This window comes from Leptosomus discolor, chromosome 13, assembly GCF_034619465.1.
Source record: "Leptosomus discolor isolate bLepDis1 chromosome 13, bLepDis1.hap2, whole genome shotgun sequence".
Classification (NCBI taxonomy): Eukaryota; Metazoa; Chordata; class Aves; order Leptosomiformes; family Leptosomidae; genus Leptosomus; species Leptosomus discolor.
Window position 1 is genome coordinate 6,222,020 of NC_141403.1, and position 72,089 is coordinate 6,294,108.

The 72,089-nt window shown below is 40.9% G+C and overlaps 1 protein-coding gene across 10 annotated transcripts; it reads right to left on the minus strand.

The window, feature by feature from the left end:
• Window positions 1-4,544: 4,544 nt before the first annotated feature.
• Window positions 4,545-50,608, minus strand: PCMTD1 (protein-L-isoaspartate (D-aspartate) O-methyltransferase domain containing 1). 10 transcript variants are annotated; one of them, XM_086472738.1, is made up of 8 exons: window positions 50,567-50,605; window positions 48,793-49,878; window positions 48,437-48,578; window positions 30,468-30,894; window positions 26,361-26,463; window positions 13,484-13,655; window positions 11,749-11,872; window positions 4,545-7,327 (listed from the first exon to the last, which is right to left on the minus strand). In XM_086472738.1, the coding sequence occupies exons 4-8, from the start codon at window positions 30,772-30,774 to the stop codon at window positions 6,957-6,959; spliced, it is 1,077 nt and encodes a 358-aa protein (XP_086328864.1). In that variant the 5' UTR covers window positions 30,775-30,894; window positions 48,437-48,578; window positions 48,793-49,878; window positions 50,567-50,605; the 3' UTR covers window positions 4,545-6,956. The 10 variants fall into 10 exon arrangements, with proteins under 10 accessions (XP_086328864.1, XP_086328863.1, XP_086328867.1 ...); XM_086472737.1 differs by having other exon boundaries at window positions 48,437-49,878; XM_086472741.1 differs by lacking the exons at window positions 48,793-49,878; window positions 50,567-50,605 and adding an exon at window positions 31,266-31,517 and having other exon boundaries at window positions 48,437-48,450.
• Window positions 50,609-72,089: the final 21,481 nt, after the last annotated feature.

Genomic DNA, 72,089 nt, shown 5'->3' on the forward strand with positions numbered 1-72,089 from the left:
GCTGCAAATACCGAGGGTAGGACTTGGATCTGTTCGTGGCACAGCTAGAGGATCTGGAATGGACAAAGCTCTTCACGGAACGGTAGGAGTTGGAAGGGACCTCTGGAGACCATCTAGTCCAACCCCCTGCTGAAGCAGGTTCACCCAGAGCAGGTTGCGCAGGATGGCATCCAGGTGGGTTTTGAACATCTCCTGGGAAGGAGACTCCACAGCCTCCCTGGGCAGCCTGTGCCAGGGCTCTGCCATCCTCAGAGCAAAGGATTTTCCTCTTGTTGGGGTCCTTGGCGGCAGAGCAGCAAGCAGCGCCCCGACGTGCTTCCCCTCAGGTTACACCTCGCTCTCTGAGAAACGTCTCGCTGGGGCCAGGCTTTAGCACCCCGTGCCTCCTATCACCTAACGTGCATTGGCTTCACAACCGCGGCCTCCCGTCCTGCCGCTGCCTCCGCACACGCTGCTCAAACCTGGGAGCCGAGCAGCCGCCGGCTACCGAATCACACAGGTCTGTAAGTCCCACCCAGGCATGGATGATACCTGGCACAGCCATGCCTTCCTCACGTGCCCAAATGTCCAGTCCCCACGCATGGGCTCAAGTAAGCACGACTACGAAATCCAAAACAGCTCTGGCAGCTGAAGACATCTGATGCTCAATTACTCAGCCGGTCAAGCCCTGACAGACCCTTTTACAGCGTGGGACCTGAAATTTCTATGAAGGGAAGGCTTTACCCACATCAGCAGCTCTGAAAAGGTCTCAGATTAAAGCATGCCCCAGAAAAAAGCTATTATACAACACCCCTAAAATAGAAGTTTCAGAAAATTATTCAGAAAAAAATCATAAAAAGATTCAGAGGTTGATTCTACATCTTCCAGATAGATATCTAAGCAAGTTACTCAAAGAAATATTTCATTATAAAAACATCAATGTAGATATTTTATTTAATTCTCTTTTCTACCAGTTGCCAGCACAGCCTTTAAGAGTCCCATAAGGCAGCACTGCCCTCTTTCGGTGTAATTTAATATGCACAATGTTTTCGATACAATTCCTCAGCAAGGTTAGAAAGCATTTTTCTGGGATGTACTACGTTTTTATTTTATAAAAAACTGACCCATTGGGTTTTGAAAAAAAAAACCAACAAACCACACAACAAAAGAAACCCTCAAAAAACAAGCTAAACCCAACAAAGTACTATAAATAACAGTCATAGTTTTGCAGGATGTTGATCTAAAAAGGTCACAACTGTTAACAGATTACTGAAAGCCAATGTTACAGAATGTGTTAGATGTGGCACAAACAGTACAGGAATACTGCATCCCGTGTTTGTTTCTATGGATTACAGCAGGAATATGCACCATACCATTCAACAGACAGACAAACTGAAGGCCAGGATAAAAGAGAAGTTACAAGCGGTTAACACACTGAGCAAAACCTCCTTTCAGGCCAACATACGAACACTATCGATTGTACAGAGCTGGGAACTGGCAGAAATGAAAGATTTTGAAAGAGGAATCAAAACCTCTTGATAAATTTTTTATGATATAAACTGATCTGTTGCTACTGTTTATTTACCAGTCATTTCCCCCTATACAAACTGCTCCCTCTCACTCCTTTAACCCTACTCCTGGCCCAACCCTAAAAAACTCTGCTTTTTGATCCTTTAAGGGAGATGTGAAAGCTTTTCACCCCTGTGTAACCCTATAACACGGTACTGACACTGCCAACAGGAGGCCATATGCTTTGTACCGAGTTTGCAAGGCCTCTGGACTGGCTAGAACTGAGCTTTCCTTCACCTGCTCATTCCTTTTACTCCGTTTCACGGTGATGCCAGTCTCCAGTTGACCTGCTATCTACAGGTAATGTGTTTTGCCTCATGTTTACCTTTCTGTGATGCAAGCGTAGTTTTATATAGATAGCGGTGACAAGCTATTGTTGGCAGAACGAGGTATTCATCGTTCTCACACAATGCCATAGCGCAGAGAAATGCAGCCCTGGCAGGAGAGCAGAGGCCTGGGAAGTGGGGACGCAGGAGGCAGCAGTGGTGGATACTGGCATGGAGTGGTGAGAGATGGGCCCACACTTGGTACTGGAGACCCCACAGCTGCGCACAGCTCTGTAATGGTCACTTAAAAAATATAGACCCAAAGCTTGACAAAAAGTCTTAGGGGTAACAAAACACAGCATCTAACACACGCAGATTATTGTGTATAGAAAACTTGGATACAAGCTGGAGCTACAGAGCAACGAAGAAAGAAGATGCAAAAGCACATTACCCAACAAGCAAACGACTCCCAAGCTGATCCCAGGAGAGCAAGAAGGAACCAGCAATATCAATAAAACATTCCTCCCACGAAGGACTGCAGAGGCGCAGAACTCCATGCTACCCTCTCCAGCAGTTGCAAGCTGTGGATTCAACGCTCTGGGGGAAACGAAGGGTGGTTGAGAGTAACTCGGAGAGAAGGAACAGAAACGAAGAAGTGCATGTGCTACAATTTTAATCATATTCCTGTGATTTTCTTTATAGAAAAGTAATCTAGCTGCACTACTCTAAAATCTGTAGATCTAGACTAACCATGGTTCTTAAATTGGACTGTTAAGATCTCTGTAAGAGTGTGTGTATATATATATAGATCTACATACCCCTCTACCTAAAACAATGATTTTGAGTGTAACACTTTCCAAAGAGAAAAAACTACCCACCCACCCCTGTCTAGGAAGTAGAGACTAGTAAACCTCCAGATCTTGACTAGGGATCAGGTGAAAACTTCAGTAAAAATGACCACTTTCATCAAAATGGTACTAAAGACGATTGAAGTAGGGCAGTCAAGTAAGCAGGAGAGCAGCAGGAAACCCTAATGAACAACTTCTCAGTCAGGAGGAACAGGCTAGCAAAATGGCAAGGAAATGCTCATAAAAACAGTATTTAGCATGTACTGATGAAACTTTTGCCCTCTGTTCCCTCTTCTTCCAGCCTATGGTCATCGTGGCTGCTTGTGAATGGATGAAGGAAGAGGGAGAAAAAACAATTCAAAGCTTTCGCTTCTCTCCAGCACCGAAATGTTTTGCAAAATATCCCGGCAAGGTATTACATAGTTCCCTAGTTCACAGCAGCAGAAGACAGAGCTTTACCGGGAGGTGCAAGTCCCCTTCGCTCCCCTGACAATTCTCTTTAAAGCACTGCAGAACACAAGGATGGCAATCAGAAGACTCTAGAAAGAAAATGTTACCCTCATGTTAAAAAGCATCAATAGATCAGCATTATTCTTGGTTCCATACCGACCATAAACGCGCTGCAAGCCGGTGGCTAAACAAGCCAGCTTTACTTGAACAGATTAATTCAGGGAGCTGACGTGCACACTGTGAAGCCACAAAGGCCAGAGACAGGCATTTATCAAGCCAGCCATCTAGACTTTACCGAAGTTAATTTTGCTAAGGGATATCAAGCAACACACTCTAAAGCATTACTGTTCCAGTCACACTCCAATGACCTTCTCAGAACAAGTTCATGGACAGGACCTCCTACATGATTCAAGTGTTGCCAAAACAATTAGCAGCTCACTAAGGTGGAGTTCTGTCTACACCTCTAAGAGCAGCATAGCACACAACTTCTTTATTTTTTATAACTGATTAGTAAATCACACAAAGGTAGAAGCCTTCAGTTTTACTCAATTACATGGATGATGGAAGGAGACACTCTTGAGGAGATATGGATTAATATTTAATGAGCTAAAACAGCTTTAATTAGAACATAGCACATTTGATTACATTCCCTATTTGTTTTCAAACTGACAGGTAAAGATGCATTTTAAAAAGTAGTTCAGAGAAAAACAAGACAGGATTTAAAAAAAAAAGACAGACAAGACGACTAGGTTGCCAGCCCCTAAAGGGGGAGGGAGCCTCTTCCCCTAAAGGAAGAGCCACTGAGGGAGGGAGCCTCTTCCCCTGAACGGAAGAGCTGTTCAGGTCCATTTCCATTAAAATGGTTTCCCGGTTTTGGGAGGTGGCTGTTCAGCTTTTCTTGAACGATGAGGGATTAAAAACTCCAGGTCTACTGAAACTGGTCTCAAGTTCTCCTCCAGACCAAAGACGATAAAACCCCCTGGAAGTTCCAATTCCTCACATCCTTCCTCACAGTGACCACAACTACAGGATTGCTCGTCAGCCCAGCCCACCCACCTCCTATTTTTCCTCCACCTGGTAACAAAGTAAGGCTGCACCAAGAGGGAGTTTCAACAGGCAGTGTGACTCACTAGCTGCTCACCACCCTTGCTGTTCTTACCTTAGTCTTCAAGATTTCTTTTGACCCAGACAATTGCTCTGTTGAGGGTGAAAACAATCTCAGTATTTAGGAGAAAAAACTCAATAACCAACCACCATGAAACTGTCTTGACTAAAGAGCTCAAGTACAGCTTCTGGGCTTTCCAGAGGAAACCAGCTCTCCACATGAGTACTTCTAAAGTAGTGCTGGGCCCGAAATAGCTTTCCTGTATCATGAATAACATCTTCCAACCTTTGCAAAAATTCGAAGTTTGGCAAGAAGGGTATTACTCTATTTCTGAAATTCAAGAATAGCTTTTATTAAGAAGTTACTGACCTAACTATGAACAAAGTGGTATCTGAATTCCCAAATTACTGAAAATACTTGCACAGAAACACAGATTCAAGCAAGCGGAAACCACAAAAAAAAAATCCATTTTATTGCAACAATGTCCCCATCATCAACTGAGATGGCAAAAATTAAGTTTTAATTCATTTTGCGTTTCTACCTTTTTATTTATGTAAATATAAATTCAAGAGTGTAAAATAAATCCACATATAAAACACAGAAGAAACATTCTCTTTCAGTGACTCCAAAAAAAAAAAACTTACATACTGAAGAGTCATGACAAGTCATCCGCTGTCCATTTTCCCAAGTACACAGGCATGAAAGAACGCAGAAATTTATTCTCCAAAAGCATCCTGTATAAAGTCCTTAAAGTATTTAAGTAATATTTAGTAATCTCATACTCTTGAGCTTATGGATGTAGATTCCAAGAAAAGGAGAGACAAAAAACATCTCAAACTTCAGATTATTTAAACTCCATCTAAAAGAATCCACTTAAAAGAAGATTATGTTCAATTCTTATAGCTGAAGCATCACAATTACTTTATTAGTATCATTATTTTGGAAAACTATTTCTTACTAGTTTTTCCTGCTTTTAAAATAAAGTCAGAATATTCATTTCAAATAGTTTTGTTTACTTATACTGTAAATATATTGCGGAAAGTAACTCCACATGCTGGTACAACAGGCCTTCATGAAATTCCACTTAAACATTACTATGATGTACCTTAAAACCAGGGACTACAGCATGAAACGCACTGTAAAGAGTCAGTGTCACGGGAATATCTATTATCTTCCTTCTCAGATGCGACGAAATGCTTACATATTTTGAAGTCAGTATTGGACTGTCAGACCACATGAATATTGGCTGGTTATAAATACTTGGAACACTTACTGTTTTAGAAATACGTGATTATTTTCTTCTGGTGTTATTACATATAAAGAATTGTTGCTGGTATTACAAAATGTATCGTGCAAGATTATTTCAAGAGGAATGTTTTTCACTGGGTCCAACAGGCATATGTTTCCAATGATTGTGGCTTTTAATGCATATCATGCCAAGTTCTTAATAGTGTTTTCCCTCATGGTTATGTTACAACAGAGTGAAGAAATTAAGATGGTAAAATCAAACAAAGTTAAAAATGAGAACTGCAAGTAACTTCACAACCAGAAGAGGAAAAAATCGCAGAAGGATTTAAATCAGCACTATTGTGGGTCCCCACAGTTGCACTGCTACTCTTAGGTTTCCAAAAGATGCGCATGATTTTTATAAATATTTTTTGTGCTAAGAGCCATGCTCAGAAACAAAATATAGGCTAGCACAAGTCTACCTTTTTGGAGATGCATGTTAAGTATAAAATTCACTTACTAAAGTGCATTTGCTGAACAAATTCTAACTTCTACTATTATAGCTATCCCAATAAGCAATACGAACTATGTTGAAATTCTACCTCTACTTAAAAGCAGTAAATATAGATGACTGAAATCTAAATTACAATCCTGTATTACCAAACATTTTGACTTAATGCTGTGAGCTGTAAAAATAAACAAAATGTACTGTCCTAAACTTCCTGCAGATAAGGAAGGGCCCCTAGTTAGAAATACTGAAAGTGTAGAATGGAGTTAAACATAAGCAGAGCTGAAGTAAGCATTGCTTTGCTTCTTATTCACTATGATGTTTCTTTAAGGCTCTGAGAGAAGCTGTGACTTTTCTCAAGATCTTTTGGCAAAAGATACAAATGCCGAAGTAGCAGGGTCATCTGACATTTCAGAACTTGTGTTTTCGTATTTCATTAAAGCCAGCTCATTCAGTGTCTGTATACATTTATTGCACTTGTGTTGTTGGAATACATCTAAACCAACAGAGTAATAATGATTGCAACAAAGCCATAGTAAAATAAACTTTAAAAGGGTCTGATTCTGACATTAGAGGATAAGTGTCTGCATGTTTAAAATGTTCCCCTAATAATAAATACAGACAAATCAAGTCAGATGCACATGTTTTAACAATTATTTAGCATATATAAAATTTCACTCATCCTTTTATCAATACAAATCTGTTAGGGATCAAAAAAGACTTACCATGCAAAATATTGATTAGTGCTGCATAATGGAATATATACTTCTATCAGAGTTAAAACAGCATTTTCAAAATTTAAAGAAAAATAGATTTTTAAAAAGGGATCTACTGTTGAATGCAAGTCTTCCTTGTAGCAAAGACAAGATAGAGACAAGTTACGACTTATCGCTGTACTTCAGTCTTGATGAAAGACTAATAATTTGTCCACCTACTTCTTAATAAATGCTACATTTTCAAGAATAAAGGAACTATCAGTAGGCATTATTTCTACTTAAAACAAGTTATTTCTCTCTGTAATAGGTCAAGTATGCTTTTAAAGATTCAGGTAACGGTAGACTCATAATTTTCTCTCTCAACAGATTTCGAGGAGGCTCTTCTGGCTTCAAGGCCTCACTGTGATCTTTATCCTCCTCCTCTTTGTTATCATCTTCCATTCTTTCATCTTCTTCACTATCTAGAGGCTGAGGAATGAGCTGATTACCAACAAACACGTAGGTGTTAATCCTGCGTCTACGACACCTCCTGCGTTTTCGTTTCGGAGGAGCCTTCTGAGCAATACCCTTGGCTTTCATCTCCTCGTTTATGAAGTTTCTAAGGGTGCGTCTGATATATATTCGAGCTAGGTCCTGGAGATTCCTAACAGCACATGGAGCTAAAATGAAAGAAAAGTAAGTTACATTAAGTGAAACTTCCCTCTAACAAAAAAATGAGCTGCAAGGCAGTACGACTAATGGTCAAGAGCAACCGAAATGTTAACGTGCTACAACACGCAAATGGAACAAGGGCAGACAGAGCCACCTTTACAAACCCTGGGGCACAGTCCAAGAAATTAAGATGTCTTTTGACAAATGCACAAGAGAATCAGAACGCATGAACAGACTACCAAAATGAGTTCAAGAAAGCATAGCACAAATACTGTCACCTTTCAGCACCTGGCAAGTCCTGGGACCTACTGCTGGCACTGTTTTAGAGACCCTGCTGTTGGGAAACAATTGCTACCCCTATGTCACACTTGTTTAGGCAGGTGCCTTTCTTCTGCCTCCCTCTTCTACTCCCTGTGCTTTTCCCTACTTCCTACTGAATCCAACTGATGAGGGAGGGCCGTGTGAACTTCACAGCTGACCGACCAGGGAAGTCACCTGTATTTTTGCAGCAGAAAAGGAATCAAAATCACTCAAGTCCTTAAAAAAAAAAAAGGGGCAAGTAACAAAAGGCCCAAAGCCACGTATTTTCCAATAACAGACAGGAAGGTGATTATGAAGTATTGCTGGGCTGGTGGATGCCTGCCCTAGATGAGCTACGGCTGGCTAATTCCAAGGAAAACAAAACCAAAAAAAGCACAGTAACCAGAACTGCAGCCTGTTCAACTTCCTTACTTGTTATTTCTCTTTGTGTACAAACTAGCACAAAATTAATGGGGACTGCAGCAAGGAAGAACTTAGCGAAGAAATAAATTCTGATAATTACACTTCCAATATTGCATTCAGCTTAAAAAACACTCAAAGAGTATTTCAAACCAAAATCTATTGTTTCATACACTTACTTCAGTCGCATGACAGTTACTCATATCCGAGACAGAAAGGATGTTGATGACTGACAATACCGAGTTCAGCTAATGCCAACGGAAATAAAAAAAACAAGCCCCACTTATCTGATAACAAACCAACTCAAAATTCAAGAACAAAACCTTTACCTAACTATCCAAAAGATATTTATAAGATCAGGCTAAACAAGCCATGACTGGAGACTGTATGCCAATTATAGTAAATGCAAGCACAAGGTATATAAAGTTGAAGAAACGGACTAGCAGGCATTGGTCCCATATAGAGATCTGTGTAAGAGACCTCACATGATCAGAAGAAAAAAAAGTATTTCCTTCAAGGGGATGGAACACTATTGTGAGACACTGCATCCTGAAATAGGTGCAAAAGCAGTAAGCTCTCAGATTTCTTATCCTGTAAGATAATATAAACCAACTGTATTATTTTTAGTGACAGTTATGATTCATTATATTCTATTTGATTTTGAAGATAACAGCATCTAAAAGGTTTAAAGACAAAGAAAGCTCCTCACAGTCACACCCCAGATCATACCCTGTAACTGGCAACTACCAACAACTCACACTACATAAAGGAAGTCGAGGTCTAAAGCTCCTGCACTTCTGTGCAGAAGTCCCAGACACACACACAGAGATATTGTAAAGAAAATGAGCTTTTAGAAAGCTTCAGGCTTGCTGTATTTTGAAAAAAAAAAAAAAAATTAAATGCTCGATAGGTAGAAAGGATCGTTAGGAAGCCCTACAGTGAGGCAGTCAGAAAGCTTTCCAATGCAGGCAATATAAAATCTGTTTGAACACAGAACTACGTGTCAGGAGGACACCTAGGGAATACTTCCAATGCCAGAAGTAGCCTTAAGTTCCACTAATATTCATGGATTTAAGCCACACTGACCAAGCCATCAAACTCACTTTTGTTTTGATTAGTGATCTTCTCAAAGTTGTTTGATGTTTAAAAATTACATTTGAGGGTAACCAAAACTCAAAAATATAATAAAATTTAACTGAATCTAAGAAGTTTCATCTTTTCTCCTTCAATACGATTAAACAAAACAGAAAATTAGGCTGCAATAAAACCTATCATTGCGACTTATGAGTGAGGTCCTGGGCTCATGATCAGGCAGAGCTTCCAGCATATACAGTACCGTGTGGGTGAACACAAGTTCACTTCCCACACCAAGTTCAGCACGAAGCTATGCAACCATGTTAACATCCTGCTCAAACGTACAACTTCGTTGAGATGCAGAGTATTTACTTTACCAGCGCTAGTGGTGCTTGACCCTTATCACACAGCCTTACCACACAGCATACCCAAAGACAGAGTTCATTCTTGCCTGCAACATGCCCCACAAGTGTAACCACTCTAGTGTTGAATAAGCCATCTTAAATCATTTACACATAACACGAGAATCTGGATGTGGTTTACCGCCAATTTGTCTTAGTTTCCCCCTTATAAGCATTTATCAAACTATTTCCATTATGGATTTTTTTTTTTAAATAAGAGGAACAGGATGCATTTTTTTGGATGCTTAATGTCCACTTCTTTCCAACTGTCTAGCAGCTGTGAACCGTGTCCTAACCAGTAACAAAGCTGGTAAAATGATCCTTTTAGCAACACCTCTGGCGTTTTCTATGGAAAAAAGATTCTACTTTGAGAACAACTGGCTGACATATTTTACTAAGCCCTATGTACATGTGAGAGCTATAACTCTAGTCCATCTCTAACGTTACACACGTGTCAGAAGGCTTTGAAGGGCTGTCTGAAGCATGGCATAGTGTCTTTCATTAGTATTTTGTAGTGACATCTGCAGTTTCTGGCTGAAGTTCACAGAAGAATGATGTTTACTAGGCTTGCCTGAACTTTTAAGATAATTTATAGGTGTATAGATTTGAAACAAGTAAGACAATGTTACCTTAAGAGAAATTAGCTAGAATATTTATTTCTTGAGCTTTAGACCACTACTTTGTACACACAAATCCCTTGTGTTTTTTTTAAGCTTCATGTTAAAACTAGACCAGCCTGAGCAATGGAAAGAGGCCTGTCTTACAGATTTCATTTTACACTGTAACTTCAAGCTCTAATATTCTTTTTCTTTTTCTTTTTCCTTTAAAAAGTGCCAACTTAGTAGCACATTTGCATGTAATTTTCCTCAGTAAAAGTAATTTTGAAATTACTGTATCAAGCTACTTACAAGGAAACACCTTTATTGCACTACAGTTTGGTTCTGAATGCTACTGGTCTGCACTATTTTCACTCCTAAAATTTAGGAATGGTGACAAAAAAAAAATCCTCTTCTATCTTCTAGGGAATTAGACTGTATAAAATCATAGTAAGACCGGAAAGTTTGATAAGCCACCTCTGTATCTCAGTGTTAGTCATGATACAACCTATCAACTATGGGCTACACCTAAAGCAAAGAACAGAGGAAAAAATTCATCTTGCAGTAACAAGTTAATTTCAGGAAATAACTTCTGAGGTTTCAAAAAGCAAGTGTTAAAACAACCAACATTAACTATTTCTTTAAAAGAACTGATTACATTAAGGAAAGGATCTTCTATACTTTGAACAAAACAAAAAAAAAGGTAACTATAATAAGGAACCATCCCAGGCAAGCTCAAGCTTACACACCCTCTCAAAATTAATAGCCGGATCAGTAGTTACAGCCAACGCAACCTGACAGGACACCCTGGACTCCTGAAGGGTTTGTACCTGTTTCACAGTTAAAAAAATGTGCATGGAGGCAAGAAACATATGAAGAGGAAGGGGGGACTAGTTGCCTTTGGTTGTATGTTAACAGAACAAAACAGGAGAGAAAAGCTGTTACCTTCTAGGCTCTCTGTTGGGTTTAAGTTGCCACTGAAGCTCTGTGTGTTATCCTGCTCCTAGCCCTGACTACTCTGACAGAAAATTTCAACTCTATGGCCTTCTCTGCCACTTTTCCCCCCTTCCCCTTATCATGGTCTTATCAACTTGGTATGAGATGTACTTTCAGAGACCTTCTGAATACCATTAACTAACCTAATCTGAAGCATTGCAGCTTGAAAGCCAACCCCGATGACTAATACAAAACCCAAAACAGGTAGCCATGACTGTACCAGTTGCAGGCAGACACAAGCACACCCAGCTCTTAATAGCCTACTGTACCACAGCTGCAGTTTAGACCTGTTCCTTCCATTTCAGGGGAAATAAATATTTTTCTCTGGGAGACCATCAGAGAGTTTGCACTCCTGATAGAGCTAATATCTTGCTATTTTATCTAGACCTCGCTAGAAATAGAGAAGCTGAACCTAAAAGGAAAAGAAGTCCTGGAAAAATAAGCTGGCAGCACTGTATCATTTTAATTCAGGAGATTAATTAAAAACACAGAACATGCGCTACAAGCACAAAAATGTATCAGCAAGCTACTGCTTTGCTAAACTGTACGTTCCTGCGCTACCTCATTCCGTCTGTAAAAGCACAGCCTCCCCACTTCCAGCACCCCGCCGAGGCAAAGGGAGCGAGCACAAGTGACACTTACGCAGGCCCACAGTGTCGTGTTTGCCGTTGTCATTTCTGTTCGGTTGCACTAGCGGAGCAAATGATACAGCAAGGATATTTTTACTTTCCCACGTGTTCTGTCCCGTTCTCAAGATTTGCGTTAGCTGCATAAAAACAGAAACAAAATAGATCAGTGGTTACAGTTTTGTGATCTTTAATACTATTCAGACTGGTGTTCAAACACACTGCTAGTTTCATTTGCTTCAAAATTAATTTATAAAGGCTGTTTTATGAGCAGAAAGGACTTTCATATTCCTTGAGATATTACTTGGTCCCTAGAGTACTGAATAAGGCTCTTTGGCAATTGGAAGAGATGCAGCTGGAAAATTAAGGCCCAAGGTAAGTTTTGCTTTTTCTGATTTTTCCAACAGATCACAGAACACTTTAGATTGGAAACAACCTCTGGAGTCCTACCTCCTGCTTGAACAAGACCAACTACAAAGTTAAATCAGGCAACTCGGAAGCTTTTCCAACGAAGTTAAGAAAGATCTCCTAGGACTGCCTAGACAGGTTGGGGAATCTCAACCTGCTCTAATGTTGAACCGCTCAGTATGAAAACCTGTTTTCCTTGTGTGCAGGCAGAATGCCCCCCTGCTGCCACGTGCAACACTCTGCTTTCCGTTTGCTGTGCATCTGCACGCAGAACTGGACTCCTGTCTACCAGGTAAATTCTCCAGCCCCTTCAGAAGCCAAGTCAGGAATTAGATGTTCCCTTGGCTGTTTCTCCGCAGGCTCGATTAACCCAGATCTTTCAGCTGCTCCTTATACTTCACAGACTCCAGCCCCCTAATCATTTGTATATAAGGTAGAAATATTCACAGTTTTAATTCTGCTTTCAAGTTGTGACTGACTTTAAGTTGGACTTCATCAATTTCAACTGACTGTCTTAGTCCAATAAATACTGAAAGAAAATATTTGTGGAACTGAATCATGCAGGCTATGTTTAAATCACTTTGGTATTTTGAGAAAGCAGATACATAATGTAATAATTCTTTCTGGAAGATAAACATGCTAGTTACTTTATCAAGAGACATTTTAGTGATTATCTGTATTTAGGAGGACATCAACTTAAGTCACATAATCTGACTTTCTCAATTTCCCTATTAGTAAAACAGGGAGAATAATACTTACCTTTGCAAAGCCTTTTGAGATCTAAGAATGAAAAGTGATAAAAGTGCGAAGTATTATTAAAATAATAAACCTGTCTGGAAAACATTTAATCTAACATGGAAAAGCAACACTGAAAACTGCTGGAAATAAGTCGTATTTCTTCCATCAGTTTTTTTCCTCCCCTTACAATGTCCCACTAATCACAGCTATTTCCTATCTCTCCAAAATAAATTCTCCTGGTTTAGAGGGCGACTTCTTTGTTTTGAAGTACTGACTGAAAACGTCTGTGTGCCAGCGAGATTTTAAAGCAGTTCTGGGACTGGTGTAATACACTGAAAATATTAGTTTCACTGAAGACACAGTTTTGCCACAGACAAAATCAAAGATATTGACAAAAGCAGGATATTGATGCTTTCTTACAAGTTTAAGGGAAAAAAGTTCAATACTTCATTAAAAAGACCAACATCTGCTTAACTGCAACAATACACTGAATCAAGGTATCATTAGTTTAACATTAACTTAGTCAAATATACATTTAAAAGCATTCCTTAAATTACAGATTTCTCATACTGAAAGATAAAAAGGGGAAATTGTCACTAAGTCACCTGATCTTCTATAGGCATTACTAAAATGCCTCCAACTTTCAATAAAATTTTCATGTAGTTTTCATGGTCTTTCTGGACTCCAGCTCCACAGTAAATCCGGTCATATTGATGACTGTCTGAGGCTATTTCCAAACAATTACCAACCACAAAGGCAGGTTCACAGAACTCAAATCTAAGGGGAAGAAAAAAAAAACAACAGAGAGGGGACATTTCAAATTCGGATTTTTAGGAAAAGCCAGTCCAGATAAAGAAAGAAAAATATTTTTCATATTTTCCCTTATGTAATGAACAAAGATTAGCATACATACTCTAGAAGTCCATATTAAGGCAATACTACATTGAAAATAAGCTGGGTTTTTTTCTGCCACATCAGGGACCACCAAAGAAAAACTGTTAAGCAGTTATAATTACGTATTATACAAACCAGAAAAGGCCTCAAAGCATCAGCAGCCTTCCTAATTGCAAGCAAATAATTTGTCTAAAGAAACCTTACAACCTATACATTAAAAGTGCCTTTAAAATAGTACATTTATCAACAATGTGCAACATCCAGGCTGTTGAATAAAGAGTGGAACAGTTCATTTCCTAATAGCCCCCCTCCATTTTTAAAAATTAAGCTTTTAAAAGACCTGATTTCCTCTACCTCCGCATTTTCCACCTTGAGTCCAATCTACTTTTCCCCAAAAAAAGAATTTAATGGAAAAGTTGGTCATTTTTTGACCACGCACAAAGCAAGGGAAAAAAAAGAAAGATTAATTATCTCAGAAGCATCTGTTCTAATTTGGATCAGCAAAAAAAAGTTATACAACTGCTTTTAAGTGGGCCTAAGTTTGTAACAGAAGTTGCAAGGACTGTAAGTACTCTTTGTCACTGCACAAAACACCAAAGGAAAGATGTACAGGATAGAGCTTTATTGCCAAAGATGCATATATTGATATTTTCTGATATTCTGCAAATCTCTGCAGCACCTTACTGCTTCAGCTGTTAACATCATAATAAAAGTAACTTAGCATTTTGTAAAAAAAATTCCTTCAGCAAATAACTACGTTTTCCCTAAGCACTTTAAAATTAAGAAGTTACAAAGCAGCTCATAGAAAATATTTTTTTCAAAGAAAACCGTAAAACCTAAGTAAATCCTAACACCCTGTTGTTGCTTGAAATAGTTCATAAACTTCATCTGGCAGTATTAAAATCGAACACATCTCAAACTTCATCCAGAAGGAATGAATTTTCCCAAAAACTTCTTCAAATACATGTAGCCATTTTAGGAACTTCACAGCTGACTGTCATTGGAAAAGAATTTTTTTTTTTTTTTAACTTGGCTAGCAGCATCAAATCCCAGTACACCACCTGACAACATTCAAATCAATATTTCTTCAGTTACAGTGAAGCTTGGCAGGTTTCACTGCTTAGGGATGCTGCCTGTAAGGCTTGGCTGACTCTCCTATCTACAGCACTGCCATTAACAAATCGGAATTCTATTAAACTAAAGTTTTTGCTTGAAGTGTGGGTTTTTTCCCCAAGATGAGATGCTTGATCTTGAAAATAACACAACGCTTCCTTCTTTGACTAGTCACAGACAGACCCCAGAATCTTCACCAACTACGACACTGCTCTCGTCCGCTGCGTGCGGCCAACAGTCCATAATGTTGTTTCCTCTTCCAAATCCAGTGGAAAAAACTGAGCTACAAACAACACTGATAGATTAAAAAGAAAAAAAGGGAAAGGGAGGGGGAGTGGGGAACGCCTGCATTGTTGCACACAACTGGGTAGCTAGCCCAGTCTGAACTGTGGTTGAAATAATTTCAGGTTAACTCAGAAAGAGCTAGAAATACATTAGGCAAGGCTGAATGCAGGGAAGAAAATGCAACTCAAGGCACTGATCACTTTGCTGAAGAAGGAACCTCATTTCATAAGCACTTGGGAATATCAGGTATTTTTCTACGTTCAGTGAAGGTCAAGCAGGCAGTTCTTGCTCTAGTTTTAATTTCAGGTTGTCTACAGTTTAAGTCAAGCATCACCACATCAATTTAATTTGAAAGTTTAAGCAAAGTATCTTTGTGGGCTTCAACAGCACAAGAGGAAGGTGGAGGGGGGGGATGACGACGACACACGGAATGGACAGACATGGAGAGAACATGGTACTTCTCTAAAATGGAGCTTTACATCTTGAGGCAGTCCCTGGTTAGGTTTAGAAAAATAAAGACAGCCTGTCTGCCTAACTCAGCAATTTTCACAACTTCTTGTGATCTTCTCAGACTGCTCCTCTAAAAGCTGGCAAGCGTATTACTAGCTAACTCCTAAACTGCTTTCTCTACTGGAAAGCACCCTAAACTCACGAAGCCACTGGTCACACCCTCTTAAAACAAGCAGCAACACGAAACTCTCCAAGGAGTAAGAAATACAAGACAAAACAAAACCCCACAAAACATTCCCCAGATGCAAAATACTCTAGATGTGAGCTGTGGATGAAAATCCACAGTGGTCTTTAAAAATGTAGTAAAGGCTAAAGAGAGCTTCTCATTTAGCTCCACAGCTTGCAAGCAGAAGGGCACAAAGAGCAAATGAAGACACATAAGAAACTTCCTATTACACATTATGCTGGTTTGGGCTGGGATGGAGTTAATTTTCTCCGTAGCAGCTGGTACGGCCATGGTTTGGATCGGTGCTGGGAACAGCGCTGGTCACAGGGGGTGTGTTAGTTACTGCTGGGCAGGGCTGACCCAGAGCCAAGGGCGCTTCTGCTCCTCACCCCACCCCACCAGCGAGGGGGCTGGGGGGGCACGAGGAACTGGGAGGGGACACAGCCGGGACAGCTGACCCCCACCGACCAAAGGGGGGTCCCAGACCGTGTGACGTCATGCTCAGCCGGGGGAAGGAGGAGGAAGGGGAGATGTTGGGAGTGATGGTGTTGGTCTTCCCAAGTCACTGCTACCCGTGATGGAGCCCAGCTCTCCTGGAGATGGCTGAACTCCTGCCTGCCCATGGGGAGCGGGGACTGAATTCCTTGTTCTGCTGTGCTGGCGTGTGCGGCTTTTGCTTTCCCTGTCGAATTGTCTTTATCTCAGCCTACGAGTTTTCTCACTTCCACCCTCCCAGTTCTCTCCCCCATCCCAGCCAGGGGAAGAGAGCGAGCGGCAGCGTGGGGCTGAGCTGCCGGCTGGGGTTAAACCATGATGCACCTGTAAGAATGAGCTGGGTTAAGCACTAGAGACAAACTCTGTCTATAGGCACTTCAAAAATTGGCTGGACTGCACTCCGCATTACTAGCACAGTTTTGAGGAGATGTGAGGTTTATGTCCAAAACAGGCAGTTATTTATTAATCCATTTACTTCAAAAAAAAAAACCAAAACAACCAAAACCCTTCTTCCCCAACATAGCTTCAGAGTTTCAACCCAATTTGTCAACAGCTGGAGTTTCCCAAAAGACTCATTTCCCATAGCAACCACTGTATGGACATGTGTAATTCCTGAGGACATCTCTTTAGTCCGTGTCAGATGAGAAACAAAGGGGTCTACTCAGCTCCCCTGGCCGTGCAATGGTAACCCCCAGCCGGCCTGCACTGTTTGCTGAACAGGCAGTTCAGGAGCTGCCCTCTGTGCCTTCCTGTAACCCAGAAAGCTAAAAGTACGTAGAAAAAACAGAAGGAAAAGGTTATAAACTGGCTCTGGTCGTAGCAACATGCAAGTTCCAAAGCCAACCCTCTTCATTCGTACTTGCCACAGAAATGGTATGAGCAGTAACAAAACACGAGAAACAAAGGATACAGAGCTCATACTCAGTACAGTACTATGGACTTTTCAAACCTAACGAAGTCGTACAACAAGCAACCTGACTCCTCCACACTCCCATGCAAAGTAAACCACACCAGTGATGCCACATGACTTCTCCTGCTCCCTGAACCTTCAGCTGATTCCATTTTCAAAGATACACACGTTCCTCTGAATCAGAAAGAACTCAATGTACCATTTTCTTTTGTTTATCTAATCCAGTAATTTGTGATGACCTTCCAACAGCGACTAAAGTGTAATTTTGATAATTAGTTCTACTAACTGTCCCAAATAATTTTCAAAATAACCAAAGTTCAATTACTCAAGTATAAAAGACTCCATCATTTGATCAGGAAATGATCCAAAACTTAAATGCAAAGGTTCTGCAAACACAAGGAGTAAGCGATTTTGCAAATACCTACCGACAGCATCAGAAGCCTGTTAGTCTTACAGTATGAAAGTAGTATCAACCACATTGTTTTACAATGCAACTTGACCTAATCAAACCCAAATTCTTTTAGTCCTAATTGTCACTATGTCTAACAAGTTCATTTTATTCCTATTGCCTTTGGGATATCAAAACAGATCAGATACCAAATTTCCTTCTGTGTTACACTGATCTATCTTTTATTAGATTAATGACACTGCTGAAAAGAAACAGTTTATTGCTTTAACATGCTGTATTGACAACCACATAAGCTCCCTATCAAGATAAGGTAGTATCTCACTCCAATTTAGATTTTTTTTTTTAGTTACTGAGTTGAAATGGAACTAAGAAATGCCAAGTGTTCCTTACCATTTGTTCACCTCTATCAAATGGCCAGGGTGGCCTTACAGAGCATCGTATAGGTAACGTGAGAAAAGCCTCTTATTTCATACATCAGATGCCAAAAAAAAGGCAAAAATGAAGTGCTGGAACAATCCAGAGAAGTTTTAATCACATTAGGTTCTTCAGCTGGATCTGGTATCCTGATTACAAGAGAACCAACAGCCAACGGAACAGAAATTAAGAATTCCCACCGTAGATAACACAGCAACAGAAAACTTCTCTTTAAATGCCATAGGATAAATTTAAGCACACACAGATCGCATTTAGTAATGGCCCAAGATAATCAAGCAGTTTCAAGCACATAAAACATCTGCTGACCTCATTCTGCCCTTCCATCTTTTGCATTTTTGTAATCTGTCCCTCAAGGATGGGTGTTTCAAGTTCATCCTTAACATAGCCACAGTTCTCTTCTTTCAAATATATATATAAAAAAAAACTTCTCTCGAATTTGAAGTGCGTTTCTGTCTTTGCTGCAGCAACTTAAGAAAATTACCAAGTAATAGATTGTTACTGCCCATGCTCCTTTAAGTAAGATTCCCCATAAACACAATGAAGTATCACTATTGTAATAAAATGAAGATCCATTTAAAAAACATTTATAGTCAAGAACTAGGATTAAAGTTTGTTGCTCTTGTATCCATATCCACCAATCTAGTATTTGTGTGACAGTAAGGTATTAATAAAAAAGTAAGAGAGCATAGTACAATAACCTACCCTAATAGCGGTTTGTTGGGGTTTTTTAGGGTTTTTTGGGGGGTTTTGTTTGGTTTGGGTTTTTTTAACAAGGGGATTCATTGGTTAGTCCTACCATAACACCCACCCACAGAACCTACCCTTTAATTACTTCCAACTCCGAATACATACAGGATGCTTCTTGGGCTAAGCTCTTCCGTGATGCAGGATGTTATCCTGATGTCTCCTGAAGATGAAACTAGGTGCAAGTAGGCATGAATTGTTGTGGTTTTTTTTTTTTTTTTTTTTTTTTGAAGTGGTATACACACTCGATTCTTTAGAAAGGAGCAAGTTCAACAAAATTGGGGAAGAAAAGCAAATAATTTGAAGGAAAAAGAGCTTTCAACATCCACTGGCTTGTGTTTGAAGGAAGCAGTAAAACACTAGAAGATGCTTAAAAAAGGCAATACAGAGGAAACCGCTTGAACTACTTATACCTGTCTTTTGCTAGGAGAAAAATTAATTAGTTCTTAAAGCCAGCATCACTCCAGCTACATCTTACACCTCCCAACTACTATGTTCATACCAGGATATCATCTAACAATACACCTCTGCCTGTCCCCGTTTAGTAACCACACTCATATGTCAGCTTGCTGCTCACAGCCCTTACAGATAGAAAACCCGCTTCAGTATGAACTCGGCGGACTGTTTTCCCGTCCACACTCATTTCCTTTAGTCAGTCAACTCAAACCCTTGAAAAAGTCTGAAATCTCATTCAGCACCATCAAGCTGCTCCAGGTAATTCCCCTCTAATAGGAGATTTATTTAAATTCATTCACATTTAGGGCACAAAGGACTACTCTTCAACTTTAATGATGTGCAAGAAAAGGCTGGCAAGTTATTAACACTCGCCATTTGAACCACAGTGACACTACATTGGAACAAAGAATTCAAAAGCATTGAAAGGCAAATTTCACACATAACTTCATGGGAAAAAAAAACACCCAGGTTTTAACACACATTCCAAAACAGAATAGTAAATCCAGCATAAAAACTTCATAAAATCACCTTCCATTAAACCATCAAATACATTAACAAGAAAACATTGAAATTAACCTGCAAAATGTGTAGACTCTGAAAACATATGATAAAACATTAGACTATTTTCGCTACTATACCAAGCAAGTAACATTTAATTTTGTCCTATACTAATATACTAGTGCCCTAATCTAATGTACTGCTGACCATATTTTCAGCAAAAGGACTCCCCACGACAGGGGAAGAAGGGAGAGAAGAAAAAAAATCAGTTCTGGCAGACTGGTTTAGAAGTTTCTTACTCTTTTCACAAACACCCTATCTTTTTAAAACACAGCTACAGCAGCTGAAAATAAGTGTTTCCTGTGGTTATTTCAAGACACAGACTGAAAAGCTACACATAATTTCATCTAGGAAGTTCTGGCTGCTTTCTCCATTTGCATTAAAAAGACAACACTCTCATAGCTTCTCCTATGTCAAACATAAGAATTTCATAAATCAGTAATCTTACTCCAAGTACTCCTAGAACCTGTTTAAACACTAATAGCCTGAAGCCTTCAGATCATTTAGTCCATTTTTCAGGTTTTAAACTGACATAAAACTTATCATCTTCAAAAGCCACAGACAAAGGTCAATAGTCACACAGCTTTGCGCGACAGAACACATCGCAAGAACAGGCACCAGACTAACGGAATACTTCCCGCTTTCTATGCCTCATCAGCCTTTCTTGTTTTACTCACAAAAGTAGTATCAATCAGATTTAAAGGTACTTCTTATATAGTGCAGGAAAAGGTTTTCCCATTTGTTTCTCAATAATACTTCCATGTTATATCCTGTCAGTGATGTCTATTTAAGACTAAATCACTAGCAAAGAAACTTAAAACCTGCATCAGTTAATATGGTTAAAACCATTTTTAAAGAGGGTTAATTTTTTTCCTATGAAGTGGGACAATAGCAGGGCAAGATGGCAAGTTCCTTCCACCTTTTTTTTGCATTTTGTTTCCTCCATTGCTCACCCCATCTTGTTTAAGCACTTTTTTTCAAGCTCTTTGAGCTAGTCTTTGGTTCACGCATAAACGCATATTCCATGTTTCACTGAAAAGGCACACACACTTTACCTTTTAGTGTCATTGTTATTTGCGAGACCTTCTGCATGGACACTACAAATATTAGCATAAACAAAAAAATTAAAGTATTTGAAAACAAAATCTACCATGACAGCTTATGTGTCTTGCATCCAATTACAATAATAGTAATTTTCATCAGCGTTAGAGTAACAGCCAAAAGTGATGCTGGTAAAATTTCTATTCAGTAATTTTGTCCTGAATATTTTTTCAGCTTCCAGGCAACGCTGCAGGGCGGGGAGTGAGAAACCTGTATCTCTACCTCACTTGTATTTGTAACCTCCATTTCTGAATTGCGTTGGTGGTTCTATTACAGAACCTCAGCCATCTTGTTCCTAATTTCTGATATTCTCAACAGTTTCACTGAAGCGGACCAAACCACAGTGCTATTAATTATTTCTGAAGAAAGATCCAAACACTGGTTCTTAAAAACATGACTAATCTCACTCTCCATTCAACACCAGCTTACAGAATTTAAACTTCATTATGTACTATATCTAAACTTTTGTGGTAAAATGAAGAATTCTACTGAAGCAATGCTTTTTATCCATTCCACAGCGAATTTTAAGTGAACAGGAATAGGGAGATGAGAAAAAAAATTCTGTCATTTCAGTTTATTGACAGGGCCCTAATACATCCATGGATAGAAGTCTGGAAAATAACTTATCTGTTTACAATAGTCTTTGCTTTTTTTTTTTTTTTAAGCAGAAAAATGGTTTTATAGGTTGAAACTCTCATATTTTCTACTGTGGGTCTTTGTGAGACAATAGATTTTAAAGGAATCATGCACTGAGCGTTGCCATCACTTGCTTTAATCTAACAAACATTCTAAATACTATCAAAGCTTGTGGCCATGAGAGATTCCCAAAGAAAGGCAGTGTCCACCACAGGATTCATTTATTTCTAAAAGATACTTTATGTGTGGTTCTGAGAGGGCAAGAATATGTATTTCTGCAACTATCAAATACTTTAAAAATGCAGGTTTAACTCCTTCCTAGGTAAGTGTAAATTTAGTTGTCATTTTTGGAGCCTTCGGGTTTACAAGGTGTAGGATTAGAAATAATAGTTCTCTTTAATACCTCTAAATACAAGAGGGATATTCCAAAACCTGCTTTCCTTTCCTTTTAACATAACCTCTGGCATCAAAGAATCCCACTGGAATTCCTGTAGTCCCTGTGTTGTTCTGGTTAGACTAAACTTCAACAATTATTCATTCACCACTGAAAAAAACCCCATCATTTACACTCTTTGAAGCTAAGACTGTTACCGGTAAGATTTAAACTGAGAAAGCCATCAGTGAGTTTTGGAGACAGTTTGCTTTCCCTGCTGAGATTTTCAATGCAATCATTAACCAGCTGCACAGGCAGGAAGAAGCTTTATTTTCTTTGTGTGTATAGAAGGATCTTTCCATTTCAAATCTGCTTTAACAAAAAGAAAGTAAGCCTTCAGAGTCCTAGCAGGAGCTCTGCATTCTGATGAAGACAAATAAATATCCTGTTGGAAGATTAAGCTTACTATTTTTCAATGCCAACACAATCTACTACAGAACTTCAGGAAGAAGTTTCACCCATAACAGTTATCCCAGAAGTAGTACTAGGGTTCTTGTCACTTACCATTGAAGTGGTTTCTTTTGATCCTGAGAAGGGTTGGTGATTTTCTTTCACAGCAGGGACTTCACCAGCTTACCCAGGTTTGGTTTTTGATAGGGTGCTAGAAGATGGGCAACCTAGCCTTGCCCTGTGGCTCTCTCTCCGAGCTGGATATTCTAGGTCTAGAAGTTGACTGGGAGCAGAAAAGACAACACATTCCCCTTCAATAAACAGGTGAAGCGGGGCCTGGTACTTGCACATATGTGTTTCAGATAGAGCCTTCTTAAGGAATGATTATTTTTTTTCCCCTTAATTGGCATGCATTCCCTGAAGGTTTTAAGAACAAAAAAAAGAGAGCCTTACGCACATTTCAGGCTCAGAGAACTTGCCTTAATCTATATACCTAAAATCTTTGCACCTCAACCACTGTAACACTTTCAGATGCTTTCAGACGGAACTTCTACTTTGCTTCTACTGGCAAACATACGTTGCCAAGGAAAATCAAGGCAGCATTTTACCTCTCAGAATGCACAACTCCACCTCCATTTAGAGGAAAACTATTTTTATAGATTGGTGGGATATGGATACAGATACAAGTGATTACTGGAATTATTTGTCTTTCTGAAACAGGTATCTGAAAAGCTTTTCCTCCAATGAACAGTTCAAGAGTCCAAAACTGAGAGAAGCCCAGCTACCAGAGAAGGACAACTCTCCCCTCAGGCAGAAAGAGTGTCTCAAATCCTTCTGGACACGCTGTTTTTACATTGCCTCCGGTCTTTGGTCAAGCACCTACCCCAATCATAGAAAAGTAAGTTTTCAATTACATTTCAAGAACTTTCTTAACAGGAATCAGGAAAACAAGTGATATTATACCACACAAGAATGGATCATTCCCCCATAAAAATGGCATCGAAGCAATATTCCATCTTGCTTTATCAGGCAGAAATCCACCACGACCCAGCTCCACACAAAAGTCAGATGCAAAGCCAGCGGCCTATCGCTCCAGGCACAGGAACACCACGGAGTTGCAAAGTATTTATTTAGGATCTAGGCTGAAGCTCTCCAAGTACCTACCCGTAAGGTTAAACCCCTGTGTCTTTATTTCAAAAGGAGATTGTTTACAATATTCAGATCAGACTGAAGAATATTATACACTAAAAGAATGCAATGAAGTGCAAAGTTTTACAGAATTCCCCATCTGCATAACTGCGTTACTGCCAGAAAAACATATCGTGGTCTCTGTGCTCCTTCTGCCCCCCACGTGTCTCGTCAGAAGCTGCTGGCAAGTGTAAGGTATTTTTCCCCCATCACACACACATCCACTCAGACAATTAACTTCATTCATAGCAGTCTGCCACACAAAATCTATTTCCAAACAGTCGAGACGCCTGCTAGGTACACACCACTGTTCAACAGCAGACAGACACCGCACAGCTTTTTCTTGGGTGGTCTTTCGTCCAAATACTAAGCAGTTAAGTTCAGATGCCACAGTCCACACAATTTGGGGTAAATATCTTTCACTTATAAATGAAGATGTAGGAAAAAGTTACTGAAACAAGAATCAACACCATACATACTGACCTAGAGCACATTACTTTGAGAGGCAGATAAAAATCCAAGACATGCTGTACAAATTCGTTTATATTAAAAGAAGAATATAGAAGGACCCCATCATAGAAAACCCCCCACATCACCTTCATTAACTACATTAAAATACAGAGTATTTACAAAGAAAGCAGTTGACCAGAATCAGGTACGCAGAGAAGTTACAAATCCCCCCACAAAACACAAAAAATCCAACCGGCCAATCAGTATCCTGTCAGCTGCAGTACAGCTATTACCAAGTAGATTTGTATCAAAAAGCACTTTCACAGAAGTATAATTTTCGTTAGGTTGGCGAGGAGGGTGTTTCTGTAGCCATTGCTTAGTATTTTACTGCTGTGAGGAAAAGGTAGATTGTTAAACAGCATAAGCCAAGAAATAATATATAAATTAGTAATAAAGTTTGGATCGTATACACCAACCCACTGACTTTTTCTCCTCATTGGAGTAACGCTGTGTAACTAAAAATCAATTTAACTATGATTGTAAATAGCACAAAGCATCTATAACACTGTCCCCAAAGCTGATCTTTGCTAAATTAGGGGAAAACATACCTCTCCTCCTTCAAGAATATTTATATCCTTTACAAAGTATGATCACTTATTTCCTTCAAACACAATATACATACAACACTGACGTTCACTTATACCAAGCCTAGCAGCTTTGGGGATTTTTTCCCCCCAGTTCTTGCGTATTTTAAAGTGTAAGCCCCAGTGTTCTGATATTCATTTACATAAATATCCAAATCAGATTTTGTTTAAACAATAACAACATTTCCTTGCTTCCCCTTCACTCACTCCCTCTTCATTTCTGTACATAAACATATCACCAGACTGGAAAGACATTCACATCAAATCCAGCTTTTTGTATGTCTGAGTACAGACACCTACAGGAACACAGGAGTACAGGTATGTAAAGGAATTGATTAGCTGGCAGGTACATCTACCTTAATAGAGCCACTGATGTAATATTAGTAACGATCACAACAGACCACATTTCACACACCTCTTTTTAAGATAGGTTACATAAAGTGCATCATAAAGTTCCTGACTTAATTTTTACTTGTTCTGGCCACCATATATATTAACTCCAGATAACATAAGTGGTTGTATTAAAATTGAGACAGTAATAATGAAAAATACTTATTTTCTCCTACATAATTTTATCTATCCTAATGGGGGAACATAGTACTAAAATCATCTACCCAGTATTGGAAGTACAGAATTGAATTCAGATACAGAATTGAATTCAGATACGGGTAGCACTAGGATGATGCTCTTAATTAACTTTATACTCTAATTAAAAGCCTTCTGTTACTCGGGAGCCTAAGGCGGCCTGTGGTCAGACCAGAGCTCCTGAAATTTGGGGTATGGAAAAAAGTGCCTCAAGCTCCAGCCAACACAACCAAGAGCATGTCAGTTCACAAAGCGCATTACCACAAAGACAAACAGCTAGAAAGAAAGACTTTTCTCTGCTGCCTGCTGGGGAAGAGAAGAGGCACAGGACACGCAATTCTTAGGCTATTCCTACAGTGTGAAAAGCTCTTCTGCACTTCCAGAAGCTGCCTTATAATCACTGTTGGAGAACTTATTGCTCATAAGGAAAAAAAAAAGTCTTTACAGAGAACAGCCCTAGCCCTCGCTTTCCCTTTCACAGAGGCAGAGAGGCCCAAGATCCAGATTCTCATGGACCAACTTAAAACTACTAAAAAAAAAAAAATTGTTGAGTTGGTAGAACCAGTAAGATTGAAATCCCTGTAACCCAGAAGTATACCAGTAAAAACGCGCGGTGTATGAGCATAGATGAACAATACTCCTAAGTCCACCTCTTCCGGTTACAAGCATGAAGATAATCAGATAAATTTACTCAAGTCTAGATCAACAGTGGTAACAGAAAGATAATGTACAATCGTAAAGACTGACTTAATGCATACAAATTACTCTATACAGGCGAAGACACCTTCCCATCACACCATTAAGTACACACGTACAGACGTGTGCGCATGTATGTATACACACCGCCAAAATGCAGGGAAATCACTTTTAAGTGTTACACAGCAGAAATACTCCCACATTGCTAAAGACTGCTTCCTGAAGCCTTAACTTACCTCATGAACTACTGTCACAAACGGGAAGTTTTAGGGTTTGGTTGTGTGAGGCCATTCTTCTCCCCTCCCTAAACTCGTAAGCAATGACACGTTCAGTTTGAAAACAAAAACGTTGCTGCAAAGTGAACTAGACAAATCAGGTACTTACTTATCAAAGCTATCACTATATTTTATGAAGCTCTCCAATTTTTCCTTGGCATATTCTACCACATCTGAATGAAGCTCTATTCCATGATTTATCCCAAAAGGTCCTGTAAATAAAAACAGCAGGGTGTCTTTTATTTGGCTTTGGTGGTCTTTGTTTATTTTTTTTTTTTCTTTAAGCATAGCACAACGCATGGAACAGCATCATACCTTTCATCTGTGAAAGAACTATCATCACATAAAACAGAGAAGTCTCCCAACACCACCAGACAGTTATTTTTTGCATCTGTATTACCAACACGTAAGAGGAAGGTAAAAGGCCAAAGCATCAGTGAAAGAACACGGACAGAACTGTAGCAAGACAATTTTTAGAATGAATTTTCTTCATAAGCATGTAGAAAAAAAATGAATCTGACTACACTTAGGCTCAGCAATTTCTTTTTCAACACAGTTGGAATACAACAATTTCAAATTACAATTTAGTCTGTATCTTGGTATTTACATTTTGAAGTTTTCTTATAGCAAAATTTTCAGCTTTCGACAATTCAGCGATTGGGTATTATATCCTTTAACCACATCTGCTCTTCTACTTTGCAGGTTCCAGAATCAGAAGTCTGCTCCTGATTTACTTATATAATAATTAATTTCCACCTAGAACACTGGAATTGACCACATGTTATGTTCACTCGTCACAATCCCATCACAATTACAACACTGCTTTCCTGCAATCAAATCCAAGCACATTTCCAAGTCAATTTGCATGCCAAAAGTTAATGCTATTTTTCAGGAACAAGAAGAAATCATGAGACAGTATTATGAGGATTATCCACATCAGGAAGGAATCTGAATCACATAGTCACATTTGCTGTGGGGATTCTATATTTAACATGCACTCCTAGCCCAGGGACTTTAGTCGTTGGAGCATAGAATTGGAACATGGAGAGGGAAGGGGAAGAAGGGAAAGTAAACATCAGTAAGATTAGATAAAACTTGTATTTGTATCCTCTACTGCATCTTAAATCTTTCCTAAACATTTAGCTCAAAGACGTTACTCCAAAGAAGCAGAATTCAATTTGTCTTTTCTAGGAGACAGATTAACAAAACAGACCTAGGAATTACTGAGAAAGGTTTCATTTTACTGCAAGAAAAAAAAAGTATATGGCACTAATTCAGTTAATAATTGCAATTCTTAACATAGCTTAGAATATTTCCTACTAGGTGAAATAGAACCAATCCCCTAGGTTACCACAGGCAGCGCTCGCAAGACCTCTCTGATGGCAGGCAAGAGGTAGGTCGCTCATCCAAGGATGTCCTTAGAACTTGTGAAAACACGTACCTCCTGTTGACACTCACACCTGCTGTAAACTTTAGTTTGTGATCTATCACATTAGGAAAAGCATGAGCACAGACAATCCCGTCCTAGCTGTTTAATGTTCCCTTGCACAGGAATAGGCTGTGGTGTTTCTAACCAGCGCAGTCACAGTTCTACAGCGCGCAGCAGCAGCCAATGTGTGTTAACTTAATTAAAAATTAATTGCCATGCCTTTAACCTCATAATTTGAAGGAAATTAAAAATGTGTTAACGACAACTGTCCCAAAATTCACATATACATTCCTTTCCACACTCAATTTTGAAAAACAAAGAACTAAACCTGCAAATGTCAGTTGCTCCAACAGCTTGAAATTACAGCCATGAATGCAAGACACCACCATACCATGATACACCGTGGTAATCATAACTTGAACAGAAAGACGAGAAACATGTTCTCTTCTTTCATCAGGAGAGTCACAGCTGTATATTTAAGCAAAAAAATCGGCCATTCTCAAAATGTGAAACCAACTTCTCTGCTACTCTCAAAGGTCCACTGGCCTCTTTCAGCATAACAAGCTCCCAATTCCACCATCTAGTCTGAACTATGTTTATATTTTAATGGTATCAGCAACAGTTAATTTAATCTCTACGGAATGCTGGGTTGGGTTTTTTTCCTACAAGTGCTTACCAGTTTCAAATTATTTGCTAATTTAATCTAGACATTTTGACACTGCCAGTGTGGCAGAAATACTACTCACTATGTTGTCAAATTGAAAGATACCCAACTACTATCAAATGGTTCTCTGTTACTAACTGCACACAGAAATCAGTTTAAAAAAGTGAGCTTTTAAAAATATATATTGTTTATTTATCAGAAAATCACATCTGTTCCTTTCTCTTTGCTAAAGCAGCTGTTCCCTGGTTTAGAACAAAGACTAAAACTAACAAAAAAGATTACATGTAACTAGTAATTTTATCAAGGGGAGCAGAGTAAGAAAATAAAAGCACACAAATTGTATTTATACCCTCCACGCCTCAGCCTAGCCCCCAAACCACATTACATCACTAAGCAGACTTCGGAGGCTCAGCGCAGCACTAAAACATGGGAAGTCTGCTCCTGGAAGGGGCCGAGCAGTCACTGCTCCGGGCGCCTCAGCACTGCCACAGGGGTCTCAGCACCTGGGCTGGCTCTGCAGGCACACCTGCGGGGTAACTGTGCTGCTCGGGGGCCGTCGGCCCATCTCACCCTCTGTAGAAGACAAGTCTTTTCCTGATTAATTTCTTCAACTCTGCATTTAATATCCTAAAGGATATGAATTCTGCTTGATAAAGAGAGGTCAAACCCAGGGGCATTCAACAGCCAACCACCAGCCACTCAAAACAGGTTAGATAAATACACAGGTGCAAGTGCAATGTACAAAAGCCACCATTTCTTTTTTAAACATTGTAGTTAAAGAATAATAAAACAAAGCTTTCCACAAGGCAGAGAAATAAATGAGTATCATTTGAGCAAACATTTTAGAATAAAAACCCAGCAATATTTACTAATTGTTTTAACGCTGAAAGAGAACTCTGAAGTTAAAATATTACAGTCTAACTAAAAATATCTACTCTCAAACAGAAACACGTGTGAAAAGGGCAAAGCAACCCTCTAACAGGGTAGGTATCTTTTTATTTTTACCTGTGAATGAATATAATCCCTGTTTCCACAAGCGAACAATCTGTTGAATTTGTTGGTATTAACTGGAACAAAAGACACTGCCGGAGATGCCAACAAATGACATTTATGTACTACTAGGGATAATTTCTATTCTTTAATAAATAGGAACAGATGACAATAACTAAACCACTTTAAAATTAACAAGCCAACACTTCACACCTCAGTTGCGTATTTAAGAAAATATATGCAAAATCTGTATGTTACCTGTCAGCAAGGTTTCTGCAACCAAGGAAACATGAAAACTCCATGTAATACAGTCAATAAAATTATATCTATGAAAACTACATAGTAAAATAAATGAAGTTATTTCATGTAATGAAATTAATTTGTAAAAAAAAATTATTTTTTGGTATGCATGCTCTGTATTCTAAATATTGGTGAGGAGGAGAATGAAAGCACTTTTCTCTCTAAGGTAGGTTTTAAAATTTAAATTTAGACAGCAATACTTCATTCCATCTTTTTTCATACAGGAAATGTATTTCAAAACAAGAAAAAGCCACGGCGTTAGTCTGTTAAAATAGTTTCAAAAACCTACTGGCCTGCAGTGCTTAAACTGTCTCATCAGTCTACAGCCCGAAACTTTTTCACTAGTAATAAAATTATTAAATAAATGTATTTTAAAATAATTATTTGCATGCTGACATGGATATATTTTTCAATTAAGTTTCTTCACGAGTCATTAGCCTTTACAATTTAGAATTTTCTTTCCAGAAACTAAATATCAAAACAGTAATCTAGAGTAAGGGCATAAACATGGTGCAAATACAGACTAAACTTTTAGTCCTCAAAAATTGTTCCTCCATGCCTTTTCCTTTCAAACAAAAGCACTGTTTCCTTTCAAATCAGAATTTTAGACTACAGAAAGGCAAGCAGGAACAATTGCCTCTTCCAAGACACTCCATGAAATGTCACTCAACAGTGTCAGTGAACACCTTATAGACAACAGACAATGTTTTAACAACATCTCAAACACCCACTCTTAAGTATAGTACTCTCATTTTTAAAGTAGTAAAAGTAGTTTCTAAAGTCTTCTAAAAACATACAGAAACACTATATTAAAATAAAAGTGTTCAAATTACCTAATATTAATCCCACCATTGTACTTAAGTATCCGGTTCCACTACCCAGATTTAGAAAAGATAATCCAGGCTGAAGCTTCAGTGCTTCCATGACTTCAGAATAAATGCAAGGTGCTGACAAGTGTATATTTCCATGCTTCCAGGCCAAGTCTTTATAAGCATTGTCCCTGTATCCTTCCAGGTAATAATCACCACGATCAATTGCTCTGAAGGCTTGCTCCACACTCTCAGTGCGAATGTACTGAGCTTCTTTCAAGTTATCAATTAAGTCATCGTTGTCTTCTCCAGCACTCACAGCTCCTCCCATGCTGAATTTCTATGATAATTCAATTAGTTTGCAAAATACATTAGGGGGAGAGTTTTCCCAAAAGCGTGACTGTGTAACGGATTCTCAGTTCTTCTTTCAGAAGCACATCACAAACGAAACCTGGAAAACAGATACGTTTACAGAACTTGAGCTTCAAAAGAGAAACAAATCAACAACTACTAGAGGGTGATGATTGGATCACTTCACAATGCAGAACTACTAAGAGTCAGGACAGCGAGTATTTAATCAAAATTCTGCCCTTCAGATTTTAACTCAATCCTATGTTTTTCAGCTTAGCTTTAACATGTCAATATGGGCTGTCTACATTAGCAAGCACTGCAGCCTAAGAGTTTACACAGGCACTGGAAACACTTCAGTGCTAAGAACCTGTCACCCATATTACATGGATTTGGCAGGGACAGCAACTGCCTTTGGACTAGCTCTAGTCCTGTCCCAAGACCTCCATGTCCAACAGCAGCTGGAGCACGTACCAACTTAGTCACGTTTGAAAGGACCCGGGTCTGCACGCTCTGAAATCAGCCCGCGGTGGGGGATGAAGCCGGGTGAGCGGCAATGTCTGGGAGACGCTTCTCAGATGTTCACTTCTGAGTTGAACCAGAATATAGTGCAGACATCACCACGCATAGTTCCATGCTGGATTCAGCACAGGAAACCCCTCAGAGTATCTCAGCCCCTCTTTGTGCCTGCCATATTCACTAGAGGAGTACAAATTCCTGAAGTACCTAGAAGTTTTCAAGAGCTTGCTGACTCTTAAGTGACTAGCAAGTTTCATGAATTCTACACAGCATATTCACTTGAAAATAACTCCTTCAAATCTGTTATTTCATCCGCAGTTATTGTATTACTAATCACCAAACTCATAAAATCCAGATGTTACCATCTTTAATGTTGCATGAATTACCAGTAAAACAGCAACAGAAGACTGGAAGGAAAGAAACCACAGAGGTTTAATCCATTACTTCTAGATGAACAGAGCACTCACAGTGAGCTAGTTGTTAACGTTAATTACACAGGCAGCTTAGATAGCCAAAAGAAAAAGATGATCATGAATCTTTTTGCATGTTCTAGGTAATCTAGTTAAAGAAAATAAAACAAACAAAACAACAAAAGACACACTGACCCCTGACTCTTGATTGCACTGCTGAGCATCACCTTTTAAAAAAAATCCCACCTGCCTCTTCAAACAAGCATCTCTCTCACAGAGCATTCTTTTTAAAAATATGACTGTAATCTTCTATCAGAGAATACTCCCAATGTAATTCAGCAAATTCCTGTTTTGTACATGCCTATTTCTGCAAGTTCCCTGAGTCAGGAATTCACAAAGACAATCCAGATGCCCAAGGTCATTTAAGTTATCAAAATGAAGCTAGTTCTTAAGTTTACATTGTGGGGATCACCACAAAGTATTTAACTATAAAAATTATGTTAAATGAAGAACCTTCTTAGAACTAATGAATCCTCTTCCACATGTTTAACAGGTCTCTATCAAAACAGTACTAATAAACCTTTCCATAAAAACATGGAAAAATCCAGAAACTACAAGCAACTTCCAATTTAGTAAGGTTTTCCCTCCGTTGCAACATTAAACAAAGACTTTTGGAGTCCAAGCCATTTTTGGTTCTGAAGGAACCAAATCTGAAGGATTAATTTGCAAACAGCAATGATGCTGAAGTAAACCACTGAAACATCCTTGCGAACACAAAAAACGTGCTCGCGTGCTGGACTGTAGTCCAATGAGTAGATTCACTTTTCTGAACACCAAACTCGGAATCAAAAGACTACTAAAACTACTAAGGATCAGTTCTCAGCAGAAAGGGCACATATAAAGATGTAGATAATCCTAAATAAGGGAAAACCAAGATGAAACTTTGAAATTTGTTTTGGCCTGTTATTTTCTTCTGGCTTTTAAAAAAACCCCAAAAGTTTCTACAGCATCCAATATTAAAAGATGTACAAATCTTATCCCTCCCCTGCCTAGATGGCCATAACAAAATAGTCTTCCAGCAAAGGAAACCTCATTTCTATTTGCAATTCTGACTGACAGAAATGTTTCCTTATCCCTGCCTTGCACTAATTTACATAAAACACCAAGTCATTAATAGAGATGAACAACCACACAGTACCAGTGCTAAGATATATAGCTAGGTTTAAAATGTCAAGCACACAAGCTGAAATTTAACAGATCATACAGTCACAATGCTTCTCCTTAACTACACACACACTTAAAAAAGAAAGGGGGCAGGTAGGAAATGCTCAGGGCTGCTACCGCCCTGCTAAAATCATGGGGTAAACACTGACTGTTCACCACTCAGCTGCGTGCACCGTCTGAAGCAAAACCAATTCTCACTGACCTTCAGGAGCAGGAAGAGGTAAGAAGTTACCAGATGCAACTATCAATCAACAGGAAAACTCAAATGAAAGTAGCAAAACCACAGTTCTCAACATCCTAGCATTCCACAGCGCAGCACGTAGGCTTGTGTGTGTTTAACCACACAGGAACGCACCCTTCTGTGGAAAAAAAACCTAAGGGACAATTTAGACAAGAAGTGCAGAACCAGAGGGAGGATTTCTTTTTAAGTAAAAAAAAAAAAAAAATTCGTAAAAGTATTTCAGCCCTGCTCACTTGTCTGCACTTGCATCACACTTAGAAGTTCAATGAACTACTGAATCAAGTGACAGTTAACAAGTTAAATAACCTACGGTGACTGAAGCAATAGTTTTTGCCGTCCCCTCATCCTAAAAAGTTCACGATTGTCCTGAGATGTGGTTGGAAATAATTTTAACTAAAAAGTAAACGCAAGAACCGAGTTTCTTGAAGACAAATGCAGCCGCTGCATTTGAGAGACAGAAATGCCGCAGCCAGCCCCGCCTGCAGAGTGCATTCCCTGCCTCAGACCAGCAGATGGAGAACTCCACCAGCTAGCCAGCTCGGCTGGGGAGCAGACACACACCGCTCCCACGGCTGGGAAAAAGCTCTTCTTCCAGCCTAAAGCTTCCTCGTTTCTATCAAAAAATGTCTTTACTAGTTCACTTAAAATTCCTTTCCCATAAATAACATTTGCTAACTTCAATATAGCCACTATGCTAAACCAGATTAATTTCTTCAGGTATTTTCTAATTTTAGATTCTTGGCATTATCTGACAGCTAGAGTTCCTGTAGCATCACAACATTTTCTACTGATGACACCCACCAAGCGTTTCACCTTCATTAACGGTCATCACGCAGACCCTCAAAGGCCAACACAGAACTGGGGGAAGTGGGGGACACTGGGGGAAGCAGGGGAGCAACCCAACAGAGCGCCTCCTCTCAGGAACGGGACGCTTACGCAGCAGAACAGAGTGGGCAGCTGGGACTACCTGAAGGTTGCGTCTTTGCTGGATATACTGGCCCTGACCAAAACCAGTGACATTAGGTAGACCGGGTTTCCTTTTGAGATATTTTGCTTTTGTTTTGCTCTCTTTAATCGCCTAGGGCACCCTGCTCTGGACTCTACAGCTACTGGTAAGCAAAAATGCCGCTCACATACGAAGTATTTTTGTAAAAAGAAAAAAAACCACAACAAAACACCAAAAAACCCCACCCACCCTAGGAAGTCAAAGAAATAGACCTTGAAAAGTGACCTCTTCTGCTGCAGAGAAATATCTTTTTATATTTTACTTTCCTCCAGTGCTTTTATGTTTGTAAGCTTTTTACCTTATAGAAGTAAAGTTACTTCCTTCTAACAGAGGCAACAGATGCATGAACTCAGACACATTCTGTATTATTTTAAGCATGCAAAACAAACCACCCCACAAGCTATTTTACCATAGCTGGAGAAAAAGGGCCAGCTAGTCAAAGCTTCCTTCTGACAGCTGACCCAGGACCAAGATAAAGACAGCAGTGCATACTACGATAACAGTGTGTACATAGCTGCAAAGCTCACAGAAAGCATCCACTTGGAACAAACCTCTGTTTCTCATTCCACACTATTCATAAACTTACTTTTACAAGTTGGAACACTCTCCTGAAGTTTCTTATATTCACAATAAAAATCAGATGTCAACACACATTCCAATTCTTGTAAAAATCCACACAACTGTATCACACCTCTGACTTGTTTCTGACCCAACTTGTAAACAATTTTACTGGAATTCCTTATCATAAATAATTTGATTTTTTAAAAAATATTGTGGCATTAATTGAACTGCTTTTCTTTGGCTACGTGAATCCAAGAAGCGCTGACAATTTGAGCGCATTTTAATTCTTCGCCTTCTCATAAGCTATTCAAAACTCTTATCTGAGAAGTCAGTAACCAGATGTAAGGTTTGCCAAAGGTTTTTTTGCCAGCTCTCAAAGGGACACAAGTTTTGCACATTTCAGAATTTTTACAAATACATTTGCACTTCAAGTGAATTCCTTAGATCACTAAGGACTTGCACACTCTCTTAAATGCAGATTAGGTATCACACTAGCAAGGTATTCAGTTAATTTGACAGACAAAACCTCACCTTTGCTGAATTCAAACAATCTCAATTTCCTATCTTATAATATTGACATATCCTGCCTCCACATAGATGACTCCTTAAAATTACAAGTTCTTTGAGCCAACTAACTTGACTCTTATTTTGTTTCAAAGGATGAAAAATAGAAGAGAAAATATAATAAATGGGATCATCCATGTCTGGCCCTCAGAACTAACTCAAGTCTCCTCAGAACTATATTCACCAAGAGATGAGCTTGAAGCACACCACAACACACCGAATCAAGACTGTGATACGTTAAACTCATAAACAGCATAGATAGAAAACTGCTTGGTGAACTTCCCCCTCACCCAGGAGGGGATGAGGGGAAAAATACAACAATAAAACACTGAGCAGTGCCTTAATACAGACACAGGAGTCAGCTGTTAAGTTTCCCCAAAAAGGGATATTCTGTGACCACGAACGCATACAAGGGCCTGAAACACTTCAGTCCATTTAACAGTCTCGTTTACTCACAGCAGAAGTCAGCAACACCACTGAGCAGCAGAGGTTTAAAGTTTCCCAGGCCATCAACCAAGTGCCAGACCTACTTCTGTTCAGACTCAATTCGTGCCACTTCTGCAGCCATAACGAACTCAAGATCGTGTTCTGCCCGTCCTCATCCCGCCCAGCAACTCCCACAACAAAAGGACTCCATTTTTAGTTTAGCTTCCCTTTTCCTCCCAAGCATTGTAACAGTGCTGCCCAAGAGGAAATTCAACTCCAAACTGCAGAGCTGAGTGTAAGATTTCAGCAGGACCACTAAATAAAACGACTGATTACTATCTGAAAGGAAAAGAGAAATTGTAACATTGGCTTCACCAGGCAAAGGCTGGAAAAAAACAAAGTATGAACTGTGTGCTGGAGGTAACCATAATAGGTGACCACAAATATCAGAATAAACCGTGGGACACAGAGGTATTTCAGAATGAAGTCTCCACAAACCTTTTTTTTTTTTTTTTCATTTTTTGAACTTTTATACATATGCCTTGCTGCTAAACTGCTACGGAAGGCAATAAAAAGTCTATGTGTGAAAATTCCCTGCTGCTTGAACTGCCTTCTCTTCCACAGCTATTTGTTTTGTCACTCCAAATACTTTAGTAAGAAGAAAAACTGTTGTTTTCAGGATATAGTAACACACTACTTGGTGCATTAAGGAAAACACTATTAGAAACACTCCATGTTTTTGAAGTCTATAGACTCGTCTCACTCAAAACCACTCACTCCTAGCCTCCTGTTCAGTGGATCGTTTCAAGAAGCTTTTCCAGTCAAACAGAAACAAGTACAGTCAGCTCTCCAACATCAAGCAGTCCACAAAGCATACTCCAAGATTCTTTGTAATATGGCACTGGAACAAGGAACAGACCACAGGATTAACGTTAAGCCAAATGAATGTAAACAGCTACAACTACTGACTTAACCTGAATTGCATTGACCTACTTGGGCAGAAAATGTTTGTCAAGTCTGATGTAAGCTTAAGCCCTGACCTTCCCCTTTAGGCCTTCAACAGCTGTTTACACAAGATTCTTCCTCCACCTCCAGTCACCTGAGCACACCAAGCAGCATACGTGGTACTGCGTTTCTCTCGGAAGATCCACTGAAGTTTATGGCACTCCACGAATGTACGGGCACCGACAAGCACATCCGCGCAGATTTCATGATCAAATGACCTTCACCTTGGTAGTTAGACAAAGGGATAATTTTTGGACCAACCTTGCTGAATGTCTACTGAATCTTTTGAGAACTTGACAACTTAAAGTAAAAAATAATAAAACAACATCGCATTTTGTTGGTTGTCCACTCAGAGGGAAAGCAATTTTTTTTCTTCTTTGGACGAGGACACATCCCTCTCTCGGTCTTCGTTTTCTTCCGTACCGGGTTTGTTTTTCTCATCTGAAATTCTATCTACCCTCTTCACACTATGGCAAGGATTGAATGCTGAAAGGAACATTTTCTATATACCAGTTCTATATGCCAGACCTGTTCTCAGGTATGCTTATAAAGACTTTAAAAATCATTACCTTTTATTACAAAGCAAAGCAAAGAATCCTGTGTATTTCCTGGATGGAACTTTTAATGGGGAGCTTAACACCACATCTGACTCAGTTCTCCTTACTGCTTAAAATCTGAGCAACCAAAAAACATTCGCAAAGCTGAGCCTCCAAGGCTTCAGAAGCAGTTTCTTGTTCAAAGACTCTCACATACAACACCACATGAACGTGTTCCGAATGCCTACTTCAAAATAAAGAAATAAGAGTTCACCATTTCCACCTGAGATAGCCAGCAGTGTAGTTTGCTATACTGGGGTGAAACCTAGAGTACAGGATAGTTTCTGAAATTTAAAGGTGCAGATCTATACCCCGTAAGTACTAAAGTAGGCCTATATCCTCAGAGAGCAAGTTCTCAGCTCTGGTCTCTATCTGTTTAGGGCTGTGCTTAGGAACCTCCAATAGTTGTCACTATAGTCACCACAGACCCAGCTTCACTGTTCACATCCTAGAATGCCCTCTAGGCCACTAACTGACCTTTTGTAATTATATCCTGCAAAAACTCCCTGCTGAGAGACAGGAAAGCTGCCTCACTGCCCTAGTTTACTGACTCATTAATCACTAGTAAAGAGTATCTGTTGATCACCTGCACAAAATTATGTCTCTCCCGCCTCAAATATGAGACACCTTTGGGATTTGCATACCTACAAACATTTTGAATCTAGTCATTCATGTTACAAAAAAATCTAAATTAGGAACGAGCACAGAAACACTCCTTTCTCTTAAAAAGATTTTCTAGTATCTACTTTCACAGTAAGTTTTCGTTTAGTCAGTATCTGCTGTAAAACTTTTGTTAAGAAGTGCTCTTATTTGTAAAGTGAAAATGCCTCCATGGATGAGAGGCTGATGAGATGATAAACAGCTATGGAATACTCCAAATAGCCTATCTTTGCAAAAGTCTCATGGGATTTTAAGCACCTGATATTATTACCTGTGCAGAGGACATTAGTCTGTCAAGCATAAAGAGTTTGCCCATTACTGATGGACGGTATTAATAACCAGTTGCTGCTCAGTCCCCAGAACCAGCTCCTCATATTCTGAAGGAGAAGTGCTGGTAAGAAAGTAGCCTCTGCAGTGCTCTGAAAAATCATTTTCCAAAGCAGCAAGATGCTGTTAGCTCATACCAAAGAAGTAAAACTTGTTCTATCAGTCCAAAAAAAATATTTCTAAATTATTTCAATAATTTCAGAGAGCAGTGTTAACTGCTAACAAAAGTCTGAATACTTGATTGACAACGACAAGAATTGATGTCTACAGCAGTGCACGGTGCAGTTGAGAGGTGAAACTAGACAGCTTCTGGCAATAGTACTGGATCAGAGCAGCACAGTATGCTTTTTTTCACAGAACACAGTGATAATATGTCAACAAGACAAGAGCTGCCAGTCTGTTGCTTACCATCAGAGGTCAGCTATGTGCAAAGATCTCAAGAGGTTGTACGCACACCTTTATGAGTGAATGAACACTAGCTCTGCCCCGATTCTGTGTACCACACAGTATGCCATCCACTGTAGATTTCAAAACAATTAATATTGCTTCTCTACCCACACCAGTCCAAAATATTTGGTGGTGCTTGTTTGTAAGATACTGCATAAAATGGTCTCATCTCTGGGGAGCCTGAAGTGGCTTCGTGACCTGTCAAAGTTCCACTACAAGATCTCATAAGCAAAGGGTATCAGCTTAACCCAATGACCAACATATAGAAGATCCCTACCCTTCCTCTGACAGCAGCGTCCATGGAAGAACACAGCAGTCCTTTCATAGCACACTTTTTAAAGGTCTCAGCTCCTGAGAGGTGTGCCTACAGCTCTGCCTGTTCCCAGGCTACAACTATTTAAGTCTGTCCAGCATAAATTAGTCAAAGAGTACTGCTCTATCAGAGAGTGGCTGGGAGACAGGAGAAAGATGAGCAGCTTCTCCAGAGGGCCTAACGGACGCACAGAAACAGGAGGCACCAGGTAAGAGCAGCTTCCTCACTGGCAAGACTAAAATATCAGGACTTTGTAAGGCAGATACGAATCAGTGATGCTTAATACACGCAGATGTCTGATATTCACTGAGTCTGTACCACGCACCTGTTTTTCAGAACAGAAACTGCTGTCTGTGCACATATTTCACAGGAATTAGCGAGCTACAGAGCGACCAGGCTGCAAAACTCATTGCCACAATACACAGCTTTGTACAAGGGTATTTAACAGAGAACACTCATTTCAAGCACAGGTTTATATAAGCTGTAACAGTCAAATGTTAAGAATTAGATGAGCTGTAGAGAGATGTGTAAAACACACACTTTTGGAATATCTAATACTGTGTAGTCTAAAAAGGCAGAAGGCATACAAGCGACAAACACTTCTACAGATTTTAACACTAACCTGATCATAAGCCAACTAAGACACCTTGACATAAAGGACGAACCGAATACTCAACATTTTTAAAACAAAAGCTGTTTCTCTTCATGAAAGGACATGCTTACTAATTTAGTTTGTCCTGACCAGAAGGTAACAAACCACAGTAAAATATGATGCTCTTTTACTTTCAGTATCACCTTCAGAGAGCAGCTCATAATAGCTGGGGGCGGGGAAGGGACAATCCTCTCTAATAATGAAGCACAAAGCAGGTTTAGTACAAGAACCAAAACATACTTTCCTAACCTTTTATCACAAACACACTTTCTGCAGCTATAGCTCTTAAGCAGATCAAGTCAGAGTTCATATAACTTTGAGTACGCAAGACGTGGCCCATGACAGAATACTCACTATTTCAGCTAGCGCTAAAGTTCAAAAGCTTATTGCACATAAACATTTGAAGCTATTTAAATAACTCACTTCCAGCAGCAGCAGAACAACATACGCCTGTTGCCTTTAGCAAAAGAAAATAGAAACGAGGTCAAGTGTAAAAATAGAAGATAGTTACATTCCTGACACTTGAAACCTCATCTTAGAGCTATGCATTTACTGCAGTCTCTACCAAAAAAAAAAACCCAGGCCTAAATAAAAAACAAAAATATCAATCAACTTTATCAAGCTCCAAATGCACTAAAATCTTTGGGTTTTCTGGTCTTTAGAAATGTATCTAAAAGCATCAAAATAACATGCAACAATCACAGCATAAGCAACTCTTAATACTGCATTATCAAAATGTTTACTTCCACAGCCTGAGAATCTCAGCTTGTATTTATTATGTGTCCTATTCTTATGAGACACTAAAATAAAATTAAAAAAAAAAAAATCAAGCCCTGATCCTGTTTACAAGATTCTTAAAATAGTCCCCTGCAACACATCAGTATGTTTTGAGAAGCTACTCTATTACTTAGGCCTATAATCCTCAGGAGGGAAGAATGAGTAAGGCCTGCTCCTGTTTCCTCCTTCTCTGCTTCAGAATCACGACACAAAAGTCTTTCACTGATGCAATCTTCCACAAGCACCGCACATTTGAAAAAACTGATGAACCCAGTAACTTGTTTAGTAGAACACATGCACACTAACGGTTACTTTTGCCTTCTCAAAGCAAGCAGTCAATACCTACTTGCACCTAACTTTCTTCTTTTTAATCTCCAAACCCTGCATATCTGCAAGCACCTCACACTTTAAGGCCCATGTCATAATCTGCCTCACTCTCCAGACACACCATAAATCCCTAAACAGCATACCCTAAAATGACACAACCTTGTCCATAAATCCCCATTTCCTAAGATGTCCAATGCTTACTTTATATAAAACAGAGATTACCCCTTCATGGTTCTTACCAAAAGAAAGCGATGATTTATCAAAGCTTTCAAAATGTACAAATCAAGCATGGAAACAAACTAAATCTGTTTTTAAAATCTACCAAAGAAGTCTCTGCACAAATGCAAGTCAGCCAGGGGGGTGGGAATCAACTCCTTATTTTACAATTTAAAAGGTTACACCACTAGTACTGTTACCAAAGCCTGTTCCACAAAGTTTCATGCCATCCTTCTAGCATTCCCCCTGTTCCTGTTGCTATTAAAAACACCCCACTTTGAGGTAAGTATAAATACTTTCCAAGTATTGCTTTTGTAACAGTATCACTTCTATTCACACCTCTGTGGCCAGCCAGTAACTTCTACCATAAATTTTCAACTGGGCTGGCAAATGATTAAACAGATTATTTGCCAGCACGTATCAGTTCACCCTGCTAGGTTATGCAACAAAAAGCTATCTGGCACCCAGACAGAGGAGCAGAGGCACACTTGTGGGTAGGGGATCCCACCCTGGCCCAGCTCCTCCCAGAGCCATCACAGGAGAACCATCAGCTCTCCCCACATCCCCACCACCAGGGCATTTTTCAGGTTGAGAGGTGTGGCCACTTACAGGGCTACCAGATTTATCTGGGGAAAAGCACCCCAGGGTTGCACAAGTCCTGATGTGGAGGAGCCAAAAATGGGGGAAGGGAGGGATCAAAGCAGCTTGGGAAGGAACAAACATGGGGAAACCAGGGCTACAGTGACAAGAGGGACAGGTCACGTGTGCACAGGTCAGGATCCGTGTCCAGCCGTGCTCTCCCCGCTACGACCGCTGTCTCTCCTGGCTGCCCATCAGTTTCCCTTTGGAACTTCTCCTGGGGCTCTGCGCAGTGTCCATGTGCGCCTGCGTGCCCAGCGGAGTCAGAGCCAGGTCACAGGGAGCAGTGGGTCTGTGGTGCCAGCAAAGGAGGGGGCGAGCGCTTGCAGGTCATCGTGGGGAGCACCCAGCTGGACTAGCCAAACTGGCAGCGTGGGCCTGGGAACCAGGGACGAGGCAGAATGTCCCAGTGAGGCAACTGAAGGAGCTGGCTGCTGGAGTAAAAGCGGGATCCAAGTGAGCTGCTGGAGAATCGGTGGCGTTGGGGATTGGTGGCTGAGCACGAGTGGGTGTGTGTGCGCAAGGGGCAATGGGGGATAAATGGACCCAAGAGCCAGTTTCAGGGTAGAACGAGTGTCTAAACCCAGTAACTGGAAGGATCCATGCTATAGACATGTGTTTGCCACTAGCAGACATTCCGCTGACCAGCCAGAAAGGTCAACAGGATAAGGCCATTGGCGCTGGTTGCATCAGTGCTGTGTTTCCTCTGCTGATGTGGAGGTGGCCAACGATGTATTTATATACGTACATGCTGAACACATGTTTGTGTGCTACTGACAATACATGCTCAGCCTCACCACTGGCTGGACCCAGGGCCACGCATGCCTAAACTAAGAACTAGAAATACTTGAACAGAACCCCTTACAGGCCTTCTTTAAAAGCCAAAACACATAAGCACATTTTTAACTTGAAAATGTTTCCGCACTATCGTTTTTCTTTGTCTTCAGGTATGAATCAAGAACTGTTGCAAATACGGCTCCAAAGTTATGATTTATTACAATTTACTTACAGTACAAACAACAGCAGATGTGGTCTGGAGGGGATCTGGGAAAGCTTTGGTGACCATTTCAAGATTATTTCACCAAGAAATGGAAGTTGCGAACCATTTATCATCGCTTATACAGCAGCTCTGCACTTGCAAAGCATAAGTGTGTCTTCATCCCCATAATCCTACCCCATCAGGTTTTTTTTTTTCAGCCATACAAAGCACATGGTTTTCACCTGAGAGAAGTGTAGTTTACAGACATAACACAAGAGGCTGCTACACTCACAGAACCTGCTGTAGTTACATCACAAACAACTCCAGTTTATCCACAGCATCCCAGAATGGAGAAGTCATATCCTACACTGACTTTTTCTGGCAACTGAACTACTCCAGAAAACACCACAGAATCTCAGGAAACTCGTCAGTAATGAGTCTTAGTCATAACAAATGTATATTTAACTGAAGTAAATAAGCAGAGACTAAGGCCTATGGGATTTATAACATTGCAACTGTCAGCTCAGCAGAAGTCACAATAAAACTCAGCAACTCAACTTTTCTGTGTCTTTCCAGTTTCACTGACCTCCTGACTGCAATAATTTTACAGTTTCTTGAAGGAAAAACACAGCAAAGCTTAAGAAACTGGACAGCAGGTGACTACACTGAATGGAAACAAAACCATGGTTCATTCTCAGAAGGGTAACGGGGAAAGTTTTGCAAATAAACAGCAGGGTCACATGCCCCAGCAGAAGAGCCAGCAAAACCCCACCTGCCAGAATCCAACACGAACAAAAGGAGCAAACAAACTTTTACAGTCTCAGGCAAAGATTTTCAGGTGGAAATCAAATCCTTTAATGGCAAGCTAATGTCCTAGCAGAAATACTCACAGCATTCCTGATCACCTGAAATTACTAGGACTGCAAGAATATTAACCTTTTGCATCGTTTGCTGAAATTAGGCATCTCTTTTAGTGAGTTTCAGGGTTCATTCTTCCAGCGATGCTAACTTGCAGACATTTTAGTCATACCTATCAAGCAAAAACAATTGTGTTCAAAATATGATTACCAGGATAGTGGCTCCAACTCTCCTCTCTTTTTTTTTAACTTTTGATATATAGACCATTATATAGCACAGCGGCCCTGACTGGGTTGCGGAGTGTCACTTAGCTTTTTCTTTCAAATATTTGTCAAGAAAACCACATGGCAATTCCTGAATATCCGCTGAAAACTTTTGTTACAGAAATAACACAAACAAATTCTCAGAATAGTAACCACTTCTCATTTTCTCCCAACCACATGGTCCTAACTCCTCTTTCAATGCTAAAACAACCATTTATAGGAATCAGGCCTTTCATTTGGGACAGGGACACCACAGGCATATCAACTGCTGGGTGTGATTCACTAGCTGACTATTACCATAAACAAGTCCAATGACTTTATCACTTTGCTTACGGAAGCCAGGCCACGCAGGTATTTTTTTGGAGAAGCAGCTCTTTTGTTTTTTGGGTTGGGGTTTTTTAATATGAATAATTAAGACATCATCTCTGAGGTGTTCTCCTTGAAATTTAGTTCCCTTTCATTAAGGAAGACAACAGGAACTGATAGCAAATGCTACCTGCTTTGCTTGAAGGATAGTACCAATACACACGCTTTGAATACTTACATTTGGGAGCACACGTGTTTTGTCTACTATATCACAGCATACTGCCTTTCACTGCATCTTAAAACTACTGTTGTTTAAGAACTCTGATTTGACTCTAAATCGTACTGCTAAATCTGCAAAAACATTTGTACACATCAACTGAGAAAAAAAAAAAACACCTTCCCAATGACAGTTAGATGCCTCCTGGTTGAACATTATCCAGTACCACAAAGTTGTTGCTATTAATCTTGAAAATAGTTTTCAACATTGCTTCCTTTGCCACTAGAAATATGCACCTATCATTTAAGACTTTAACAAGCCAATTGTTAAAAGAAGGAAGAAATAATCATGATTACTGACAGCTTTAATAAGCATTCTCCATCCAGAAATCACGCAAACAAAAGTTTTTGTAATAATAACAGCAAGCCTTTGAGACTTGCAACGTGACTCAGGTACTTAAACACAGACCTCTAGTTCTATTTTAAGTGCTCATGCTAACTATAGGCTACTTGGCCTATGATACGGCAACAATGAGCGTTTTAGCACAACAGAAAACTCTCCTGCCCACGTCCTGTCCTTGCTTCCCCGCAAATAAGCAAGAAGAGCTGCTGCTGTTGTGTGATTTAAGACTCCTCGACAGAACACAAACTGCATAAAGCTGAGGGATGTGTCCTTTGAAGGGAACACAACAGTTGGGACTGGAAAAGCAACCAGATAAGAGTTAGGGCATCATCAGCCAAAAGACTTATAAGAAAAGAGATCAAAAGAACGAACCTGGAGACACTCTGACTTGTAACCAGAACTGGCTGTGCAGTCTGTCATCACCAGCTTCTCAACACTCTCAGGACACGGATCCTGTTCACAGTCACTGTGCTGCCGCACAGCTGGTGGGTTGTGCATGTATTCGGTGTGCCTGCGTGTATGTAAACGCACACCAACCCCAGCACGGCACCAGAGCCAGCAAACAAGTCCAGGACTGTCCCTTCTCTAACTGCTCAGCTACCCCTACCTAGATTTATCCTGCCTGCCGTCTTTTTTTGTAACTTCAGAGGAACACGGGCCTTCAGTAAACCCTCTCTCGTATCTAACAGCTCCATGCTGACAACTCAGATGCCCTATAACACCTTCATATAAACGTCCTTCACACAGGATTCCAAACACCCCACATAGCTATCAAACCACTTGCTCTAAGCCCGTTAGTTTTTAAATTAGGTTTTAAACCTAATTTCAAGTTTTTGGCGGCAAGTTTTGGATTGTTTCCTCAAACAACTTTTTAAACATTAAAACATTCTTTTTACATTCTACAAACACTGCAAATCCAGATTCAGCATTTGTTTTGCAATTCTACACTGAACAAATATGACTTTGAGAAAATCTGGAATGAAATGCAATACTTGAGAGAAATTCTAAGCCTCAACATTTTACATCACCTTAACAACACTCGCAGTATCTTAAATCTCCAACTCTGTGCAACTCACAGAACACAATGTTCTGCGCTTGTAACAAACCAGACCTTTCCATCCCTTCTTCGCTAAGCAGTATAAAAAACAAAGGCAGAACTCCAAAATTAGCCTTTGTTAGATGCTTCTTCTAAGTAGTGGGCTCCAAGTCTTTTTCTGCCACAAGACAGCCCTCTAACCAGAGCAGCAGTTTATTCCTGCTCCATGGTCACCTCCCCGCTCTAGAACTCCCCCACATGAGAACACACCAGAATCTGTAGCCTGAGAGTTACCATGGTGACTCCTGATGTCACCTCTAAACTATTTTAGGGCTGTGAAGTTTGGGGTTTTGACCTTTTTTAAACTGCTCTATGATGGCTTCTAAACCAGTGTTTTCTCGTCACAGTGAAGGACAATTTATATTTTTGTGCTTCAATTTACAGGGCTCATAAAATTTGCTGAGAAGTTACATACCAATTGCAGTCAACGTACAAGTGATGGACACCACAGCTGCTCTCCAGATACAACTTCCATTACTTCTTGCTTTCAGAAATAATTTTCTTAGTACTAACTGCCACTTTTGAAGACATCTTTACTTTCAGTTTACTTTACTTCTTACTTTCAAGGCTTCCAATAAGCTTCTGATGAGAAGTATATTTAACAAGAACACATACATACATTCACCAGGATTTCAAGCTCCTTGGGATTACTTAACATCACTGTCAGCTTTGCAGTAGCAATACTAACTCTGAAACGTGAAGCTGGCATGATGTACAGGGACAAAAAGGACAGAGAACTCACACTGCTGTTCTGAACGGCAGCCAGCTAAACTTTCAGCCCTGCAAAAAAATGACACTCCTAAGCTGCTACAAATTCGATCCTTTCTTCAAGGCCCAGAAGTCCAGCTCAATTTTCTTTAACCTAGCAGCAGCAACTGCTTTAAGAGCTTCAATCAACCAGCCCTGAAGGCTCTCATTAACATTCAGGCAACACAAATAAGTCCCAAAGGAACTGGAGCACACTAGTTACTTCCGGATGTTTTAATGTAATTATACCCATAATATTCAATATAAACTACTTCACTTTACTCCCTTGAACTTCATAAAAGGAAGAAGTGGAACAGTGTGATCACACTTCTGCAAAGCAAATACATTTAAATAACTCTCCATCCAAAAGAAATCCGCACTCATTGGTTGGAAAAGATGAAGCACACGGATCAACTTCTGACCCTACCACAAGATTCCTAGAGTGCCTTTAGGCCAGTAGCATACCTGACTATTCATCTGCCAAACAAGACGGCACATATATTCTTCCCATTTTTGCTTTGAGGAACTTACGTTCTAAGTAGGTAAAATAAATGAGATAATATTCAATGATGTTTGCATTCGAGAGTGCCAAGTGCTGTAGACTTCAAGGCACTTTTCTTACACAGAGAGCTAATTAATGATCAGCTACAGAGCATCACTTTCAGTTCAGCAGGGTAAAACAGCAGATCTCTGACATTCCTGCTGAAAATGGGAACAAAGCAGGAAATGAAAAGAACAGGTACGTGTACAGACACTTCTCATCCAGAAACAATGACTGTATTCTCAGGTGTTTCTCTCCAGGCACGGAAGACTGGGATGCGCACTCCCATACTGCCTAACTACTTCAGAATTGCTTTGAATGTATTTGTTTTGGGGGAACTCTGAAAACTCCTGGCATAAACCTTTCTGGGACATGGCATGGAAAAATTACCTTGCCTATATTGAGTTTTGGGAGCATTTCTGGGTAAAAAACAAAACAAAACAAAAACCTGTATTACTAACCATGCCTTGCAGTAGCAACTTCAGATCCAACCTTTGTCTTACTGTTTCTCCCAAGTTTGCCTAAGAAAAGTCACTGGCAACATGCTCTTTAGATACTTCCACCTGCAGTGGTATCATGCCTAAGCCTACCTTGAGCTTCAGAATAAACACTTACCATCCCCAAGCAACCACACTTCAGGCTTACAGAAACACAGCCAAGCGACTGCTCTGATATGGTCCAGCACAGGCACAGAAAACTGCCTGGCAGTCCGGTCCTATTCTTGGTCTCCTATTAGGCAGAAGCCTCTTCAAAAGGAGCTGCTGCAGCTTGGGGCAGTCACTGACAGGCAAACAGAAGACTGAGCAATAAAAATCACCAATCTGCCAAGATCAGGACTACAGAAAAATGGCAAGGCTTCATAAGTTTATAAATAGAGTTCCACAAAATTGAAAGTGGCTGGTCAAATATCTAAAGCAAGTCACGACACAAAGTCTGAGACCAGATGAAGAAAACCAATCGGAAAGCCAATTAGGGAAGGCAGAAAGATTTTTAGAAGAATTCTGGAGTGAAGATTGGAGACTGTGCAAGGAAGGACCCTAATCCTGCACAGACAGGATAACATTTGGCCATCCAGGGCTGTCCGGTATTACACACTTGTTTCTGTTCCTGTGATTTCATTACATTCTCCTCATTGCAGACCTCCCAACAACATCCAATTGTTTTTCCTTGCATTTCTGAGGGACACTGACTGTTGTCAAGAACATCTGGCTAAGTGTCCCTCTCCAAAGCCCTCATTGTGGCTCTCTGACCTCATTCACGTACTTCTTACACTCCTATCATTATATTGTATTTATTCACCCAAAGTCAGTTAAAATACCAATAGACCTTTTACATGTTTGTCCACCTTCACATCCAAAATATTCTTCAAGTTTCCCAACAAATCAGGCAGGAGTTCTGCAGAGGACAGCTCCATTTATCCAAGCCTGATTCTTCCCAGAGATGGCCTGCCCAGAGTAAGGTAAGGGTCCTGGGGGGAGAATGTATCACACATATTATGATTCATTTGCAAGAATAAAGGATTGTGGTTACAAAGGCATTCTGACAATACGCTCTCGCCATTTACTAACTTTACACATTAGATTTTTTTGCATCTTAAGAGCATTCTCTGTAATACAGAGGGCACACAGTCAAACAGGGATTGGGTAACTTCATTAACTCACTGAGGTGCTGACTAGCCTTACCTGTGTCTCTCTTTTGCATGTCTCTCAAAGTTCACTGCTCGTTACCAGGAAAAAACCTCACTTCCTCGCTAAAGTCTGTAGTTCAACTGCGCTTGATTTCACTTGACAGGAGTAAAAAATACCCACTAGGAGAACAGTAGCTACACAGGCACTGGTTAAGTACTGCAAGGACACAAGCATTCTCCACACATTGCAGCAGTTCAGTACTTCCACCTCTTCTCTCATGCAGACCCTCAAGATGCTTTCCTTCACCTTCCACTAAGAAAAACAAACACCACCTGCCCTTCCACCATAGGTGGATTTATTTTTTTTCTCCCCTTTCGCTGTCAAAGACGACAGAGCTGTACAAAGCAGGCCCAGGCTGCTGACTGCATATCGAATAAATGCCAAGATTCCTTCCCCCTCCACCCTCCCTCCCCCTTCCCTCCAACTTCACTGCGAGCCGCTGACAACTGCGATGGACTTGGCAGCGCTAGGTGGGACTCGATGATCTTAAAGGTCTTTTCCAACCTGAACGATTCGGTGACGGAGGAGAGACACGACCTGCACATGCACAGAAGAAAAGAGACTTCGGGCCATAGAGGAATCCCATTAACCGAAGACCACAGCTCAGCTCCAAGCAGACGTGACCCCAGGATGCCTCCCCCGAGCCGATAACAACAAAGAAAACAGCGAAGGGGAGGAGGTGGCTGCCCCGGAGCGAGTTCCTGCTCCTCCCCTTACGCTGCTTCCAGCCAAAACAGAGGCCACAATGTAAACAGAGACAAAATGTGCGTTTATGGCAAAGCGGGGGCAGATGGGGCCGTCCCTTTCCCGCCCGCAGCGCTCACCCACTCCCACCGCCGCCCACCCACCGGGGCTGGCGGGGCGAAAAGCGAAGTTACCGTGTGCGTTTTACGCGCTTTATTGATGTAAACAAAGTCTTTTGCCCTCCGCACCACCTCCTCTGCCCTTCCTTTGCTCGTAGCGTTGTGGTTTTTTTCCTTGAAACCAAACAAAACCTTGTTTCGCGCACTCCCTTTTGCCTCTTCCAAAATGTCTCGACCTGGAAGGCGCAGCCCCCAAACAACCTTGAGGCTGTAAGGCCTCGGGAGAGGAGGAAAAAAAAAAAAAAAAATATACGTATGTTCTCACTGCATTTCCTCAAAGGCGAAAAAACGCAGCCCTCACGGGAGGAGGCAGGGCGCAGAGCCGCAGCGGGGGACGGGCTCTGCCCTCACCTTGCCTCTATCACCCCCCCCCGCCTCCCCGGATCTCAAAACTGGGACCTTCTCCCTTGTCCCCGTCCCCTCACACCTGCCCCGGGCCCGGCTACACCAGCCACCCCTCCTCCCAACCCTTTTTGGGCCAGAGATTATTTATTACGCAGGCGGCGAAAGGACGCGGGGGGTGGAAGCGAGCGGGGGAGGGGGGTCGGGCAAAGGAGGAGGAGGAGGAGGAGGAACGGGGCCGCCGAGGCCGTACGCACTCTCTGCCCGTCCCGTCCCTCCCCACGCCGCAGCAAAGCCCTCGCCCCGTCCCGGCTGCGCGAAAACAACCTTCCCTTCCCCCCTCCCCCGCGAAGGGCCGCGCCTGCGTGCGGGGCCACCGGACAATTGGAACGGGAGCACCCGGGGAAGCTCGGGGAGGGCAGGGGACCGGCGGGCCGCTCTCCCCCCTCCGCAACTCACCGTCCCGCCTGCCCGAGGGCGGCCTCCACGCCACGCAGCGCAGTTCGCACACACACACACCCCCCACGGCTCCGCTCCTTCCTCCCCCCTTCCGGCACACTCACCCGTTCTGCAGCGGGCCCCGGGCCCGGAGCGGCAGCGGCTGGAGGGGGGGGGGGGGGGTGGGTGTCCGGGAACGCCGGAGGGCGAGCACTCCGTTCGGGAGCGCAGCGGGGGCGATCGCTGAGGGAGCGGGGAGCCGCCGTGCCCCCGGTGTGGCGCGGCGTTGCGTTACCCTCCCCCGGGCCGCACGTCGGAGGGGCCGCCGGGCGCCGCCGCCGCCGCCGCCGCCGCCGCTCGGGTCGGTGTGAGGGAGGGGGAGGAGGGGCCCCAACAGCTGAGAGGATGTAAACAGAAGGTCACGTGACCCCCGCCGGGCGGCCAAACCCCCTCCGCGCCGCTGGGGCGGCTTGGCGGCGGTGGGGAAAGGCTTCAGAGCGCTGATTGGCCGCGCTTCGCCACGCCGAGAGCCAATGGGAAGCCGGGCGTTCGCGGCGCTCGTCACCAGTCGCTTGGGGACGTGGGGAGCGTCGCCCTGGCGGTAGCGGCGGGACGCGGGGTCCTCCCTCGCCCGCCCGCCGTGGTGGGAGCCCCGCGCCCGGCCCGCGTCCCTCTCCCGCCCGTGTCGAGCGGCCCCTTGTCCCCCGCTTTGAGCCGCGGAGGAAGGACGGCAGGACCGGGGTCTGGCCGCGGAGGGACGGGCCGGGGCCGGCCGCGGCCGCGGGCGGGGGGAGGAGCAGCCGCAGCAGCAGCTCCGCGGGAGGGGGGGAGGAGGAGGCGCGGCTGCTCGGGCCCAGCGTTTGGAATGCGCAAGGTGCCCCGAGCCCATCCGAAATTGTTTTAATTTCACCGGGCCTCCTAGTTTTAAGGTGTTTTCGCTTCTCTCCGACGAGCAGAGGGAAGAGGGAGGCGGGCGCCTCAGCGGATCCCCCCTTCTGTAGGGCCTCTCAAAAAGGCGGGTCAGAAAGTGGCGCTGCCCCCCGACACCCCCCCCCCCCCCCCCCCCCTTTCCTCCGAGAGAAGGGGCTTCAGGCTTTGATGTTTGAAAGATGAGATGGTTTGAAAAACTACAGGGAGGATGAGAGAGCCCAGGGAAGCTCAGAGGGATTTGGGAGAGGGGGAAGTGCTGTGGAAGGGAACAGAGAGTGAGGGGAGATTGAGCCGGCCTGGGGCCCCGTGCAGGCTAGGGAAGCCTGAGGTGATCAAAAGCGTTGGGTCATTCTGAGCCCTGGTCTCCGGTGAGGTTTTTAAGGCATCCCCTCATGTTTGGTTTCAAAGGGGGCTGGGAAAATGGCGTGAGATTTGGGGAGTCGGAGAGTGGGGAAAGGAGGCTGCTTCTGGTGTTTTGAAGAATTAAAAAGTAAGCAGGTGTCAGGACTTGTAGCAGGTTGGCTAATCGGTTTTCCATTGAGGAAAGGAATGAGAAGCATCAGCGATCAGTATCAGAAAATGGATTATATTTACACTTGTGGAACAGTAAGTTCGTACTCACCAAATGATCAGGCAAAAGGTGTAGTGTTCATGGATTTCAGGCTACTGGATATGAACACCTGGAGATCTAGAGTGGATGTTACAATAAAAACGGCAATTTAGGTAACTTGGTGACATTTACAATGATAATTTAATCTGGACTGCTTTAAGCATTGAGAGTTTTGCGAAATACAGCTGAGAGGCATAAAGTTTTGAGCTTTAGCCAAAGTTTGAGTACTGGTGGAACAGGATTTCTCAGTAAAAGCCCTGAGAAGTGAAGCACACAAAAATGTAGCTGGTAAGAGGCCAGGAGTATTACTCTGTTGGAGGGTGGAATTAGTTAATACCTGCAGCACACAATGGTTGTAGATGGCAACAACTGAGGTGGAGATAATTGGCAACATAAGGGGGAGAGTTTCTGCTAGGCCGTGACAGAGAAATAATTCTTTTGTTGGTTGGACTGAGGGCTTCAAATAGTCCTACAAATTGCCATACTGTTACTGCTGTGACTGATGCCCCCTTGCATCAGAGAAATGGAGGGGAGGAGGAACAAATAAATTCCATTTTACATTGAAATATGCCTTACCCTTGGATAATAAATAACTTTTGCTGGCTTTGAGTATTGAATATTTTTCCTGTTAGGAATTTTTAGATAGATGTTGTAAGTGGGTGTTGTTCCCTGCCTGTCACATGTATGACAGTTTCCTGCTTTTTGTTGCCCCTCTTTCCATTGCATCCTAAATCTTCTCATGCATGACCAGCACAAACTCATTACCTGTCAGACAAGGTGCACTGTATCAGTATTCAACAGAACTTATGGCCATATTTTGCTTATTTAATTTTAAGAGAATTTTTCAGATAGCTTTTTTCCCTTGTAAATTACCACATTGTACTTGAACTGTTACTGTTTTTCTCCATTTACAGTGGACACGGACATCCAGTTAGGAGGGTCATCCTGCCATTGCTGAAAAGAAGCTTCAGCATTCATCTCCTACAGAAAATTCTACCCAAGCATGTACGATTCTCCAAATCTGCTCTAAGTCCCATCATCAACCAGGAGTAAGGTACATATTTTCCTTTGCTTTGGTGTTCTGCAACACAGTCTAATTTTAATAAAGTTATAACACTATAATGTTTTGTTGGATTTCTTAAGTATTATCCATACCAAGTAAGAACTTCTTTACTTACTTGTTTAGCTATGGAAAGCTAATGCAAGGAGAAGGATATGACACCTACATCATCTTAGCTCTGTTTCCAGTTAGTTACTTCACATTCTGGCGTATGCATTTGAATGTTGACACAACTTTTTAGAAAATCTTCATAACGTACTATCATTTTGAAACACTGATCATTTTCTGATTCTGTTCTTTTCTGTAGTTAATTAAACCGATTTTTTCTGGTAATTTTTTGCTCTGTCTTTCCCTTTTTGCCTTGGCTTTCATCTTAGAGGAGAGACGAAGGCACCTTGTGCAAAGACATAGCAACAAATTCTAATGTAGCTGTTTTAAGTATAGGTATTTACTGTGGGTTACCTGCCAGTCATTTTCCCTACTGACAAACATCTGAAGAAGTGTTCTGAACGTCAGCACTTAAGTTCTTCAACCAGGTTTGTTGTGAGTAGTTATCTAGTTGTATAGAAGTTCAGTCACCTTGAGAAAAAATAACTGAGAAGGAATTGATGGTGACCATGAGATCTAAACAATCAGAATTTCTTCTTTATTGGAAGTGACTTCTGCCTGAGCTTTTCAACTGGTGCTTTCTGAAGGCCTTAAAACTTAATACAAAAATAAAACAGGATGTAGCGTTGGATCTGCATCACGTAAAGCCCACGTAAAAAAGTACCCGATAGAGTAGTAAAATAGAGGTGACCCAATGTAGAATGTATTACAATCAAAGTACTATGGAAATGTAAATAGATAACCTGATCCATAAAGCTAAGGTTAAATTTGTGTTTAAAGCATAGACCCTCTGTGTATTCAGATGAATTGGCTTAAGAGGGATGTTACAAAGGTCTGGGTAAGTCGCACTTGATATTGCATCATAGGCGGACAAAAAGCAAAGACAAAAATTGAAAGTGATTTTTAAGGTAACTCTTAAGAAATGTTAAGAATATAAATTTATAATCCAGCAAATAATTCCAATTGTAAGTGATTCAACTGACTAAAATAATTGTGAAAGGTGTAATATTGCAAATTCTTGTATATTTAATGGTTTTTTTCCTCACATATTTTTCCTTATTGAAATGATCCCTCATCTTCCGTTATGCCAATGAAGCAGGAAGAAAAAGTTGTCCTCAAAAAGATGGTAGGACCAGAGTTTTCAGAGTTAATGGTAGTTGCTATTTCTGTTTCTTTTATTATTCTCATCAGAGGGACAGTGCATGGCCCATGTAGCACAGTCATTAGAAACCAAAGATGTTGGAGCTGATGAACTTCAGCTGGAGAACTGGACAGAGAGCTTCACGGAGAGCAGCCATAAGTAGGATGAGATGAATCCATTGTTTTCTGAACTTATCCAACATTTAGCCTGATGTGGGAGTCCGAAGCTGCTGCTTTCGTGCTATTCTACAGAAAAAAATGGTGTCTTCATACTGAAACTGCCGTGAACGCTCATATACTTTTCATTTATGTTTAAAACTTAAAACTTGTGGCAATTCTTTGTGTATCATCTGTTTCTCATTCATTTTACATGTAACTAATTTTTTTTCTCTGTTTCCACAACCTTGTCAGACTTCCATCCCTCAGTCTAATCTCATTCTGCTCTTTTGTTTCATCTTTAATTATCAAGCATTTTAAAATGATAGTTGATTTACTATGACTGTTTTGTATGCCTTCTCATATTGATAGCTTCCTAATATTCTTGCCTTCAGACAGGACATGCACTGTGCTCTTCCTTTGTCTTTTTAATTTTTCTTTTCATTGCCTTCTTTCTTTATTTTTGGTGGAGTTTCTTTCTTGACAAGCTTTGACTGGTCCGTTTTACGGGTGTAGAACACAAAAAGCACGTACTATATAAGTAGCAGTTGCGGTTTTCAGATACTGTCCTCTGCTCCCTACAATAGATATCGCTTCTGGCAGTTGGATACGGTGTCATTGGCGTAGCCTCTTTCAGGAAGAGGGCTCTGGAATGGAGAAGTGCTGCAGTGGCTTTCTCCTGTCTTGCAGACTTTGTCTTCCCGTGTTAACATCTTGTCTCAGAGCAAAAAATACTGTACTGTTGAGAAAATTGTAAGTAACACAAAGGGAAAAGTAATGAAATAACTGCTGGAAAGCAGTTTCTTTTAGCCTCAATGTCTGGCCTGCCGGTCATACTTCTAAAATGGTTCATTTTTGCATTCTTTGCTCCCAGATATTGGCATGTACCTTCCATGGCTCTCATCTGTACGCCAGCAGCCATCATGCCATTTCCAAAGATTTGTAGTAAGTAGCATTGAAGTTCCCAGGAAGGGAACAGGATCAGCCCCCTCCCGGAGTGCCGAACCCAAGCTGAGTCCATTCGATGGCACATCCAGCACCAAGCCACTCCTAGTTCAGCTGCAGTGGGCTACTGTGGCTGCGCAGCCACGTGCCACGGCGCAACCCCCAGTTCTGAGGAGTGGCTAAACATCAAGCTGGCTCCGTAGGCTGTTGAGGTGAACCTCTGGAACCAGCTGCCCCGGTGTGCAGCTGCGCTTCTTCCAGGTGTGGCCTGACTCTGGAAGTGGTTCAGTCACATTTGTGTGGTGTTGCTGGGACTTGAAGATTTCACCTGTAAGCCTGGTAAGGTGTGGGTATGCAAGCTCTAGTGTCTCTGCATCTTTGGCCTTGTTACTCTGCAGTTTGGGTAGACAAACCCAGCGTCTTGGATGAAAGTGGTTGTGTGCTGATCAAGCTTTAGGTCAGAGTAACGTTTCCCAAAAGCGCCAGAGCTGGTTGATTGAAAAAGGCATCTTTAAAAGGAGTAAATCCCCATTTACTCCAGGCCATGTCTATGTGCCAAGTTGCTTCAGAGGGTATTCCTGCTGGTCTTTAAGACTTACTTGCCACTTTAATTTTCTTTTTGAACTGCCCACTCTGTCCCTCCCCCGCCCCCTTCAGAGAGGCAGTTGGTACTGTAACCTTGCTAAGGCATTTCTGATTTTTAGGAATAAAGATTTTCATTGCTGTAGACTTTGAAACGTACTCTTCTCAGACACGAATTGCATTAAGCTATTGAACAGTCTTACACGTGCTGTGGATCATGATCACCCTCCTCTGAAGCACACAGGATCAGTTCCAAATAAAGTGTGTTGGGGTTTGAGTCACATATATTTATTTGAGATGGCTGTAATCTATCCGTGCGTCCCACCTCTCGTGCCCTGTTTAGGTGATCACAACTCTTACCTGCTTTATCAGAGGAAATGTGATATAATAGTAGCAGAAACGTCTTTTGTTGCCCAGAGTAAGCAGGAATAGCAGTGATAACTACCAGAAATTATATGCCCCCATACTTTTGGTTAGGAAAATGCAGGAGCCTTTTTTTTTTCCCTTGCCATGAAATCCTCTGCTAGGGCGGTGTTAGCACTCTGGGGCTCCTGGAGCAGTCGTACTGGGTGTGCTCCTGGCTGCGGGCAAAGAATGGCACAGAGCCAGAAGTATTATTTTAGCAGTCTGAACATAAGCTATGCTCAGTTCGTATTTTAAAACATTGAAAGCACATGCTAGAAAAAAGAATATGTATTTCTCAAAGACGAAAATGGCCGAAATGAAATTAAATGGAATTTGTGGCCATAGATGTTGGTCTCAAGGATGTGTGTCTCATGGTCTCAAGGATGTGTGTCTCATGGTCAGCCATCTGGCCTCCTTCAGATTACTTCTCCAGTTTACTGCTCGTGCCTTCATGGTTTTTGTTTCTGTTACGAACAAGCCTGAGATTGTAGCGACGGAAGGGTTCCGGTGGCCTGTAGTCACTGACAAGTGTATAACCAAATGCTGCTCATGAATGTTACAAGCTGACCACGTCTGAGTAACAGTTGACATACTAGAAAATCGAGTCACACAATCAAATGTTAAAAAAATCTTTTGGAATTTGGTACCGAGACAAGTGTTTGTCTTCTAGATGTCGTGTATAGGAGTAAAGATTCATCTCTAATGATATTCTACAAGTAACAGGGTATATAAAGCCATTATTCTCTTTCAAAAGACTGTGGATACCTACTTCTGTTACTTTGGTTTTTTTCCATGACCCACGATGGGAAAAGAAGTGTCTGTCTTCCTTTGGTGTTCCTGCTTTCAACCATTTGTAACTTGTCTCAGGGATATATCAGGATCCCAAATGGATGTATCAGCAGAATGCGTCATGTATTACAGAACCATATATTATCACCTCTGTCCTACTCGTTGATCGTAAACTGCAAGCACGAGACCTTCTCCATGGAAATAAGTTAGTTTGTCTCTGGCTGTAGCTGACAGTGAGTCAACAACATTTTATGTCATCCTTTTCTTAAGTCAATAGGGTGTTTTGCTAAATTTAGAACGCTGGTTTTTTTAGAAGCAACACAGTCCTTTGAACTGAGAAAAATTATATGCCACCATGATTAATAGTTCGAAACCAACAGTCTATGAGCTTCCCTTGCATGATACATGTTAAAAGGAAGTTACTGTACTTTGTATCTTAAATCATAGCAAAAAATTTATTCTGAAATTAATAAATGTTGGGAATTTGTCTGTAATTTTGCCTGATTTTGTTAATCAAACATGGGGCAGTATGTAATTTAATTTTTAACATTTGCCTTGTAGAGCCTTCCTTCTGTATATGGGCTGATAATACACGAACATTAGTCCTCTCACTGGCAGTCAGCTGGCCTCTGTGCAGTAATTTCAGAGGCTTTTAAGACCAACCGTTTACTGGGCGTGACAATCTGTTAGGTATCCGTTTCTTACGTTCTGCTTCTATCTTTAAGTAGGAAAGATGAAGAAAGGTATCTGCGTGTTGCAAATATGTCAAAAATCCAAATGTCTCTAGTTTCATTTCTAACACGTTTAATATTTTGGCAAAGTGAGAAGGTTAACTTTATATGTTGTTTTTTTTTTTTTTCCTAAGAGAATTTAAATGGTTCATCAACAGGATTGAGTTGTTATAGACGTTACTTTAATCTTCTTTTGGGCTGTATAAAACCATCCTTTACCCACAGGCTACCAAAAATACAAGGAAACAATCATTTCTTGTTTGATATAATTAACATTCACCTTTTTTTTTTACGTTCATAGGATATAATATTCTAGATTTTAAGTAATTTTTATGGAAAACAGAGAAAGAATACATTAGATCCAACAGAGTTACCAAAAGTTTTGTGCTTAATATGCAGCATGCAGATTGCTTTTTAAAGGTCTTCTAACAGAACATAATCTTTTCTTTTAGCCTCCTCCAAACTCTTAATGCTTTCCAAAAAAAACAATTGATATTTTTCTCCAAATTTGGCGGAGGTTTTACACCTTTTTTTTTTTTTTTTTTTTTTTGGCTTGTTTTTGCTTTTTGGATGATGTAGTTGGCTATTATTAAGTCTTTGATATATGTGCAGATGGCTGGGGCAGTAAAAATGAAACTTCATAGCTGTGTCTGAGGAGCACATTGTTTAGTAAGTTATGTGAACCTCGGAGAGATGTAAAGGCTCTCTGGAGCAGAGCTGTTCTCAACCAGTTAATCAGATTGCCTTCCTGGAATCCCTCATCCGTGGTTGTGCACCACGCCTGTAGGTATATAGTAGAAGAAATTAAATGGCCTGAATATTCTCCCCTGATTTAATCCTCTGGCTCTTGGAGCGATGGTGAGAAAGGTAGCAATTGTGAGATGTTAGCTAGGTGAGATACCGCCACTGAAATGAATTAATCGAATATGGTTGTGGGGAGCGATAGGCGTATGAGTGAGCTGCGTGGCGGTAGCAAGCATTGGGCAAATTTCACTGCTTTGTGGCGTGTAAAGGTAGGTAAGAGAAGATTAAATGAAGGAAGGAAAGAAGATGGATAAAAGGGAGGAAACAAAGGGTGAGAGAGAGGGAAGCAAAAAGGTACGACGTGAAACAGACGTCGCAGAAGGTTGCAGAAGAGAGCTGACGAGAACAGTGCAAAACAAAGCTCAAGATTTTAACTGTTTTTTTTTTGTTTTGTTTTTTTTTTTAACTACACAAATCTCTCTTTGGCCATTTCTGCAGCTGTTTCCACTGGCACTAACTGCAAGGTATTGTCTGTCTGCAGCTGTTCTTGTACACCACCATGTAGATGAAGCACTGCTAGCCCCTAGGGTCTGCGTCATGGAGCAAGTGTCACCAGCACAAGACCCCACACAACTAAGGCGATTTGATCACACTCCACTTTGTTCGTACACATCTTTTAACATTAAAAAAAGGTATATGAAGGCTACTGCATAGCTTTTCATACCTTTTATGATAGTCTTCTACCTTTCAAAAGTTGCCAGGATCTTTAAAGGAATATTTAGGAATGTAAAAGAAAAAGGAATTGCAGTAATTTTCTGAACCTCAGCTGTGAAGAGGAGAGGGTAGAAGCATTTTATTTTATGGACTAATTCACTAGAAACAGATTTTAGAAAGCCACAATGAAAGATGCATCATAGAAATCTAAGAGTTGTTCTGAATAATTTTACAAATGCACGCTTTCTTGCATTCTAGTTTAGGATTTTTTCTTCTCTGTTATGACACAGAAGCAGCTTTAGACGTTGTTCAATCCAACTTCATCCCAGATCCTTTAAAAATTTCTGTGAAATTTCTTGCTTAGAACTTTTGGGCCCTTTAGACCATGACTATCAGGGTAGCTTCGGTTCCTTGTGTGATGTGGGTATGCTGCTGCTGCCAGTTCAGCTAGCCAAGTGACCCTGAGGCTTTTTTCGTGACCTTTCATTTGGTACTATCTTTACTATCGCTGACATTAATAAAGTCGATGTATTACCTTTCTTTATTCTGACTTTCTGCCTTGCAGCCAGGAAGGATCATTTCAGAAGATAACAGGAGCTCTTCTTTATTCTGGTGATTAAATATAAGAGAAGTCTTACAGAACCCTCATTTAATTCATTCACTGACCCCATTCAAACGTTAGAATTAATTTCTTTTATCACAGGCTAATCAGTTTTCTGCAACAGAAACAAACTAAGTCTACGGTTGTAGTGTCTGTGTGGCTTTTTTAAACTAATTTCGCTGTTGCAGAAGAGCGACCCCGTTCATCACAATCAGAACTTGGGAATCAAAACACAATCAGATACTGAGAGTCCGGACAGTAATAAGTACTTGATTTGTAGCTCAGAGCTGCAGGGGACTGTCGTGTCTGAAGACATTTGTAGTTAGAGGATGAAATACGCTCTCCATTTCCGAGAGAGGAAAAGAGATGGAAACACGGAAAGGGAAAGACCCAGCATTCGAATAATGCCAGTTGCCTTCTTAGTGAGACATGATGTAAACCTTCCGGCATGCTAGGGTGCAAATCTGACCTGCTATTACCAGTTTCCAAAACTTCAACTTACTCAATACCTACATTTTATCTGAAGCCATAAAAATTATTAAATAGAAATATAAAAAAAAAATAACTAGTAAACTTCTTCCTTGGTGGTTATTATTTAAGCACCCTCTAAATACTCTTAGGGTTATTCTTGCTTTTTCTTTCTTTTTTTTTTTCTTTTTTTTTTTTGCAATGGTCATAGGGGGTCAGTAACACCCAAAGTTGGTGTTATTGCAAAGGTCAGGAATATCCAGAATATCTTCATTTTTTCCTCTGCCTAGTGACAGAATGTAAATTCTTTGGGAACAGGGAGTGTTATTATATGGTTTTATTAGTGCATCTCACCTGTGTAGCTCAGCTGTCGCGGTGCTTCCTTTTAATACATCAAATAGCTTCTGACCTTACGGTATTGGGGTAGCGACCTTTCTGCTGACAACTCTTCTGATTTTGCAAGAGTTGCTTTCAGAAACCCAGTCGTTGGTTAGCGTGAAGGAAGGAGGGAGTTTTGTTGCACTGCTCCTAATTGTTACTAATTTTCCGTGGGACCTTGGATCCGTCATAAAATAAGATTCACATATAACAAAAAGTTCTCTGACTCACCATATTTATGTCAGCACTGTATTGAGGAAAGTTTATTAAAAAGCTGCAGAGAGATTTGTGTTTAGTCAGCATCCTACTGTTGTTCTCCTCCCATCTGGGACATTAACACCAGAGAGCTTGATTTCTTTAGCTTATTTTTAGATTATTTTTGTTCACAGAGTAATTACTAGAGCAGCATTGTAACGCTAGCAAAACCCAAAAGCTCCCAGACCCGAAACGCTACAAAGTGGCTGGGAAGAACCTAAATTAAACTGGTGATAAGAACTTGATGGGGATTCTTCCTCCTTCAAACAGGAGATAGGTTCTGCTTCTCTAAAAGGACTTGGATCTGCCAGTCAATTCATGTAAGTAAACACTTTTACCCATGCAGAAAATAAAGGACTGTGGCATTCATTGCTTCTGCCCACTGGTGTTATATTTAATACCAAAGACTTTAATGGAACTTGAAGGGTAATTTTTAATACAATTAAATAACAGTGAAATAATGATACTTTTCATTCCCGTAGCTTTTCAGTGTAAAGATAATTATTTTCACAGATCTCTGTAGAATAGGCATGTATCATTATCCTTATTTTATAGAGAGTACAATGAAGTGCAGCAAGGTTAAACAAATTTCTCAGAATTAGAAAAAAAATAAGGAAAACCAAGAATAGTACTCTAATTTCTTGTCATCTTGTTCTGTTCTGTTTTCACAAGATCAGACATTATTAAGTTGTCATCTGAAGCACCTTTTAACAGGTTATACCCATGAAGAATTTAAATGAGAGCCTTCTGAAGTTCATTTAGGAGATGAACTGTAAGCCAGGGGGTATAAAAAGCCTTGCACTGAGGATGAGGTTTGTCAGGTACACACGGTTTAAAGTCCCTGTCGTGCTGCTTCGTTGGATGCAAATTTCTTGTGGACTTTCTTTTCGTGACTGGAGCGCTCACCGAAACAAAAACAAAATTCTCATTATACGGGAGAAATAGGCAGCTCGTGGTACTGGCTGGGTTCCTCTAAGCAGAACGAGTTTCCTGCTGCCATAGGGAGCCTGAAGCCTGACATACTGGTGATGTCCGCGGTAGCTTTTGTGCTACAGCCTTACATTTTTTACGAGGTGAAGGGGAGTGATCTGTCATTCATGACATGCAGGGACAGAGCTCTTAGCTTTTCTTTGGGTCCTCTTTTACTTGCTTGTGTCTGATTATGGGGAGTTGGGCAAAACAGGGGTACCCACCTTGTTGTTGGGGTTTTTTTTCCCTCATCAGTAGATCTTACCAGATTTTGTAGCCTTCAGGGTGAAATTGCTAGAAGCAAACCAGTCTCCTGGAAAAATTCTGTGATTGATACCCAGTTTAGGCAGCTTTAAAAGAAAAATCAGAATCAAAGTCTGTTTTTTTTTTTTTTTTCTGTGGAATTAAAATACTTTAAACTGTATGAGTAGTATAACAAATGGGGGTTCCTGAAGTGGGTAAAAAATTACAGTCCTGACATTTCTGTTTGGATTTGTCTTTAGGGGGATGACATTTGGATCAGTTCAAAAGCTGTTTTCATGAGTTTTTGCAAATTTCTTCTGCAGCAAAATTTAGCAATGTTCACCAGGCATCACTGCAAGTTGCCAGGAAAGTGTCAGAATCCTTCTCAGTAAATCTGTTTCTACAAATTTGTCCCAGGTAGAAAAAAACATTTTTGAGAAGAAAATGAGTCTTCTGACTGCAGGGAAAAAAAAAATCTAGTGATCTGGAGAGAAAACCTTAAGAAAACCTTCTTGCTGAAGGCTACTTAATTTTATCTTTGTAAATGTTGAAGAATATTATTTGTACCCTTGTAGTAAGTTCTGCTGTTTGCTGATCTAACCATTGGTAAGAAAAGACGCTTTACAACCTGCAAAATATTTTTTTAATAGAGGAGGATGAAAAGGTTCCTACGTTCTACAACAAAAGCCTTTTTTTTTTCTGTAGTTAAATGTTTCTCTGTATTATTTTCATTGTCTGTTTTGCTTCTTATAGGTTAGTGATCTCTGGTCCATGCTTAAATAAGTCAGTACAGTTGCATCTCATACCCTGAAAACAAACCAGTTATTCCTTCAAGTCCTCAGTGCCACTAGTAAGGGACACTGCTGGGGGGTGGGCCCCAGCCTGCAGTGGTGACAGCCCAGAGCTGCCCGCAGGCAACCCCTCGTGCGCTTGCTCCCCAAAGTGACAGCGTTAAGGAGTATTCTGAAAAAATATGAGTAATTCTGGTAGGACTTTAAAATAGAATCTTACTGCGCCTCTAACTGTGGGGGTTTTTTTGAGACTCTATCATGGTGCTTCGATTTCAGGACTGTAAACAAGGAGTGCTTTGCTGACAGTGGCGCCAGAGGTATCGCAGTTCAGTTCTCAGACTGTATGCCTTACTTGCTAGAGGTCCTAGCCCTCTGTGTTAGCATGCCTGGTGCTGTAAGGAGAGGAATGCCCAGTACTTCCTCACTGAACATGTAGCCCACGCTCGAAAGGTCTTCAAGACCCAGTCTGCGGTTCAAAGCAAAGACTGTGTTCCAAATACATCAAGGAATTGTGATGCTGTGTGTTGCATCCCTTTGTTCAATAAAATACTGTTGGGTGGATTTGCATTTGGGGAAAGAGTTTTTTGAAGAGACGTAGGAGAAAGCTTGGTACAGAAGAGGAAGAAAAAGAATTGTAAGCTTACCTCTTGCTTGGAAAGCGTGTATTCTGTAAGAACACAATTTGATCACAAAAATGCGATGCTTTCTGCTGAGGTTTGTCATGTCTAACTTGTAACGTAACAGACCTGAGTCCAGATTCTGTTGCAAAACCTCTGTTGCTGGACTGGCTTCTGTCAGAACCTGTGTGCTTTTTTTCTCCAAACTGATGAAGTAATCTTTCCGTTTTCAATGAGTGCAGAAGCCCTAACTCAGCACTTGCCGTTCTGGGCTAGCCAAGCTTCTAAGCTGCTCCAGGGACTTTGTGAAGGTCATTCAGGATCTGCCTGTGTAAGGCACACTAGAATGTGTCACGGATGGGAAGGAGAAATATGTAGACATTTCTGTTCGCTTAGAAAAGGATTGTGTCTGCAAGCATAATGCCATTAGTTTTCCTTATCAGAAGTTATTCTAAGTAGAGAAATGTCAAAAGGCAAAACCCTAAGGGAACCATTCTGGTATGATTTCTTTTATATTTAAAGATAGTGTTCAGGAGAGGCAATACACTTGTTAAAAGGGTAGGTGTTTTAATCTGAAGTGAAAAATGGAAGGCATTCTGTAAAAGACTTGAAAACAAATTCGTCACTTCACACATTAGGCTATCTAGAGATGAGATTTTGGCACAGCGTTTGAGGATAAATGGCATGTCTATTTGATCAAAGACGTTTTTGGAGATTAGCTGAATATTAAATATGTAAATATACTCGCCTCTAACAGGTATGTAATTGGCAAGAATGATCAAAGTGTCCTTTCAAATCTCTAGACAGATACTAAGTATGCATTTTCCAGTGGTAAGAATTTGTACTTTTTGTTTGTTTGTTTCCCTTTTTACAAGAACCTCCTCGTCTGCTCTTCTTGGGGGGGAAAAAAATCACGCTGATAAAGAAGACTTCTTTTGAAAGGCTGAAAGAAGAGCATTTGTTGTGATCCATTGATCCTTTGGAAGCGGGTGATAGTGGCAAAGCCCACTCCATCACTCAGGAGTCTGACAGCCCTGGCCACAGGCTGGCCAAACTGCTTGAATCTGGTTTTTGCATTGCTGACAGCTGTTCTCCTACGATTAGCCTTCCGTAGTCCTCGTGTCACCTCTTGAAACTCATACGGGCTCCGTGCTCGGAGACCACCTGCCAAATATTTAAAAAAAGAATCATCATCACCTCTCTCTTTCTTTTCATTTTCCACCTGGGGGAGAAATAGCTTGATTAGTTTGGGCGATGATAGGAAGCTGGAGGAAACCCAATCATGATTTTTCAGTCTGAAGGGTTTGTTTCGTTTCCTTTTCCGTTTCCTTTCCCGTTTCCTTTCCCGTTTCCTTTCCCGTTTCCTTTCCCGTTTCCTTTCCCGTTTCCTTTCCCGTTTCCTTTCCCGTTTCCTTTCCCGTTTCCTTTCCCGTTTCCTTTCCCGTTTCCTTTCCCGTTTCCTTTTCCTTTTCCTTTTCCTTTTCCTTTTCCTTTTCCTTTTCCTTTTCCTTTTCCTTTTCCTTTCCTCTGAAGGTAATGAGGTTATGCGGGTCTGATTTCCAAGGGCACGATTTTGAAATGTTGGCTTTTGCTTAGGTACACTATAGCTTTAAGTTGGTGATTTTGATGAAGTCGCATGAACTGGAGTATAATGCAGCTTCTTCCCCCAGAGATATGGTGGCTCAGCAGTGAAGACATGCAGTGATTTTCTTTTTTTCTCTCTTCCCCCCAGTAAAGCACAGAAGAACAGATCTGCTGAGTAGGAAGTGCTATTTTTACATAATCGCTTTTCAAACCAGAGCCTTACTGTAGACATTTTGAAGAGACCACACTAAGCATCCTAGCAGTCACTTCTCCAGCTGCGAACCTGCATATGAGAAGCTGTAGTGTGGGTCATTTAATAATTTAATAGTCTCCTCTTTATCTGTTCTGCTGACAACTAGCTTGAAGTATTTCCTGATAAGTATTCTTCACATTTCTGGGGTTAACCATCCAGAAATTCCTTGCTTACATACAAACAGCTTATGATTGCCAAAGAGATTTTTGAGTTGTAGGTGTCTAAAAAATAATGTGCAGGTGATGATTTTGTTTTGAAAATTCTTTCTGATTTACTGGGATGCATTACTGTAATACCTGAGCATCTAATTTATTCTCATAATCAGCCCTTTGAGATAGAGAAATGTTATTGTTCTTATCCTCATTATTCAGATGAGAAGTGTTTTGCTTAAAGCCATCCAGGACCTGCATAAAAGAGAAGGGAGCTAAACTGTCTTTCATCTCTCAAGCTGAATTGTTCAAATGCTAACGAAGCTAGCAACCAGTGATTAAAGTGCTTGCTGAGGAGTTGATGTGGAGGCATCTCTCCCTTGATCATGCTGGTGACTCCTGGCCTCTCACCTCTCTTCTAGACTCCCTCCAGCTGCTGCCCTTGACCTACAGGTCCTGTTCTTGGCATCACTAGTAGTGGCAGCATCTTTTGCCCCATGTGGGTTAGGCTAAATTTCTCTTTTGTTCGGGCTTTCCTATCATCTGGGATGACTCTTAGCAACTCCCTTCTATGTATTGTCTATCAAAAAGGAAAAATGGCATTAAACCCCCCCCAAAAAGCCCCGCCCCACACATTTGTAAATTAGAGATCTGATATTGATGTAGCAACAATAACTCTTCAAAACATTTGTTGAAAGCCAGCCTTTTGGCTAGAGAGCATAACCTTTCAGTAAGTTTATTACTGGTTAAGATACAGATGCAAATTTGCCACAGACATACTTATTTTTTATAATTTCTGCAGAAGTTTTTACTTGAGAAGCATTGGCTGACATGAGGCGAATTAACCTCCTCTTTGCATGCCAGCTGGGTTATCACAGTGTTTGTGATATGCAGTTGACATTTAAAGAAGGTGTCAAAAAAGGCAGTAGGAAATGTGAGGTATTTTTAAGGCTTTCTGCTACCTCTTCCTTCCTACATGGAGCACAAGATACTACATTTTTTTTACCCTGAGAGCAGTCTCCTTGACTTTGATAGCTCAGATTTCAGAGCACCCGCAGAAGCCGTTACAGCAGCGTGGCACAGGACTGCAGGGCCCGTATCCAGAACTGGGCTGTGAGCGGAGTTCTAGTTCTCTGACTTCCAGGCTTTGTGGACAGGAGTCACTAAGCACCAGTCCGCTTAAACTCAAAGCACACGTGGTTTGCGTTAGAGAGTTTCGCATCTCAAATACTGTCCTTAGGAACCTCTGAGTTGGAACTGATATTGCCCCGTATTTTCTTGTGGATATATGTTCTACTTGTCAGGACAGCTGCTGTCGAGACCAATTAGCCTTTGCTTCCTAGCACAGTTTGTAGAGCAGCCCAGATGATGCTGAAAGTTAAGGTCATTTTAGGTTTAGCTGGACAAGGACTTTTCTCATCTGTGACCGATGAAGTGTTTTGCCGAGTTCTGAAACAAGCAGAAGGAAAACATACACAAAGTGTCACTGTGTCATTTGTATACGTGTCCCTGGGCATTTGTCCTTTTATTGGAAAGACATTTTTCCTCTGGTTCATTGAAGCAGAAGCAAATAGTATCTTAATTTTCGGGCTGGACTTAAATGCAGACATTGTACTTCCAAATGTTAGATTTCTGATATACACTTTATTATAAGCTGTTAATTTGCTATGCTGGTATTCAAGTAAGGAAGCAAAACCACACTGGGTGAACAGGCAAGTGAGTGCATCCTACCCAGTAATGATGTTCTGGAAATCACTTTGAAAATTGCCTAATGGGCTTGTGATATCCAAGCAATAGATTTAAGTCACTGCACGTGCCTGCCCTGTAACAAACAAATAATTATTACGTTATGTTTATGTTCTGGGATCTGAAGGTACATACTCATCCACAAACTTGAAGAGCTGGAATGCTTTGTGTAATACAAAGGTCATTGGCTGCTATATTCTTTACCTCCTTGTTTAAAAAAAAAAAAGGCATTCCACCAAAGAAACTACTTTACATTCCTACTGTTTGATGACTTACCTATCTTTTAGATTTTTTCTTTTCTTACCTAACAAAGTTTCATCAACAAATTCAATGGCAATTTAGTATTTTATTTTTGTAGGAAAAAAAAATGCATTCTTTCACATAGTTTATTCAGTAAGCTTTGTTTTTAATGTGTTTCAGAAATACATATGCTTCGAAATTTTTACTGCTAGGTTGAATTAAAAAAGATTCTTTACCCTCATCTAGAAAATTTACTAGTGTGCTGCACTGAAGAAGTGTGTATTAGATTATCTGGTAACACATAATTATGCATTGATGCATTCATATGTGAACTCTCCTGGTGTACTGCTTTCCCCGAAGACCCTACTTCTACCTGAAGACCAGAAATACAAGAGTATCACAAAGCAGCAAGGTATTACTTGGTAGGAAAATGTTTGTGAGATAACTTCTTTTTCGAATCTCAAGGTGGACAGTTTGTTTTTTTGTGGCAAAGTTATTTTCATGTGTGAAATCAAGGAATTATTACAAGTGCTGCTAAAACCCTAAGGCTTTGAAAAAAAATAAATGCAAATATTAAGCCAATTGGCGATGAAAAGCTGTACAGAACTATGACAAATTCTGGTTTCTTTGTGTGTTCCCCAGTCATTGTCTTTCAGTTCTAGTTACTGCATTTGTTTTGCTTGGTTTATAGAAAATTACAACCTATAGATATAAATTGAGAGGCTGTCTACATGTTAAACTCTTTGCGAATAAAAAAAAAAGAAAGCTGAGCATCTTTACACTAGGTTGCAGAGTTGTAACATGAAAGCGAGAAAGGTTTATTTTTCTAATATAATTTTTTCTATGACAAATACACTCCCAGCTGTGCCGCATTTCTGTAACTAATGATACCCAACAGCCTGGCTCCTCAGCTGATGGAATTCAGTGTTACTGGATGCTGGTAAAGCCAAATCCACGTACACGTGTGGCTCACGAAGCAGAAAAAGGCTGCAGCGTGTTAGCTAAGCAGTCGGAGAAATGAAAACAAAACCTGAATGGTTAAATATAGACATACTCTTCGTAGTTTTTCCTCGGATTTACCTGTTTAGAAGGAAAAACGTACTTTCAGTTCTAATAGTTTAGTTTCACCCTTTGCTTACGAATGAGAACTAACTAATTTACTGATTTTCCCAGCAAAGGAGCTACTGGAATGAATGAGCACCTGAGAAATAGCTGTTAGCCCCGGTGCCTGGGATATTCCAGGTTGTATTAAACTTCTAATTCGTTACATAAAATGTCCAACATCCTGAGAGGGCTGGAAGAAGAATTTCCCCTTCAGCTGTGTCTCAAGGTGTGTTTTATGGAGGCACGTAATGCCCTCTGCTGGTGTTCTGTGTCAAGTTCAAGTCCTGGGAAAAGCGGGAATTAGCAGTGGGGAGTGCATCCTCTCTTCCCCGCTGACTGACAGCTCAGTGGCAGAGCTGTCCTGCCTCCGGACGGTTTGGATAACTCTTTTGGGAAGCGGTTGAGGTGAGGAGTGAGGTTTTAGCCAGAGCTGCTTCAAAGAGGTACGCGGTTTGCAGGGTTTGCAGCCCTGCCCTCGGAGCAGGTAAAACCCCTGCCGGTGCTGAAGCAGGATTAAAGTCAGATTGTAGTCCGAGTTGTGCTGTCGTAGGACTAGAAAGGAATCCCCTGTCTTACTCGGAATCTAGACCTGTGTATCATTATTGCACAAAGAGGGCTAGATAACAGAGAAAGGATTTATCCTGGTGATACGCATCCGTGGCCTGTCTCTAGCGTTTTTTCAAAGCTCATCTCAACGTGGACCTGAGCAGCTGAACAGTTCTGTTGCTGCCACAGATAAGAATCATCGTTTTTGTTATTTTTAAACCTTATTAATTTAAAATTTTCCTAATACATTTTCTTAAAAAGAACTGCTGTGAATCCATATGCATCTATTTTTTTAGCGTAGTTATCGGAACCAGACGGTGGAAATATTTTATTTTACCCCAACAGATATACATATGGGAAGAAGAGTTACCTAGCTAGTGTTTTGTGAAGGTTTTCATTTTTGTAGGAGAGGGGATGAAAAGGTGATTGAAAAGATGATGAACGGAGAACGGGCATAGGGAAGCTCTCCTCCTCCCCTCCAATCCCATCCACCTGATACTGCCTTTTTTAGAAAATCAGTAAGTAGAGGTGGTCATGGAAAAGTAAAGAAAAATATATATGAAGCGGTAACTGGAAATGCACTTCAAGCTGCAAGTAGAGGTGCTGCCTACCTTTACTGCCTCCGGCGATTCCTGAGATGTTCCAAAAGCCAATAGTTTGTACACTCTACCCACATCAAAAGGACAACACAGATATACCTCATAGATAAGTTGATAATTTTTCTTGACCTCAGTTTTTAAACATAGTATTTATAGATAGCTTTATAAATCTAGTGGCTTTCTAACAGAGAAGTCACTTTGCTGTGTCAAAGACCATTAATCTTAAAACTTGCTAACCTTTACACCCGAGACAAGACACAAAGTATTAGCAAGACACAGCAAGAAAAGGAAGAAAGCCCACGACATTTATAACTTACAGGATTCCAGCAGGAGAGAAAGACAAGCAGATACATGAGGCTTTTTGAAAATTCCAACGTGGTTTTGTTCCACTCCAGCTGTATTTAAACACTGCTGCTGCTGCAAGGTGTTGAGATTATCCAACATAAACTGATCTAGACATGAAAGAAATTTTTGCCTTTGGTTAGATTGGTAGTGACAGTGTTGTGGGTTGCAAAGGGCTGATTGTGAAATCAGGCGAACAACAATAATTCAGAAAGTTCATTTTAACATGACAGAGCTGACTGGAGGCTCATTATAAATACCAGCTCCATATAAAGAAAGGCAGAAGGGAATTGACTTCAGTATCCCCGACGGTTTTTGTTCCTGGAGGTCACGCACACACACACAGAGCACACAAAGTGCAAATAAAAAATGAATAAATAAAAGTATCTCTTGCTTATAAAGGGTCAAACTTGGTTCACACACACACAAGTTGTATTGAAAATGATTAAAAAAACCAACCAACATACCAATTACTTCAGCTTTTACATCCCTTTGACTGAAAACTGTTCTACACATCAAAAAAAAGCGCTTATGCTAGATCATGATTGTCCTGTTACTGTGAGTTCCCTGTTCCTGTCTTTAAGATCTTTCAAAGAAATTCCTGTGAACGCCCTGTTCTGGTGGTTGACCTAAGATGTGCTAATTGGCTAAGAAAGCTATGTCTGTTTTTAAGTGTCTGACTGTACTTCAATCTTGAAAAGCCTCAAGACAGGTCTCTGCCAGAACACTCAGTGGAGGTAACTTGTCCCCCACAACACATCTTCCGGTATGCCAGCCGGTTTGGTATTTTGGGGGATACAAGTTCATTCTGCTCTGAACTGAGTAAAACCAGCACAGCCATTTAAGATGGAGACAAGACTGAGACAGCATAGCATTATAACATTTCAGAGCCAAGACAAGTAAGTTCTCACCACCCTCAAGCTGCCACTGTCTTGGTTTGAAAAGACAGGTGTCTGTGGAGGAAGGCAGGAGCCTCCCTTGAAATGGAAAGTGCAACCCCCTTCCCTCCAAATTATTATAATTTTGAAATTAACGGGCCTTCAGGCAAAGATATGGGGAACAGGAATAACAGTTCTTTACTAATATATATATATATAACACAAGGCAGGGAAAAACAAACAACCCACTGCTTTACACTGACAGAGTCAGGAATACAACCTGACCCCCTGTTAGGGTGGCAGTAGCAGTCCGATAAGATGCTGGCTGCAGTCCTCCTGAAGCGATGGATGTAGTTCTGTTGAAGCAGCGACCTTGTAAAAGGGTCTGGTCTTCCTCCGAAGGTCCAGTGGTAGGTAGGTAGCTCTTGTCCTCTGGAACTCCAGTGGGGGGAAAAAAGCTCCTCTGGGAATCCAGTGGAAGAAAGGCTGCTAGGGTGTTCAAAATCTCCGTTTTTATTTGGCATGGACTGCTTGGCTCCTTCCCCCCCCTCCCCGGGCGGAGCATCTCACCATGGGATGGGGAGTCGTGAGGCAGTTCCTTGATGGGCCATGAACAGGAGATAGTCCAGGAGGGAGTTACCGATGGGTCAGGCGATAAGGCCTTGTTGTGCCCAGTAACAGGAGATAGTCCAGAGGGGGGAGGCAGGGAGCACCGCCCCGCCTGGTCTCAACAACTCCTGAAGATGGTAATAGAATATTTTTTTTTTTTTTTCCTTTTGGCACATTTTACACTGTAACCCAGGACAGCCACATACTCTCTACACATGGCGACTGGGTAGTTATTTCTCTTATTTGAGGCTAGCGCAGTAACGCTGGACTGTGCTTTCTTCCTACTGGAAGCATTTCGTAAATGTATGTGTAAACAGCAAGTAAAAAATGTAGTGAATGATCCGTCTCACACGTTCTCAACT

Excerpts from the sequence above, each read along its gene's own strand:
- PCMTD1 (XM_086472739.1), bottom strand. The coding sequence starts at position 30,774 with ATGGGAGGAGCTGTGAGTGCTGGAGAAGACAACGATGACTTAATTGAT. Across the intron at positions 13,656-26,360 it reads TATAGTGATAGCTTTGATAA|ATTTGAGTTCTGTGAACCTG; the intron begins GTAAGTACCTGA and ends TCTTCCCCTTAG. Across the intron at positions 7,328-11,748 it reads ACACGACACTGTGGGCCTGC|CTCCATGTGCTGTTAGGAAT; the intron begins GTAAGTGTCACT and ends CTTTCATTTTAG.